Here is a 61,246-nt window from a genome sequence, read left to right as displayed (position 1 = left end):
ACTACCGGTGACCTCTTTCAGATCTTTCCAAAATCGCTGACCTATATTCCGATGTGTAATTAGGCGTTCCTAAAGACTACCGTTTTGAAACCGTTCTTGTCATTCAAGGTAGAATGGAAATAAAACTACCGTGTTATAGTCTGAATCGTACAATCGACTCTGCTTTATGCAGAAATTTCTATTGGATATGGAAAGGGTTTTATTGCTTTATTTATTTGAATTTTTTTAATTTAAAACCGAGCTCGATTTTACACTTCTCTTTTATCATGTTATTTGATTTTTTGTTTTTTAAATTTAATTATTCAATTCACTTTTCTTCATGTTTGGATAAGACTGTCCTTAAGAGCCCTTTCCACAATGTATACAGTAAACCCAGTGATGTTTTAAATCAAGAAATGAAAAAAGACCACAGCTATAAAGCAGGAAATGTACATGAAATTAGGCGTGGAAGATAATAATTAAGTGTATAATGTAGATAAAAACATCAGATGTCAGATGGCTCGCACACAGAGCTAAGGCCCTACCTCGTGTGCACCCCCAGTCGCCGTTGTATGCCTGGAGTCATATGCATTTGTTGTTTTTTGTTGAAAATGTTATTATGACCAGAGCACATATGATTCCCCAATAAAATGAACGGCGGACTATCCTATACACAGGTGACCTAAATTTTTCATCCCAAAACAGGATAACAAACCCACAGTTCATAATTACCAACCTGCCTAGTTTGTAAATAGTTGATGAAATGGATGGATATTCCATTCCGATTTAGGTGGTATCAATGCATACGGTTACAGCTTTTGGCAATGCTGAAAGTAGTTTTTTCCATGGATCTTCTTGTCCATTTGGTGTTACACTATTAGTATGAACAGCAAGGGACAAAAACAATGTCCATGATAATAAGAAAAATATAGTTACGTAAACCAGTCCAGAGTAGGATTTCAACACTACATAAAACATTCTGGCAATAAAAACAAGGGTAAAACTAACCTCATATCACAAGGTAAAACTCTTAGACATGGCCGACAGCGCGGTTATGTTGTAAAAGGGTTGATATGTATTTCATGCATTTGACGAGACGCTTTTGACAAAAAAACATGTCATAGCTGTATTCAATAACGGACATTCGTCTTATAATCTAACCGACGCTACGTTGATCTGGGATTGTCAATGCTTTTGAATGTTTTTTTGCTCTATGTAATGCACCCAACTGCTAATCCCAAAGGAACGATCTTCACGAACAGCGTGTTCTCGCTCAACTGACAACCTTCTTCACCACTTGTATTACCGTTCACGCCCACTGAATCTGTTTCTGCTTTACACTGGCTTCGATTTGACATAAAGTTTACATACCGAGCGAAATGGTAGTTTCACGAGGTGCATAAACAAGATATCAAATTGAAGCGAATGTTATATTCTAAACATAAAAATAAAAGACAAAATTTTAAGTGTTACAATGCAGGGACGTCTCAAGCTAATCTAGCCGTTTAAGTGTATCATTATCTTTCATTAATTGCGCAAAATGAACACGGCAGGTCCAGTTTGGCTTCAAGCATTCCATTTAGAGTGAGTGAGTGAGTTGGATTTAACGCCGCTTTTAACAGTATTCCAGTTATATCACGGCGTGTCAGCTCAATGTGGGAGGAAAGCCCGAAGTGATGCAGGTCTTAGACGTTTACCACTTCGGTGAAACCCACGAGCACGGGTATGGTGCTGACAAACCTAGAAACATAATCGGGGCGAACCGGGATTCGAACCCACAATCATAGGTTTCTGGCGTGCCCAAGGGACGCAACTCTGCACAACGAATCGCGGCGCCCTAGACGACTGGTCCACCCGTGCCCCCCTCCATTTAGAGGTCATTGAGAGCATTTGCTGAAAATGTCAACACTGTCAAAGCTGATGATGATTTGCTTGTTTGTTTGTTTGTTTGTTGTTTAACGACGCACTCAGCAATATTCCAGCTATATAAGGGCTGTCTGTATATAATCGAGTCTGGACCAGACGATCCAGTGTTTAACACTATGAGCATCGATCCACGCAATTGGGATACGATGACATGCATCAACCAAGTCAGCGAGCCTGAACACCCGATCCTGCCTCCAACGACAAGCATAGTCGCTTTTTACAGCAAGCATGTGTCGCTGGAGAACTATTTTACGCCGGATCCTCACGGGTCTGTTAAATGGTGGGTGGGAGTTGTGGATGCCTGACCAAGCGGTATACACACTGACATCTTTAGATAACGATACTAGCACAAGATCTTTCTCCACACTGAACGAATTAGCCCGTACCCTCACTGATAGCAAATCTCTCGATAACAAACACTTCATTGCACAATACATGAATCTCCTTGAATCTAGGACGTGGTTGTAGGTCTTGGGATACTGAAGTCTGTATTAACGTGCTGAAGTGACGAGTGTCATATCACTACAGTTATTGGGAATCTTTATAAATGTATGGGAGCTACGAGAGCAGAAGAAGACTGCCTCCGTGGTCTAGTGGTAGAGCGTCCGCCCGGAGAGCGGAAGGTCCGGGGTTCGATCCCCGGCCGCGTCATACCAAAAGACGTTAAAAGATGGTACTTGTTGTTACCCTGTCTGGCGCTAGGCATTAAGGGGCTAAAACAAGGGCTGGTCGGCTCGGAGTATATTGTGTCTGATTGAGGTATTCATGTTAAACTGCGGCATGGTATCTCAGTGAGCTAGCACTATAAATCGGCATCAGTCCGGACTAGTACAAGCAGCCACACACACACACACACACACACACACATACACACACACACACACATACACGTGCATGCACGTCGCTATATAAGTGCAATAATCTTGGACGCGACGTTAAACCCCATTTCACCTCACAAGTCTTTATTAATGCATGTGAGGTATACTCATACACTCATTCTAAATGGTTAAACACGTTAAACAGCGGCAGGGTATATCAGGAGATTAACAATAGTACAAGCGGCCAGAAAGATACCTGCATGCACGTCGCTGCATACTCCAGACCCCACACCTGTGTCAGTAACCCCGATCAGGGAATTCAAAATTGGGTTCACGAACGCCTTGTTCTTGTTTACAATCGGATCATCCTGCCACTGGGATAAGGCAGCATGAAAATAATCACATGTTCTTTGTTTTCAAACTTTCTTTTTTATTTTCAACCAGAGCTTGTCAAGATAAGAACAATACGCACGAGAACATCCATGAGCATTTTGGATGACATGCATTCTCAAGAACTCAAAGGATTTGCTTGACTTTTACAATCTTAGAAAAGAACAAAGTTCAATTCTGTTGAAACTTTTTATTTTTCAACTTTGTACATCACTATATATCCCACACGACAAATGTAAAGACACACATCATACCTTGGACCCGTGAAGATCCGGGTCAGTAATCCATGCTTGTCGTAAAAGGTGACTATGCCTTTTCATAAGGCGTAAGAGACGACTAACGGGAACGGGTGGTCAGGTATCCAGATTGCGTGGATCAATGTAAATCACTGGATTGTTTGGTCCAGACTCGATTAATTACAGACCGCTTGAATAGTGCTGAGTGCGGCGTTAAACAACAAACAACCAAAACTCCATACATCTTCAGAGGCACATGTTCAGAGGTTCAGGGCAATTTGTCAGCAGTGAATGCAAATGCCATTGTCTACAGAGAAAACAATAGGTGAAATGCTGGACTTCCTCATTGAAAACATCTGTGTTACATTTTTGGGAAAGACATTTAGGCAAGAAGTAGGCATCCCCATGGGCACCACCTGAGCTCCCCTTCTTGCTGATCTGTTTCTTTATGCATATAAATCGGATTTTCTGCTCGGATTAGCAAAGTCAAAACAAGGTCCAAGAAGGTGAACTTAACATTCAGGTATATCGATGATTTAATATCGTTCAATAGTGAGTGAGTGAGTGAGTTGGGTTTAACGCCGCTTTTAACAGTATTCCAGTTATATCGCGGCGTGTCAGCTTAATGTGGAAGGAAAGCCCGAAGTGATGCAGGTCGTAGACGTTTACCACTTCGTTGAAACCCACGAGCACGGGTATGTTGCTGACAAACCTAGAAACATAATCGGGGCGAACCTGGATTCGAACCCACAATCATAGGTTTCTGGCGTGCCCAAGGGACGCAACTCTGCACAACGAATCGCGGCGCCTTAGACGACTGGGCCACCCGTGCCCCCAATATCGTTCAATAATGATCAAGTAACCAATTCTACTGATGTGCCCACCTGGACCAGACAATCCAGTGATTGATATCATGAGCATCGATCTACGCTGTTGGGAAATGATGACATACAAGTCAGCGAGACTGACCACCCTATCCCGTTAGTCGCCTCTTACGACAAGCATCGTCGCCTTTTTCGGCAAGCATGGGGTTTTTGGTGAATATCTATTCTAACCTGATTCTTCACGGAGATGAGACCTCCTGGTGTTATCACTATTTGATAGACACATGATTGACACATAAAAAGGTCGGTATTGAAGTGTCTGATTATGAAACGTGGTACAATGAGTCTCAAGTGTTTTGTTCCGTTCGGGATGATACAGCAACGGTTGTCCCGTATACCCAACTGATAACGCTCGCCCTTTATTAACACACATCTCCGCATATAGCCTTCCAGCCTTACGGGGGAAAGTGGCTTATTTCATTGCTGTACAACCGAAATAAACGAATGACCGGAGCTTCAGTCGTGCGTTTGTTGGCGCTAGCAGTTGGTTGTTCAGGTACGTTTTGATAAAATTATATATATTTATATAATTTGGTGGCATACGACATGTATATTTTGTTCCGGATCATATTGTTCATATCATTTCATGGTATATGTTGTTTACCACAAATATTTATATATTGCATATATTTGCATGTGCCTCGATAACACACATGACGATGACTCGTGGTTTTCAGCAACCCATCTTTATCGTAAGATGCGACTTATGGATCCAGTGGATTGGTTGATACATGTCATCGTATCCGAATTAAGTAGATCGCTGCTCGTGATGTCAATCCCCGGATTGTCTGGTTCAGACGTGTATTTATCGTGTTTTAGATGTTTAACGCCGCCCTCAGCAATATTCCATCTACATGACGGCGGTCTGTAAATAATCGATTCTTGACCAGACTATCCAATGATTGACATCATGCGCATCGATTAAAGCAATTGAGATACGATTACATGCATCAACTAAGACAGCGAGGCTGACCGCCCGATCCCGTTAGGGTTGCTGAAGACCAATTCTGATTCGGAATCTTCACGGGACGACTATTTACGTCCTATAGCTGATAAAATCCTGAGTGCGGCGTAAAACAAACAAGCCTTAATATCATTACAATATGTTACAATGGTAATTCATATCTACTTGCGTATTCCTCTCATTCTGTGGCCCGTGAAGACGCCGGGGTAGAATAGGTCTTCAGCAACCCATACTTGCCGTAAAAGGTGACTATGTTTGTCGTGAAAGGCGACTAACGGGATCGGGTGGTCAGGCTCGCTGACTTGGTTGATGCATGTCATCGATCCCAATTGCGTGGATCGATGCTCATGATATTAATCACTGGATTGTCTGGTCCAGACTCGATTATTTACAGATCGCCGTCATATAGCTGGAATATTGCTGAGTACGGCGTTAAACAACAAACCAACCAACCAACCAACCAACCTCTCATTCCGTACGTCGTTTTGGCACATATGTGAAAACATATAGCAAAGTTTGTATTAACTAACACAATTATAACCTATTTACCTTGTTAATAACAACCCGAAGAATAAGTGAGACAGTTCTATGGACATACAACTTCTTTATTGCAATGAATGCAACGTTTCGGTGTAAACTCGTGAAGATCCGAGTCAGAATAGGTCTGTAGCAACCCATGCTTGCTGTAAAAGGCGACTATGCGTGTCTAAAGAGGCGACTAACGGGATCGTGATCGGTCGCTGACTTTTTTTATGCATGTCATCGTATCCCAGGTGCGTGGATCGATGCCAGTGATGTCAATCACAGGATGGTCTGGTCCAGACTCGATTATTTACAGAGCGCCGTCATATAGCTGAAATATTGCTGAGTTCGGCGATAAACAATAAATAAACAAACAAACAAACAAACAAAACGTTTCGATGTATATCTATTTTTTAGTATTTATTTATTCAACACTGTTTAACAAATCATAGAATTTAGATTTTATGAGTTAACTTTTACTTTTGTTATCTCGACCCTTTATCTGAGAAAGAATTTGATTTACAATTCATATCCCGAAGCTCTTATTGTCTCGATGGAACAATATGTGTCCCGAGCCGTGATATTGCTGGAATATTGCTAAAAGAGGCGTAAAACCAAGCTCACTCACTCAATCACTCTTATTGGCTCGAATGTCAAATATTACTTTCAGCTTCATTCTGACGATAGTTCTCCATCTGTTCCTCTGTTGATGCCCGCTAATGAGGCTGCTGACGTCCTCATTATAACATTTGCATTTATATCCGCATTTGTTCTTTCAGCTGTCAGCGCACAACTGGACTGCAGTTTTGAAACCGACTTCTGTCAGTGGACAAAAGATCAAGGACTCGACAAATTTGACTGGATGCTGATGGACCAAATCGTAGTTACTGGACCGACCGGCAGTACGTCAATACGTTTTTTATTAATAATACAACTGTTCCTACTTAAACTACTATTTCAGCTGCTACAAAACTTTCTATGGCCCTAGTATCTCTGTCCGCAAGCACAAAACCCGACACGAGTCTTCACTAGTACAAGTTACCACGCATGCACGTTGCTATATAAATGAAATAAAAGCGACCTTAAACCCCTTTTAAGGTCACCTCGCCTCATATTTTCCTACCGAAATAGCATATGATTTTATGGAATAACTGATGATTCCAACAACACTTTCCGTTTACTAAGGGACACAGCTGACCAAATTGTCTAAAGCTCTGCATTTCGCAGTGCAGAATGCGTCCCCATGATAGGGTCACTCGTCTTTGTATTGAAACCAAGTTTACCACTGATAAGGATTCTTGATTTAGCAAAATACCTTGATTTGTTATGGATTTGTGGGTTTACCGTCTGCAGTCTTGAACGTTCACGCCTTGATTTGTTATGGAATTGTGGGTTTACCGTCTGCAGTCTTGAGCGTTCACGCCATAATTTGTTATGGATTTGTGGGTTTACCGTCTGCAGTCTTAAACGTTCGCGCCTTGAATTGTTATAGATTTGTGGGTTTACCGTCTGCAGTCTTGAACGTTCGCGCCTTGAATTGTTATGGAATTGTGGGTTTACCGTCTGCAGTCTTGAGCGTTCGCACCTTGATTTGTTATGGAATTGTGGGTTTACCGTCTGCAGTCTTGAGTGTTCATGCCTAGATTTGTTATGGATTTTTTGGTTTACCGTCTGCAGTCTTGAACGTTCACGCCTTGATTTGTTATGGATTTGTGGGTTTACCGTCTGCAGTCTTGAACGTTCGCGCTTTGATTTGTTATGGATTTGTGGGTTTACCGTCTGCAGTCTTGAACGTTCACGCCTTGATTTGTTATGGAATTGTGGGTTTACCGTCTGCAGTCTTGAGCGTTCACGCCATAATTTGTTATGGATTTGTGGGTTTACCGTCTGCAGTCTTAAACGTTCGCGCCTTGAATTGTTATAGATTTGTGGGTTTACCGTCTGCAGTCTTGAACGTTCGCGCCTTGAATTGTTATGGAATTGTGGGTTTACCGTCTGCAGTCTTGAGCGTTCGCACCTTGATTTGTTATGGAATTGTGGGTTTACCGTCTGCAGTCTTGAGTGTTCATGCCTAGATTTGTTATGGATTTTTTGGTTTACCGTCTGCAGTCTTGAACGTTCACGCCTTGATTTGTTATGGATTTGTGGGTTTACCGTCTGCAGTCTTGAACGTTCGCGCTTTGATTTGTTATGGATTTGTGGGTTTACCGTCTGCAGTCTTGAACGTTCACGCCTTGATTTGTTATGGATTTGTGGGTTTACCGTCTGCAGTCTTGAGCGTTCACGCCTTGATTTGTTATGGATTTGTGGGTTTACCGTCTGCAGTCTTGAACGTTCACGCCTTGATTTGTTATGGATTTGTGGGTTTACCGTCTGCAGTCTTGAGCGTTCACGCCTTGATTTGTTATGGATTTGTGGGTTTACCGTCTGCAGTCTTGAACGTTCGCGCCTTGATTTGTTATGGATTTGTGGGTTTATCGTCTGCAGTCTTGAGCGTTCACGCCGAGCTTTCAACAAGAAGCATGCACGCCGTGCTATAACTGAAGGACTGGTAAGACATGCATTAAAATGCAATCACCCAGACACTGTTGTTTCTGAAGAACTCTCTCTAACGTTGTCCGCAGAGGGACACTACGCCTACGTCGACTCTTCCGTTGGTGGATATGGAGACAACGCACAGTTGATCAGCCCGAAGTTGACGATCGCCAAGGGTCAGTCCAAATGTCTCGTCTTCCACTACAACATGTACGGAGAGCACGTCAACGCCCTCAACGTGTACGAGAAGACCAACGAGAAGAAACTCATCTGGACGCGTCATGGCAACATGGGAACCAACTGGATGGAGACAAGAATCAACCTCCCTGAGGCTACAGACTTTCAGGTAGACAAAGGCTTCTCAAATTGTAAGACTTTGTGTAAGATTTACATGCGTACTAGATATATTCGATCCGTGTTAGAATTCATCTTGAGAGGCGACAAATGGAATCGGGTTGATGTATGTCATCATATCCCTATTGCGTAGATGTCAATCACTGGATTGGCTGGTCCAGACTCGATTATTTACACGTTAAACAACAAACAAACAAAAAAGATTGTGTGTAATGTGATGTTCATCCGTCGATATGACGTCATCGCCTTCGTGACGTCATGGCGTTCTTTGTGTTTGAGCAGTATAAGTAATTTCAATGTTTGCCATAACATCGCGGTTTGAGATGAGCATTTCCTTGGCTGATATAAACTTGCAGTTGAGAAAAGCATATTTACCAGTGCTCAATAGCAAGTGACTTTACCATCGTCAGGTTGTGATCGAGGCTGTTCGAGGACAGGGAGAGAAAGGTGTCATCTCCATCGACGACACGAAAATTATCAACGGGCCTTGTTCTCTGCAAGGTAATAATTTTAATGGTTTAATACCTCAACCAAGTGTAAGTAACTTTAATTCTACCAATGTGTTACTAACTCGACTAAGTGTTACTTACTTGATTAACTGTTACTTACCTGAACACTCCTGTTGTTACTTACTCGGCAAAGTATTACCAACTTAAATACCCCAGTTAATTACTCGACTAGGTGTTACTAAGGTGTACACAATCGACTAAGTGTTCTTAATTTGAACACTCATAAGCGTTACTTATTCAACTCAACATCTCACTTTCTCGACTAAGTGTTACGTACTCGACTAAGTGTTACTAACTTCAACACGCGTAAATGTTACTTACTCGACAAAGTGTTACTTAATCGACTAAATGTGACCAGCTCGCCCTAAGTGTTATCAACACCTAAGAGTTCCTCACCAGGCTTAACACATATCTGAAATTCTATATTCAACCATAGCTGTATGCGTCTGCCAACCTCTTGGCTAAGGTCAACTTAACAACAGGTTGTTATCCTGACTACAGAGAATGTGTCACTTTCTCTTTATTGTAACAATTTCCATACCTACAACTACTGTACATACATACACACCAGCTTTCATTCTTTGTTTGTAGGGGAGGAAGGGGGTGGGGGGGGTTGGCGGTCGGGTAGCCTAGTGGTTAAAGCGTTCACTCGTCACGCCGAAGAACCCGGGTTCGATTCCCAACATGAGTACAATGTGTGAAGCCCATTTCTGGTGTTCCCCGCCGTGATATTGCTGGAAAATTGCTAAAAAAACAAACTCACTCACTCACTTGTTTCTAGGGAGACCAGACTTAATTCACCATTATATGCTTTTGACAACAGTAAATATGTCTGACGTCTCGTTATTTAACAGTTACTTTACAACACTAATTAAACAGTGACAATGTGATAGGACCACCTGGCACTATAAACAACGGCTTGAGATTAATGAGAAATGGGAACCAAATCATTGTCAATGAGCTTAGTCACCCTTTCAGATGGTTACATGGAACAGTACTCTCCACACGGTGGCAGCACTGTGTAATCTGACGCCTGTCCTGTTCTGCATTATTTCAGAACGTGTATTGAGCTATAATACTAAAATATATGCAATGTTCTCGTGATACCATGTTAGCGTCTGTCCCCGCTCTGGTGAGAAGTCCTGGATGCCGGTACTGACGCCACGCAGCTTCGAGACCATCAAGGCAGGGGTAAGAAATTACTCGTTGTGATTGACAAGTCCTGAGCCTCTCATAGACAGCTTTGATCTGAGGACATTAAAATGATTTAATTTTCAACATGATCCCATTCCACATTGCCAGCGATGTTTGCAGAATGTTAAACCAGTTTCTTAGAAGTCCTTCTCTCGGCTCTACAAACCATTCTCCACAGCTCCTTTTCCAATGGAAATAGTTTCCGACTAGATCTTGTTTGGGAACAGATGGAAGTGTGACAAAGCAAGATCAGGACAATTATGTGGACGAAGAAGGAGTTCAAAGCCACACGCATGGCTTGTAGTCATGGCAATGACTGATTTGTATACTGGCGCATTGTACTGATGGAAGAGCACGCAGTTTGTGTGTTTCCCGCGTCTCTTGGTCGTACTTCCATCCTAATTGCCTCAGTGGTGCAGCATACTATGCTCCGTTTACTGTCTGTCCTTTTAGGAGGATCCACAATGATGACACCCTCGTCGTCCCAGAACAAGGAGACCGCCTCCGTGGTCTAGTGGTAGAGCGTCCGCCCGGAGAGCGGAAGGTTCGATCCCAGGCCGCGTCATACCAGAGATGGTACTTGTTGTTACCCTGTCTGGCGCTCGGCATTAAGGGCCTAAAACAAGGACTGGTCGGCTCGGAGTCAGTATACTGTGTCTCAGTGGGGTATTCATGTTAAAGCTGCGGCATGGTATCTCAGTGAGCTAGCACTATAAATCGGCATCAGTCCGGACTAGTACAAGCAGCAACAAACACACACACACACACACACACACACACACACACACACACACACACACACACACGTACATGCACGTCGCTATATAAGTGCAATAATCATAGGCGCGACGTTGAACCCAATTTCACTCACCTCACCAGAACAAGGATGTCATAACCTTTCCAGTTGATCTGATGGGGCAGTCAGACAGTGGCGATGACAAATGCTTCCACTGTATTGACTGTTGTTTGGATCAGTGGTGAAGCAGGGTTTCATCCATAGTAACAAATCGTTGCAAGAATATTTCTGAATCAGCTTCGTACAGCTAGATTATCACGAGACATGGTGTGCATGGCATGTTTTTTATCAGATGTCAGAAGCGTGTGCACTCAACGAAATGATGCTTTTTTCATTGGCAACATTTCTGTCTTAATGGAATGTACTCTCTCCTGGGAAATGCCCACTGAACTAGCAATATGAAGCTTAGTCAATCTCCGGTCAGTCGTCGCTATATCGTGGATTCTCGGGATCGTTTCTGGTGTGGCTGACGTCACAGGCCTTCCAGAACGGGTGTCGTCTTCAAGGCTGTCCCTGCCACGCTCTAACGCTGCTGCCCGCATTTTAACATTGGTCCAGGAAGGGGCATCCCTCCCTTGCGGTGTACTCATATATTTATTAATGGCTTTAAGTGTTAAGGTCTCTTTAAATACGGATATATATGTTGCTCTAGTGACGCCGACGAAAGCTAAGCCTCAGTCAGCAACAACTCCAGGCATCAGTACATTAAAGCCGACATCAACTACTCTGAGGAGGTCCACTGTTCAACAAAGTAGGTATACATTTTTTTAACTTTCACTTTTCCATACTTTGAGTCAGCTGAATGTGCGTGATGCAGATCTTAGACGTTTCTCACTGAGGGGAACTACGAACACGGGTATGGTGCTGACAAATCTAGAAACAGAGAATTGCGGCGCCATAGACGACTAGGATACCCTTGCCAGAAAGTTTGGAACAGTAAGGGGACACGATGCCAGGGGGGGGGGGGGGGGGTAGGGGGGATCAATTCTATATGCAGAATTGCATTCCGCAATGTTGCCAGTTTTGCCCGCGTCAAACCCGTGCTCGTGGATTTCAAGTGGCATACGTCTACGACCGGCATCACTTGAACTTTCCAGTCCTATTACGAATCAAATAGCCGTCATATAGCTGAAATATTACCCAGTGCGGCGTTAACCAACAAACAAACAAAACGTATCAGATTAGTATTCGTTAAATGTTATTGATCCATTTTGCTGAAACGGTTGATGTTTCACGGGTTTCAGCGTCCAAGCCTGTCACCTGCAGTTTTGACAACGATATGTGCTTCTAGATTCAAATGAAGAACGACGACTTCGACTGGACGCGACATCAGGGATCCACATCGTCCATGGGGTCGGGGCCCCAGAGGGACCACACAACAGGCAGTATGTAACACTATCCACCCGACAAACAATACGAAATGTATTATGGTGATGATAACAATATAAGTACTACTACCTCAACAACACCACTACCACTAATACTACCACAACTACACATACTAATACTAATACTTATACCACTTCTGCTGGGGCGGTCGAGTAGCCTAGTGGTTAAAGCGTTCGCTCGTCACGCCGAAGACCCGAGCTCGATTCCCGACATGGGTACAATGTGTGGAGCCCATTTCTGGTGTCCACCGCCGTGATACTGCTGGAATATTGCTAAAATCGGCGTAAAACCATACTCACTCACTCACTATACCACTTCTGCTGCTGCTAAATGAAATAAGAAGGTGAGGTGAAATGGAGTTTAACGTCGCGTCAAAGGTCATCGCACTTATATAGCGACGTGCATGTACGTGTGTGTCTGCTTGTACTAGACCGGACTGATGCCGATTTATAGTGCTAGCTCACTGAGATACCATGTCGTAGTTTAACATGAATACCCCACTCAGACACAGTATACTGACTCCGAGCCGACCAGTCCTTGTTTTAGCCCCCTAAATGCCGAGCGCCAGACAGGGTAACAACAAGTACCATCATTTAACGACTTTTGGTATGACCGGCCGGGGATCGAACTCCGGACCTTCCGCTCTCCAGGCGGACTCTCTACCACTAGACCACGGAGGCGGTCATGAAATAAGAATCACATGGGGTAGTCAAAAAGTTTACAATGTGTGCATCAGGCTTTGAGTATTCTCGTGTTTTTTGTCTTTTTTGGTGTATATTGCTGTGATATGTATTGATTCATCTATTGCCAGCCTTAACAGGAGAGGCGACTACACTGGACCAGGGACCCGTGAAGATCCGTCTCATCAGTAGCCCATGCTTGCCGTGAAAAGCGACTATGCTTGTGGTGAGAGGCGGCTAACGGGATCGGGTCGTCAGACTCGCTGATTTGATTGATGCATGTCATCGTATCCCAATTGCGTAAACTGATGCTCATGATGTCAATCACTGGATGGTCTAATGCAATAGTGGTAAAACTATTAGCAGTGCGATAGTAGATAGCTTTACCTTCCCACAATGTAGACCGTTTAACATTTGACATGATGACAAATACCTCCACCATGACCTGAGGGATGCATGTTTGTTGAAGGGGTTGGCCTTGGACATCAACGAATGAAATAGAAGTGATGATCAAAATATATTAGTCTGTCATGAAATCGATAATAGTGTGGCATCGATTGTAATTATTGATATTTCAACTTATCAAAAATGTATTGGCAACAAATCGATACAAATCGGCTCTTTTGATTGCCTGTCCTCGTGCGCCGATGGCGTGGACCGTTGGTTTTGCTTTGACTCAGTTCTTTGGCTTGTGCAAACAACGAGCATGATATGATAGTCAGTTGGCCACTAGAGGAAAAGATGCTTAGTTGAGATATTCGTTCCCACTTGTTCCTGTATACCTTAAACCTGTTCTATTGCATAATGAGGTATCTGTATACAAGCTTGCAAGTGTGTGCGTGAATTTTCAGGGGGTAAAAATTGCATAAATTGAAGGAAATATGCATCATTTGACAACATTGGCTGTAACATTTATATATAGCCATTAAACTATCCAAATTATGTCTTTGTGTACAGGTAATATATTCGGTTATCTGAATTTGGCAAACATTTTGTGGTATACAAGAAAATGTGGGAACGAAAATGTTGTTTTTCAACCCTGGCCAACTGACTATGACTGGAGTATCGCTGACTGTAGTGTACGCGCACTCCCAATCTATGGGCGCAACATAAGGGTCGAGATATTGCTGGCATATTGCTAAATGCAGCGTAAAACCCAATTCACTCACTCGTACACCGGTGCGGTGGGTTAGCCTAGTGGTTAAAGCGTTCGCTTGTCATGCCGAATGCCCGGGTTCGATTCCCCACATGAGTACAATGTGTAAAGCCCATTTCTGGTGTCCCTCGCCGTGATATTGCTGGAATATTGCTAAAAGCGACGTAAGACCATACTCACTAACTTGTACACCGTTATTCACGGAATGATTTCAATCCTGTTTGTTTCAGATGGGTTTTACCTTTACGCAGAGGCGAGTGGACATACGTCCTACAAGACTGCCAGAATTCAGAGCAAGACCATCACCTCTCGCATGGTGACCCAGTGTCTGTCTTTCTGGTACCACATGCACGGCGACCACATCGGCACACTCAACGCTTACATCAAGTCCACCCCCACCATCGGCAGCCCGGTGTGGACCAAGACAGGAGCCCAGGGATTGAACTGGAAACAAGCACAGATCACCGTATCCAGAGGGCACACGCCATATTCAGTAAGTAGAAGACATCGCATGATTATGGGTTCAAGGGATTTTAGTAGTAGTAGTAGTAGTAGTCGTTGTAGTTGTTGTTGTTGTTGTAGTAGTATTGGCATTAGTAGCATTGGCAGTAGCAATTATCGTGGAATTAGTCGCATAAGCAGTAGTAGTAGAAGCTACTAATAGCAGTAGTGGTGTGGTGGAAGTGGAGGAGGTGGTGGTGATAGTAGTAGTAGTAGTAGTAGTAGTAGTAGTAGTAGTAGTAGTAGAAGTAGTAGTAGTTGTAATACTACTGCTACGGCTACTATTAATGATGCCAAAACTACTAATACTGTTACTACTACTGCAATTCTACGACTGCGCACTACTGCTACTGCTACTAATGCTACTGTTACTACTACTTTTACTGGCTACTGCTACTGCCACTACTACTACTGCTACTGCTACTGATCCTGCTCCTATACTGCTACTGCTACTGCTACTGCTACTACTGCCACTACTACTACTGCTATTACTACTACTTTTACTGGTTACTGCTACTTATACTAATATTACTAATACTATTACTATTACTACTACTGCTACTATTGTGTTTATTACTTGTATCTTAGTGAACCTTATTTTGCTATTTTGAAAAGTTGTTGAAATGATGACATGTTGTTGCAGGTTGTCATTGAAGCTGTGACTGCTAACGGGTATAGGGGAGACATTGCTATTGATGACGTGGGTTTGGCAGATGGAGCATGTACAGGTACATTATATTGCAGTTCAATTCTACTGATGACTATCCGCCATCATCAAATATATATTCATGCAATAAGGATATTGAGGGGTTTTTTTCATTTCTTTGGGTTACGATGACCTAAGGTCATGTTCCCGTATTTTACAAATTTGGAACGAATAATAAAAGGATAAAAGTTTAATGTTACCTTCATAAATAAAAGCGCCAAAACCCTTTCTATTATCATAAGAAATTCCTCCAAAAAGAACACTCAATAGTACGATTCAGCCTATGTCAAAAGTATCTGTTTTTGAATCGCAATGAAATAGTGATGATACCAGGTTTTCGCAAGAATTCGAGCGTATCCTGCCCCACCAGTGGCACCAGTCACAAACACCTTCAAGGGCAAGTCAATTGTTCACCTGAAGAAAAACCGGGAACATATGTATGACATATAGAATACAACTAAATTACTGGTTTGTGTGACACCCAACTCACTCACCCACCCACTCGCTTTTTGTTCAGGACCGACTGTCCACAGCGCTGTCCACCCAGGTCAGGTCGTCAGGAAATGTGACTTTGAAGATAAGTCAATCTGTGGCTACACCCAGGACAAGACGGACACCTTTGACTGGACGTGGACGGCACATACAACGTCCAGCTACGGCACAGGACCTAGCAATGACCATACATACGGAACAACAAGTGGTAGGTATCTGTGAGGTTAAGAAACTAGGATTCCATTCCCAGATTCGCCCTGAAGGTTTCTAGATGCCTTGCCTTCGCAGTGCGTTTCACCAAAGTGGTAAACGTCTAAAACTGGAATATTGTTGGCGTTGAACCAACACTCTTGGTCGTCTACGAGATGATGACGTTATGGGTCTGATAGTTCTGGAATGATATACCGCGTTAACGGCAACTAAATTTTCAAAGTTTTATCTTTTTTGTCATAGTTTGAGAAGGAAAGTCCGTGATAGGAAGTGGTTTATGAACTTGTAATTTGAACATGCAATTTCAATATGGAATCATTTTCGATATACATGTTAAAAAATAACCACATAAAAATGCAGCTGACATCGTAGAGTAACGCTATGATACAGCCGAGGCACAGAACCCAGCAACGACCATACTTACGGAACATCAAGCGGTAGGTATTTGTGAAGTTATTAAGACTCTTGGACCGATGACAGCGTGAGACATATTGTGTCAATACAGTAAACTACGGTTATAACGAACTCAAAGGGACCACTAATTTTAGTTCGTAATAACCGTAGTTCGTTATAAGCATACATACAGCATATAAACAAGAAATGACCGGGACTGAAAAATAAGATCGTTATATCCGTCAGTTCTTTATAAGCGTGTTCGTTATAAACGTAGTTTACTGTACTTTCAGTCAAAGAAATCTCTCTATTAAATACCTTCTCTGTCCCTATCATCGACATGGACCGGCGTCTGTGTCAGTACTATTTGGTTTCACAATCTGAGGTCTACATCACTTCAAGGTTTTCCCCTTCACCAAGGTGACACTCCTTGTTAAAATTGAAATACTGTTCAAAACTCACTCACACGTGGAAGGATTCCCGCCCGGATGATGACGTAGAACTGATGGTTATGAAATGATGTAATCAAGTTAACGCATGTTTATTTCTTTTTAAAAAGTTTATGCTCACCTTTTCGAAAATACCTTGTATCAGCACCATGTTATAGTGATTGACAAACACATGCTCATGATACAGTCGGAATCTTAAAATCAACTCTGATTTTATAAAGATTTCTTGTGGCTGTGGAAATGATTTTCTCTCTTATATTTAGGAATCTATAACTTGAACTTGTAGTTAAAAGATGGTCAATTTCGATATGTGGACAATTATATCATTATAAAATTCAGCTGACGTCGTATATTAATATTTCAGACAACTAGTGGAGATACAGAGACGAATATCACCACGAGACGATATTCATTTAGGGCCTACTCCATAACAAGCATATACACCTTGGTCTCACTTGATAACAAATATTTTTTTCGTGATAACCGAGATTCAGGATAACCAGATTGAACAGAGTGTTTTCATCTATTTTCGTTCAGGGCATTATCTGTTCACTGAAGCATCTTCCCGTAGACAGGGAGACAAAGCACGCATCTTGACGCCAGTCTATCATGACAGCCAGGCAATGTGCGCCCAGTTCTACTACCACATGTACGGGTCTACGATGGGAACTTTCAACGTCTATGCTGAGGTATGTCAAATTCATATTTTCATGGTGTTTCTCTGTATACAATCGTTTTGATGTAAAACTACAGATTCATATTATTTTCGAAAAAAATACTAATATTTATTAATCAAAATTGAATCATGAGATGAAAAGTATTTTTATATGAGTATTGGGTGATCCTGACATTAATTTTTATTGTAGTTTTAAAAGAATATGATCTCACGTATTTTGTCAAAGTTATTTATGTCCTATTCATAGAATACCTATCTGAAATGACCGGTAATGATATTATCCCCGTACGGTCATATATGTATGTATATGTGTAACATTAAAAACTCGTTGCAGGTCGGAAATAGCACAGGTCGACCATTATTTTCACGTCAGGGTAACCAGGGCAACAAATGGACAGTTGGTCAGGCAACAATCCCAACATCCACTGCAACTTCCGCTTTAGGATACCGGGTGCGTAGTCTACAACACCTCCCCACCCCTATAATGCACTGTTCTATTCTGATACGTCTGAACTACGAGGTGAGGTGAGGTGAAGTTTGGGTTCAACGTCGCATCCAAGATTATTGCACTTATATAGCGATGTGCATGCACGTGTGTGTGTGTGTGTGTGTGTGTATGTGACTGCTTGTACTTGTCCTGATGCCGATTTATAGTGCTAGCTCACAGAGATACAATGCGGCAGTTTAACATGAATACCCCACTCAGACACAGTATATTGACTTTGAGCCGACCAGTCCTTGTTTTAGCCCCTTAAAGCTAAGCGCAAGACCGGGTAACAACAAATAACATCTTTATCGTCTTTTGGTATGACGCGCCCGGGGATCGAACACACGACCTTCCGATCTCCGCGCAGATGCTTGATCCACTTGACCACGAAGGCGGTCCTGAACTAGGAACTAAGCGGCAATTCATGTAGAATCAGAAATGATGGTCATATATCGGTTTCACACATTTTATCACTATCACTATATTCATTAAATCTTTAATGTCTGACAATAAGAAATTGCATTCATCATTTTATCAGCGAAATATATAACGTGTGGCTAAGGTCTTATGACAACAATTACCAGAACGATCATAATAAATACTTTGTATGGTATTTAGATGATGTTTGAAGGCGTCCTAGGCGCAGGCTTCAGATCAGATATAGCACTGGACGATGTCAGTTTCACCGTGGGTGCATGTTCGATTCCTGGTAAGTTAACATTTGTACGAAAAGATTTCACCTACCAGTTTCATTTACGCTACTGCAGCACATGGTATACAGAGGACTTCACTCCACTGATATAACATAGATGGACACAATGATTGACCAGATTGATCTTAACCCCTGATACCTGACTGTTAACATTTCTTTCTTGTAAAGAGAGAGCTGTCACTGTCCGGTTCCCGGTTCCTGGTCCAGAATTATCGTTGTAATAAGTGCCCTCTGGAAATTGAAATATTTCCTCAGTGTGATAATTGTATTTTAACTTTTAGATTGGCCTTCAATAGAGTGTGGTACTATCAGTTATTTCCCAATTGATGTTTGTCAGTTCAAGTCGAGATTGTGTATGCTATTTTAAGCTGAAAGAGCACTATTGTGTGTCTGTACGGGGAATTAGTCCTATGTTACTTTCTTCATCTACAGGTGACTGCACATTCGAATCTGGTCTGTGCACTTGGAAGAACACTGCCACTGGTGATCAGTTTGACTGGACTGAGGACGACGGTGGGACGCCCAGTTCCTTTACTGGACCTTCTGTTGACCACACCCTCGTCACGCCAGGAGGTGAGCAGCCGAACATTTCATATACAAATCATGTCATTATTATTTAATGATGGTAAAGTGAATAAGGTAAAGGTCCGACCATTCGCTGAACGTATATTTACCACCACCTTTCTCAAAAGCCGAAATGACACGATTATCAAACCGGCGTTTAAACCTTCATGTCATGATCACCGTTTTTCAACAATGATGCCGACTTAAACGGTCTTAGAATATTTATAATTTTTACAGTATATTACTTTTACAGTTCTTCTTCCGCGCGGGTTCTTGAAGTTTTTTGGGGTTTTTTTAACATTTTTATTGTTCCCAGAGTTGTAGATTAATACAGTATTCCGTCAAAGACATATTTCGGATTGCACAGAATGGCACAATACACTCTTTAAAAAATTAAAGAGTTGGAAACAAACATTGTCCTGTTTCAAACCAAAACGGTTGCAACACACAATCAGACTCAAACATATCATGTATCAACAGAGAGCTATGAATCAAATGCTGAGAATAAAGGTGACCATTTTTTGTTAAAGTTATTTTTGTCATCCCTTTTTATATCAATAAATTTCTCGATTGAATATATGTTTTGAAATAGTTTTAAAAGTATATCTAATTTCGGTTTGGTTCCTTTAATTCCACTTACATGAATATGCCTTTTCCCCAATAAAACTACATGATTGATTAAAGTATTAAAGTAGTTAGAACCAAACCAAATAAGATATTTTGTCAATTTATTTTTTGTGAAAGATAATTGTTAAGCCAAAGTTCGAGATCATTCCAAAATTGTTTAGTTTCATTACATTCCTAAAAGACATGGCTGACGTCATCATTGACTGCATTAGAAAAGCTACAAACACCGTTGTCCACAAGATTCATTGTTATTAGTTCCTTCTTTGTGTAGATAATTCCATGTAGAATCTGTAATAAAAATCTAAAAGTTTTACATCCTTCAGTTTATATCTATAAACAGTAAATATCGTTTTCCAATTAAAATCACAGTGAAAAATTTATTGCCATTTATCACAAACTTTAAGATTATTTTCATTTGATATTAATTGATCACAGAAAATTCTAGCGCCTTTTACAGGCTTCATCAGATCACTCAAGCAACTGTTTATATACAAATTCTGTAAAATACTTTTTCTAGTTTTCTTGATTGTTGTTTTCCATGATTCTGGTATATTGAAGATTACATATCTATAGTCTAATATTGTACCTTTTATCGGATATTTTAGTTTCAGTTCTTCAAATGACATCAGTCCGTTTCCATTGCATATATCTTTAATTGAGAAAAATCCACTATTAGCCAATTGCTTTATGTAGTATGTTGCTTGTTTGAAGTTGTGGTTAAGCCATAATGGTTGGGACAAAATTTCTTCTATATTATCAACGTTAATAATATTTTTTTTACAAAATTTTGCAGATTTTGTCTTTTTAATTCAAAGATAATATCATATAACAACCTTGTGTTTTCTGAAATAGATATTCCTGGAATAAATCTGTTGATTACTATGAATGAGCAATTCCAATGTTGATTTTATACGGTTTGCAATACAAGTACTAATTATTTAATATAGTACATTCAATAAAGTTATTGGTGTCCAGTTTTTTATCATTGTTCTGTCTTTGTTTGATCTTGGTATACAAGTTATAACTCCTCCTTTCATTGTCATACTTATTTTGTTATTAGCAGAAGTACTTTTTATCTGTAAATCCAGAATTTAAGTTCTTTCCAGGAAACCTTTAAAATTTCAATAGGAAAGACATCAATCCCGGGACTTTTATTGTTTTTCATGTTTTTAACTGCCAATGAAATTTCTTTACGCTAATAAGTTTTTCATTTGGTTGCCTAATGTTGGAGTCTCTAAATTTGTTAAATTTTCATAACTTCTGTCATCTTCTGTGGGTTCTTGAAGTTGTTGATCCTGCATTTTTGCGTCAGATATACGAATTTGACAACCCCTTAGTCGATGACGTGAAGTGATCTAACCAGAGACCCCTTGATAATGTATAGAAGTTATCAAGAAATTTTCCATTTTAGCAGATATTGAGGTGATTGTTCTCACGCCATGCCGAGGTCAAAATGTAAAAGTTTAGGTCAACACCCAAATTGTATTGAAACAGATGCTATATCACGTCGGGTCAGTCCCAAGTGAAAAAGAAACAAAGTGACAGAGGTAATATGATAGAGATACGCGAACATGACTACCACTTGAGATCATGCTGTTTTATTTTCAGGCAAGTACCTCTACATTGAAACCTCGGCCCCACGACTGACCGGAGACAAGGCGTGGCTGGTCAGTGAAAGTTTCCCTCCCGTGACATCCAGCGGCAGGTGCATCAACTTCTGGTACAGCATGTACGGGGCTTCGGTCGGTACTCTCAACGTCTACATCAGAGTGCCAGGTAAGTCGAACGTTCACGGCATTTCTGTCATCATGTTAATATGTTCAAATTCATAAAGATTATTGTCAACTGTAAATACAAGATTGTCTAAATTATATATTATCTTACGGTGTTAATTGTTAACTATTCAGATTTATTCTGTATATTATCACTACTTACAATGTGGAAAGGGGTTTGTCGTTTTTATTTATTGCCATTGTAACACAATCGTACACCTGTATATGAGCAATAAACTTTAGTTTGATAAATACAATTTTCTTTGACTTTGACATACATTATATCCATAATATACACGTTAACATCAACGTCCTCATAGTATCAAAATTAATTTACTCGTAGACGGTACTTTGATACACCCAGATTTTTAATAATAGAATATTTGATATGGCGATGACGTTCATACTCTATTGCTGTCATAGTCACTTAGTGGCAAGTACACCAGTCTCGAACTAATGGGTATCGATTAGCCAGAATCCGTATGTCAAGTATCCATAGTATTGCAGTACTTTTATCATCTAAAATAGTATTGTCTAGGAGGCTTATGTACTCATGCAATTTCGGAATACTTATGCAATATTACACGTCCATTTCATCATTCCATCAGAACATCCCCGGTAGGTGATCATGGTTGTTGAACAAATTCCTCAAAATTCCTGAACAGGGCGAGCTGACGACATGATCTGGCATCAATCTGGTAACCATGGCGACGCTTGGTTCAGTGGTCGGGCACCAATCACAGAGAAGACAAAGAGTTACACCATAGTGTTTGAAGGGATCCGTGGAAGCAGTTACACTGGAGACATCGCAATTGACGACATCATCTTCACGACGTCGAACTGTCGAAGTAAGTACTGAGTCACACAGTAGCAATCAAAATTAAATAATGTAAAATCATCTGGGGGTTTTATAATTTGTACACCATTTTATCAAACGACAAACGAGAGGATAAACTTCATTCCTTGATCCATATCTATCTCCAGAGGTTCTTGACAATTTGTTTAAAATATGTAAGCCAATTTGTAAAATGTTACATGTCCTCATTGATAACATATATGTAAAACTAGGGGGTAGAGACGTATACATCCCCATGGGCACAAATTGTGCTCACCTTCTTGATGATGTGTTTCTTTATGCATATGAATCGGAACTACTGCTAAGACTGACAAAGTCAAAACAAGAACATTTGGCCAAGAAATTAAACTTAAGAGTCAGGTATATCGATGATCTGATGTTTTTCAATAACCATTACATAACCAATTTCCTTCCATTCATTTACTCACCTGAACTAGAAATAAACGAGACCAGTGAGAGTACCTCATCTGTGAGATATTTAGATGCATTAAGATACACACAACCCACTCTCCTAAAGGCTGTATGACAAACAAGATTGTCAGCTTTACCTGTTCGTCGAGCAATAGGTTCTTTCTACGAAGATTTTCAAGAGCGTCATTCTACTCTTGTCAAAAGTTGTTTGATCAACATTGAAGGCCTCACTAAAGCTTTCAAAAACTGTTATTGTGGACATGTAGAGGGCATTTCCAAATTTGACCTCGGTGACAAAAAGTGTGTCCGATGCAATTCCATAGTTTGACTTGTACAACATGTTCCAACATGATGGTCAAGCGAGGTTAACCTCAAGTCACTCTATATTCCAAAACTTTTATATTGTGTTTCAGTTTTCCCCAGTGCAGCTAGACCAACAGTGACCCAGGAACCAACCATTCGAATAACAAACGTAACCAGAACAACGCCGAAATCAACATACAGCACTGCACCAAACCTGAAACCTTCAGGTTAGCATTTCAAAATATCGCGTAGTCAGTTGTGACGTTATGTGGTCGCTAGCAGCTGAATGTTCAGGTACCTTATGATGTCTTTAAATAGTTTCTGTTTACATAACCATTGATTTCATCCAGCATACATTATGCATGTACTCATAATCCATATTTTGTTCGAATGTAAAAGTATTTAGTTTAACCTTTTCCCATCAAACATTTTTTCCAGAATTTTGAGGTCGATGCCATTTGATAGTTGGGGATTTTTTAAACTTTATTTTTCGAGTTTCCATGGCAACGACTTTGGCTTACAATATTTCTTGCCTTGCACACAATATTCATATTCGTGGGGGATATGAGTATCTAATGCTTGTTGTTGCCGTTTCAGGGCTAGTTCTTGCTCTTTAACTTGATAGAGGGTCAAGAAACAGTTCTGAAACATCGTTGCAAAGAATGAGGTTGTTATCCATAACGTTAACTTCCGCGCCGAACTGCAAAATGAAGACAAGTACAATGCTGAGTGGAATAATTAACTGTATGAATCACTGATGTCATTACAGTATTTCCACAGTGGCAGAGATGACAAAATCCATTCCATATTCATAAGAAGTCTTTGCTAAAAGTAAAAGAGATCGTACGTCGATTGTACGATTCTAACTATATCATGAACATGTGTTAAATAATCACTATCAAATACATGCAGTGATGATATCAGGTGTTTGCGAAAAGGTGAGCTTATTCTGCCACACAGTTGGCAGCCGTCACAAACACATGCAAAGCAAGAAAAAAACACCTGAAAAAACATAGGAATATATCGTACAAGTCAAAATGCTGATTCACATTGGGAAATGTCCTCCACATAACACTTTTCCTCCCCATAACACTTTTTGAAGGCTTCATTGAGGCCTTGAATGACTTCTTTTGAGTTTTCAAATCCGAGAATTTATCCATTTATCCATTCTCGGATTTGAAAACTCAAAACAAGGAAATTTGTCCAAGAAGACTAACTATACTTCAGGTATATTGATGATCTGATATCATTCAATAACCATCAAAGAGCCAATTAAGTTCTTGTTTCACATGGAGATCTATGCGTGAAGATTCAGAGCGACAAAAAACATATCAGCAATAAGGGGAGCACAATTGGTAACCAAGGGGATGTCTACTTCTTTCCTGAATATCCTACCTAACTGTGACCCAGGAACCAATAATTCGAATGATAACCACAACCACAACAACGCAAAAATCTACACTCTGCACCAAACCAATACCGAAATCTACAGGTATACCTAACGTTTTTCTGACGATTGTGCACAGTTAAGCTGTCACTTTTCTTTTAAATTTGTATGCTTCTTAAAACAATAATCACTATTTCATTTTGACGGTTTCGGTAGCCTGGTGCTTGCACGGGGACCTCATCAATTATCTATCATTGATGACTCCTGCTGTGACACAGCTTAAAAGTGACTACTAGCAGTGAAAGACAAACTCTCTCAATCTTTCAATGTTGAAATTAGCCTCACGATCAGCACTGACAATATGTTGTCAGTTATCATGTGATAGTCATGTAAATGAAACTTGTTCCTCTTCGGGTTTTATTTATTCCATTTTTGAAAACCTAAAATTACTTCAAATGCTAAGTGTAGGAAATCATTTTTCATTTTTTTTTTTAGATTTAAATGTAATTGTGCTGAATTCAATTTTTCTTTTATGTACCAACTAATTATGTTTAATCCACATCGTACATGTTATATCAATACCTTTATCTCGAACATTCAAGACAAGGATCGTCAAACGTTGGATAGGTGAGGTGAAAAATGGCTTAACGTTGTGCTTAAGAGTATTTCACATGTGTTGCTGCTTGTACTTGTCCGGACCTATGCCGGTTTTATAGTGCCAGCACACTGAGATACCAGGCCGCAGTTTAACCTGAATACCCCACTCAGTCACAGTATACTGACCCAAAGCCGGCCAGGCAGGGCAACAACAACCTGCTGATACTGAAATAATCATGGTTACTCACAATTCAACCAATCATTTGATACAGGAACAACAGTGGGCTCCTCGTCAAATACCATCGCTGATAAATGTAACTTTGAGACCAATGACATCTGTGGATTCACTCAAGACCATTCTGACAAGTTCGACTGGACAAGGATGCGGGGGTCAACCTCTTCCTACGGCACTGGACCTGCCAGTGACCACACTTTGGGGACAATGTCAGGTATGAACGTCCATCCCTTCTTTCACAAACATTGGCAGTCGTGAGTTGCTGGATGTCTGTTTCTTGAACCGCACCACCAGGCTAAAGTTACAGCAACTTCCAATGGTCATGTGTTTCTCTCAACAACCATTTACAATATTATAATTTATGTGGTCCTTAAGCAGCTAGATTGTAAACGGGATTGCCTGAAGGGGCTTTCAACCGGCTTTGATTCTTGAAGTGTCGTCACTTTCAAAGGATGCCAGCCTTACTCTCAGAGTTCCCACCTTTCCCACTTTCTTGATGCAGGTTCCTTCATGTATATTGAGACCTCCTCTCCAAGAAGAGCCGGTGATGATGCTCGACTGATTTCCTCCATTTTGTCTGGACCCACGACACCATCATGCGTCACGTTCTGGTATTACATGTATGGATCCTCAGAGGGTACTCTGAATGTCTATGTCTTGAGAAATGGTGCCAGGGGTTCTCCTATTTGGCACTTGTCAGGTAAGACGTTGTGGTATTGTCAAACTTTGCATTCTCCTTACGATAACTGCCGGCGTTTAGGAGGCCCAGTGGTCAAGTTTATGTCCGTCACACCGTAGGACTAGTGAAGCCCCCTTTTATGTACAGTGCATTGTTGGAAAACTACCAACGCCAGCGAAAAACCATACTCACCCAATCACTGGATTGTCTGGTCCACACTCGATTATTTTCAGACCGCCGTCATATAGCTGGAATATTGCTGAGTGCGGCTTTAAACAACAAACGTCACGTCACGTCATGTCATGTCGTGGGCATATTCACTCGTCAAGCCAAAGACTTGGGTTTTGAATCTTAGATGGGCTTGAAGCCAAATCTTTCAAACTCCTACGTGATATGGCTGGGCAATGCTTAGACGGCGTTAAATCTACATTCACTAACTCTATTTAGATCAAAGTACAGTTCAATCATTGGTTTGATACTCTTGAAAATATGCAATTACAATAAGAGTAGTGTCAAGATGAGATGAACGTTCCATGTTATGTTCAAAACATATGGTACGGGTGCTCAGCCAATCCCCGATTAGGATCCTTGGATGTCCGTATCACAGCCGTTCTTGTGGGTTGCATCAGTGGTAAAAAAAAGGCGTTACCCAATTCACTCACTAACTCCGCACTCGTTAACAGGAAATCAAGGTAACTCATGGATGATGGCCATGGTCTCTCTCACGACTGTTTCAAGCAACACGCCTTACCAAATTGTCTTTGAGGGCATCGTGGGAAGCAGCTATTTGGGTGATATTGCAATCGATGATTTCAGCGTGACAGCAGGTGCCTGTTCAACAAGTCGTAAGTTGCATGTCTAATAACGTTAATAATTTAAATAAGGGCACCGTCTTCCTCTTCTTGCATCGATAGGTGTCATCTAAATGAGCAGCTGTAACTTCCAAAGGGAATCGAACCCTGCGTAACCATTCACTGACTCAGGCAGATGCAACTGAGATTCGCACAAACTATGATTCATGGTTCGCCACTGTCGTGCTAATGCTCGCTAGTTTCACTGACAGTTTAAACATGTATGACCTGCGTTGCAAGCGATGTTCAAGCGAGGTCATCCCAACCTCACTCATGATATCAAAGCATTCGTTTTGTGTTTCAGCTATTCCCAATTCAACTAGACTGACTGTGACCCAGGAACCAATAACTCGAAAAATATCCACAACCAGAACAACGCTAAAATCAACACCCAGCCCCAAATCAACACCGAAACCTGCAGGTTAGCATAACGTATTTCTAACGGATGTGCACAATTCAGTTATCACTTAAATCTTAAGTTCGTATGCTTTTTGAAACAATAATCGCTATTTCATTTCATTTTGACGGTTTGAGTGCTTAAAGTGTTGGTCTGTTTAGCCGAAGACCTTGGGTTGATTTTTTGCACGGGGACCTCATCAATTATCTATCATTGATGACTCCTGCTGTGACACAGCTTAAAAGTGACTACTAGCAGTGAAAGACAAACTCTCTCAATCTTTCAATGTTGAAATTAGCCTCACGATCAGCACTGACAATACGTTGTTAGTTATCATGTGTTAGTCATGTAAATGAAACTTGTTCCTCTCAGAGAGAGCACCTTTTGTTGTTTTTTCAATCCATTTTGGAAAACCTAAGATTACTTCAAATGCTAAGTGTGGGAAATCATTTTCATTATTTTTTTAGATTTAAATGTAATTGTCCTGAATTTAATTTTCCTTTTTGTGACAACTAATTTTGTTTAATCCACATCGTACATGTTATATCAATACCTTTAACTCGAACATCCGAGACAAGAAACGTCAAGTGTTGGATAGGTGAGGTGAAAAGTGGTTTAACGTTGTGCTTAAGATTATTTCACATACGTATGTGTTGCTGCTTGTACTAGTCCGGACCTATGCCGGTTTTATAGTGCCAGCACACTGAGATACCAGGCCGCAGTTTAACCTGAATACCCCACTCAGACACAGTATACTGACCCAAAGCCGGCCAGGCAGGGCAACAACAACCTTCTGATACTGAAATAATCATGGTTACTCACAAGTCAACCAATCATTTGATACAGGAACAACAGTGGGTTCCTCGTCAAATACCATCGCTGATAAATGTAACTTTGAGACCAATGACATCTGTGGATTCACTCAAGACCATTCTGACAAGTTCGACTGGACAAGGAGGCGGGGGTCAACCTCTTCCTACGGCACTGGACCTGCCAGTGACCACACTTTGGGGACAATGTCAGGTATGAACGTCCATCCCTTCTTTCACAAACATTGGCAGTCGTGAGTTGCTGAATGTCTGTTTCTTGAACCGCACCACCAGGCTAAAGTTACAGCAACTTCCAATGGTCATGTGTTTCTCTCAACAACCATTTACAATATTATAATTTATGTGGTCCTTAAGCAGCTAGATTGTAAACGGGATTGCCTGAAGGGGCTTCAACCGGCTTTGATTCTTGAAGTGTCGTCACTTTCAAAGGATGCCAGCCTTACTCTCAGAGTTCCCACCTTTCCCACTTTCTTGATGCAGGTTACTACATGTATATTGAGACCTCCTCTCCAAGAAGAGCCGGTGATGATGCTCGACTGATTTCCTCCGTGTTGTCTGGACCCACCACACCATCATGCGTCACGTTCTGGTACTACATGTATGGATCCTCAGAGGGTACTCTGAATGTCTATGTCTTGAGAAATGGTGCCAGGGGTTCTCCTATTTGGCACTTATCGGGTAAGACGTTGTGGTATTGTCAAACTTTGCATTCTCCTTACGATAACTGCAGGCGTTTAAGAGGCCCAGTGGTCAAGTTTATGTCCGTCACACCGTAGGACTAGTGAAGCCCCTTTTTATCCACAGTGTATTGTTGGAAAACTACCATCGCCAGCGAAAAACCATACTCACCCAATCACTGGATTGTCTGGTCCACACTCGATTATTTACATACCGCCGTCACATAGCTGAAATATTACTGAGTGCGGCGTTAAACAACAAACGTCACGTCACGTCACGTCACGTCACATGGTGGGCATATTCACTCATCAAGCCAAAGGCTTGGGGTTTGAATCTTAGATGGGCTTGAAGCCAAATCTTTCAAACTTCTACGTGATATTGCTGGGCAATGCTTAGACGGCGTTAATTCTACATTCACTAACTCTATTTAGATCAAAGAACAGTTCAATCATAGGTTTGATACTCATGAAAATATGCAGTTACAATAGGAGTAGTGTCAAGATGAGATAAACGTTCCATGTTATGTTCAAAACATATGATACGGGTGCTCAGCCAAGCCCCGATTAGGATCCTTGGATATCCGTATCACAGTCGTTTTTGTGGGTTGCATCAGTGGTAAAAAAGGGCGTTACCCAAATCACTCACTAACTCTGCACTCGTTAACAGGAAATCAAGGTAACTCATGGATGATGGCCATGATCTCTCTCACGACTGTGTCAAGCAACACGCCTTACCAACTGGTCTTTGAGGGCATCGTGGGAAGCAGCTATTTGGGTGATATTGCAATCGATGATTTCAGCGTGACAGCAGGTGCCTGTTCAACAAGTCGTAAGTTGAATGTCTAATAACGTTAATAATAATTCAAGTAAGGCAACACCTCTTTCTTCTTGCATCGATATTTGTCTTTTAAATGTGACGTCAACATTGTTAATCCGGGAAATTTCACCTGCTTCGTAGTTGGGTTTCACTGCACTTGCCAGAAGAATCAGAATCACTGGGGTACATTTGGACATTTGGGGTACATCATTTATCATATATTGTCCTAAAAAAGATTAAACTCTGTTCCACAGTGCAACACAAACACTGTGAAACTAACTGCAGTATAAAAACTGGTTGTTGTTATTGTTATTGAATATAATCTGATCGTTGTTACAGGTGTTTGAAGAAGGCGAAGAGAGATGCAACGACTCTCTGAGAGATATGGCTTCGGACCACCTTACTATTGTCAAATGATGCTGTTATCGTGCGATGCAGTCCAAAAATAAACATCTTGATAAAAAAAAGCTTTGTTTTCTTTTTTCATTTCACATTGCCGAAAGTTTGAAAAGCTTTCCCAAGAACGGAAAAACATGATCTCTCTTGAGGCACCACTCGATGTAGCCACATATGTGACAAGAAAGATAAATGTTAAAACTGAAGTAGTATTGTCAAAATGTTTATTTTATCGACGGCCATGATGATTAGGAATCGAATCATTTTTCAATACTACAGTGATACCAAAAGCATATCACTAAATAGTTCAACATTGATACTTTCTTGTCATGACACCACTGTAAATTGTTCAGCATGTATACATCCTTATCAATATGCCACTGTAAGTTGTTCACATGGATACATCCCAATCAGTATACCACTGTTAGTTGTTCACATGGATACATCTTAATCAGTATACCACTGTTAGTTGTTTGTCATGTATACATCCTTATTATTACACTACTCTAAATAAAAGCGACAAAACCCTTTTCATGTTCATGAGAAACTCGAGTCGGGTGTACTATGTCATGAGCATGTGAATATGTATCACTATCAAAAAATGATGCAATCTCAGTCAAATACATTGTACAGTCGATTGTACAATTTCAACTATATCATGAACATATGTTCATAAATCACTCTCAGGTATTCGTGAAAAGGTGAGCGTATCACATGTCACAAACGCATGCAATGGCAAGTCAATTGATAAAACACATGAACATACGTACTGTCACAATAGGGAATGATATCGGTCATTACATCACTGATGCGTCAAGTTTGGAAATGTCATCCACATATCTTCCATAAAACTGTTTGAAAGATTTACTGAGGCCATCAAAGTTCCATGTACAATTAAAAACAGCATGTTGAGCATTGGGTGGTTTGGGTGCAAGTGTAGTACGTATTTCTACTGGACCTTTATCAAGTGGAGAGAAAACAACACCGCTGCTTGTTAAAGCAGATGCATAAGAGGTAGCGGGGTGACAATGTTACTGGCGTCTGTTTTCGAGACACTGCTTCCTTATACTTCTCACACCCTCAGTCGACACCACTGTGATGACCTCTGCAATTTCGACAATGACCCACACCATCAGTCTTACAATTTTCAACTTCATGGTCCCCACTACATACTTGAACATACTTGATTTTTACTTTGGCACCTTCTTGCTCGTTGTAGATAAATATGGATACGAATGTGCCGCGGAAGATGGTGGTTTTCTTGTTCACTCACTCGTGATAAGCACTCGGCATGACTGATGTTTTGATTTACAATTTATTTCACATCAATACCACAGTCAACAGTCAATGTGATGCCTTTGTCATGCCTTTGCTCTGGCCGGTGGGGTAGCCTAGTGGTAAAAGCGTCCGCTCGTCACGCCGTAGGCCCGGGTTCGATTCTCGACAGGGGTACAATGTGTGCAGCCAATTTCTGGTGTCCCCCCGTCGTGATATTGTTAGAATATTGCTAAAAAACGTAAAACCTTACTCACTCACTCACTCACTCACTCACTCACTCATTCACTCACTCAAGGACACAATACATCGCGGGCTACCTTCAATTCATCAAAAGATTTGCAATGAATTTCTAAATCCCCTCGTGAACATCACGAGTGAATGAAATTGGACTCGAGATTTTAAGTCTCAATCGAGGGTCAACAGGCTAAAGAAGACAGCAAATGTCTAGGTTTAGTTCAAACATGTTTTATCATAAGAAAAGGATTGCGCACAGGTTATCAGAAGGCCCTCTCCCTTAGATGTACACGTATGTTTATTTACAATTAATAAATAAAGTGACAGAAAGGAAAGAAAAAGAAATAGAGAAACGTATGTACATTCACATTGCTCACCCAAACCTTTTTGTTTTCTTTATATACTGAACCAAATTAAAAACTTCACAATCCTAAAATTTTAACATTTTGACCAGTTATCATTGTCGGCCCTTATTGTGTATTTAAACAGTGATGGCTACGTATTGTCTTCAGATAACACCCTTTTTTTTGTGCAGGTGAATCGATCAAAATCATGTGCACAGCACTATAGTTGCAAAAGTGTTTTTTCACGTGCAACTGGTCACGTGGCCATAATAACGCACGTGTTTTCAGCCATACTTGTTAGCAGTCATTAACAAAAAAAAGAAAAACACAAGAAAACAAAAGTCTTTACGGCCATTTGTCATGCCTCGCCTTTCAAATGTGCAACGTGAATGTGCCATCGGCATGTTGCAGACGGGAACGTCCGTAGCTGAAGTCGCAAGGACGATGGGTTGTAGTCGACGGAGTGTTTATGATTTACAGACGCGTCTAAAGCAAACGGGTACCACCGCTGATCGCCCTCGGCCAGGTCGACCACGTGTGACGTCACATGCAGAGGATCGTCAGATTGTCTTACGTCACCTCCGTAACCGATTTTTGACGGCTATAACTGTTTAGGGGTAGACTGAGTGCGCAAACTGTTCGAAACCGCCTGAGGACAGCTCAACCTCAAGCACGACGGCCATACTGCGGGCCGATTCTGACTCAATTACACAGAAGTCAACGTCAATTGTGGGCACAGCGACACTTACGATGGACTCAGAGGAGTTGGAATCAAGTCGTCGCGATGAATCCCGATTTAATCTTCGATTTGCTGATGGTAGGGCGAGTGTGTGGAGGCGCCGTCATGAACGTTACGCCCAGTGTTGTGTACATGAAGTTGAATTTCGAGGCGGAAGTGTCATGGTTCGGGGTGCTTTCTGTGGCAATGCACGTTCCAGGCTTCTTGTTATCCGTGGCAACCTCAACGCTGCTGCTTACCGTGCAGTGTACCAGTGTGCCAGTTTACCATGCAATGTACCAGTGTGCCAGTTTACCATGCAATGTACCAGTGTGCCAGTTTACCATGCAGTGTACCAGAACTTTGCCTTTTATGGCAGCACATGGACCAGTGTTACCAGTGTAACATGCATTGTACCAGTTTACCATCCAGTGTACCAGTGTAACATGCATTGTACCAGTTTACCATCCAGTGTACCAGTGTAACATGCATTGTACCAGTTTACCATCCAGTGTACCAGTGTAACATGCATTGTACCAGTGTACCATCCAGTGTACCAGTGTACCATCCAGTGTACCACCCAGTGTACCATCCAGGGTACCAGTGTACCATTGTAACATCCAGTGTACCAGTGTACCATCCAGTGTACCATCCAGTGTACCATCCAGTGTACCAGTTTACCATGCCAGTTTACCAGTGTAACATACATTGTACCAGTTTACCATCCAGTGTACCAGTGTACCAGCTTACCAGTGAGTGACAAAATGGTCTGATAATGTTCCGATATCAAAGGTATACAGTTCTAACGGCTTATCGTCATACCATTGTCATATGCATCAAGATGTAAGCTATCGATGGATCAATTTATTCATGTGCATGTTTTGTGTGAAAAACAACTGTTAATTAATAGGTATCCAATGTCAACTTTGAGGGTAAATAAAATCGGTATCTTACCAGTATCCACATTGACAGCACAAGATAATGTTCCTGCTCTATTGTAGAATATACTAGAGTATTTTGCACATGGGATATTCAAAGCTGAAAAATGCCCCTCGTGGAACTGTAAAACATATTCTCATTAGTGACCAGACTGTAGTGAGTGAGTATGTTTTTACGCCGCTTTTAGCAATATTCCAGCAATATCACGGCGGGGGACACTAGAAATGGGCTTCACACATTGTACCCATGTCGGGAATCGAACCCGGGTCTTCGGCGTGACGAGCGAAAGCTTTAACCACTAGGCTACCCGACCGCCCCGACCAGACTGTAAATATAATGTGTTATATCAATTAAATCATGAATCCATTACTATTTTCTAGACATTTTTAGTTGTTTCCTCATACATTTACACCACATCGCATCACTGTCTTTAACTAGCCAAATAGGAAAAAAATGTATATTTTTCAATACTTTATTAAACAGAACTTTGTGCGTGTACCAAGAGGCAATATAAACCACGTTAACCAATTACTTGTGTTTTGTTAACAAACCCGGTCCACCACTTCGAGGGATCAGCTTGATTCTCATAAAGCGCATGTACAAGGCAGATGAGATGCGAACTAGAAAACATATTCGCAGAGCATCCAAACGTTCTCTGACAAAGCCGTTTACACACGTTTGGTCCTGACCATCCTGTCGACTCTTTTTGGACTAGGATATGCAGCAAAACAGGGACAGTGATATAACGACCGGACAGGGGGAACATGCTTCTGTTATCTACTTGTGATACAGATATATGACGTAAGTGGTTGAAGTTCAATGACCTTAAACAGTTAGCTAATGTCCTTGGCATTATGAGATAATGTTCAGTGTGTAATTTGAGTCTTTTGAGTCGTTATTGCAGATTGATTTGCTGTAATATACATGCATTTTATTGTTATGCTTTTATGTAGGCTATTTCTGATTTAACTTTCTTCTTGTGGTTTTGAATTAAAGACAGAATGACTGTATAGCTAATGAGTGTTAAAAAACGCATTGATATTTCTGCCTTTATGTATAGATTCGGTAGATCATTTTGTAATAAAATATATTTGATATTAATATGATTGGCATTATTTCTTGAATCCCCAGTTCAAAAAGGACAGATTGTGTATTTTTTTCGGTTCATTGAGATAAGAATAAAAATCCGATTTGCAAACGTTTGCAAGAATCCCCGTAATCAATTCTTATAATTACATTCGACAGCGAAAACATGTTTTATCCGCAATAGTTTAATAAAAAAAGAATTATAGAACTCAAAGCAGACAAAATGACGAGAATGATAAACATTCCAGGCGTATGGACACATATTGTTGCCTGATATCAACCAAGTGATTGTTAATTTATTCACATAACTTGACACACCCACAAAGACATCAGCCAATCAACGGAGACTAGCATCAAACAAAGTTCATAGGACCTGTCAATCAAGGCAAGAGGCAAGAAGAACTGCGACAGTCAGACTGTAACGAACTGGAACAAATGTGTCCGGGAGAAGGCGGCTGTTTCAAATGACATGGCCAGTAACCGCCAGATTCAAACACTAGTTCCCTGACAACGGTTTGACAAAATGCGAGTTGGTAATGAAACCAGAAGACATGAAATTTGTGGAACGCAGACAAACTATAAAAAATAAGCGACAGAGCCTGCATGTTTGCTGTTTGAATTTTGACAATGAATATGCATGAATTTCACTGAAAAGGTATGTGCATAATAATACAGGGGAGCAGCAAGGGAACCTCCTCGAGTGTATTTATAATAACTGGGATTCCTCGACATTCCGTTATAGTAAAAGTGGTCCGCTTTGGAGGGCTTGGCTTAATTTTTTACATTCATTGGGACCTGTAATTGTAATTGTTTTATTCACAAAAAGTGTTAGGCCGTAGGCCTATTACACAGAACTATTTACAGAGAGAGGGAGAATAAAAAGAATTACCACTATTTTACATATATATCCATATCCATACACATTCATACACATACGCATGCATATATACAAATAAATATTTAGATTGTATGTAATGACCGAAGTCGAAAAGCTTTGTAAACGTAGACTGCTAGATTTCGAATGATTTTAAAGTTAGTGGATGACATAAGAGCATTAAATATATTTTTAGAAGGGGTTGTTAAATATTTAGGAGGAATGTATTCAGCTCTTAAATCACTATAAGCATTGCATATAAGCACAAAATGATATTCGTCCTCAATAAAATTCTGGTTACAAATCAAACACAGTCTCTGTTCTCTAATTTCCTTAATATATCGACCGGTCTCAATTCGCAGCCGATTAGAGGAGCATCTCAACTGAGCAAGTGCAGCTCTGAATTTTGAAACATTTACTACCCTTAGCTTAGCTTTCTAAGCCAAATGAAACTTTGTAAAGAGAGTAACTTTTGGATTTAGTGCTAGATGAAACAGCTGCACGCCAATCTTGCTCAGACGAGGCTTTTAAACGGTTTACAAATTCCAAGATAAAACTTCTACTATTATTACTAAATTGCATCTCCCATATGTAGCCAAAACGAACAGAGAATGAGTTTGATTTTAGAGACCCAGGTGATCTTACCATTATTAACATCAAGTAATAATAATCTATAACATTTCTTAACTAATCTATTTTCAGGCAAATGTAAAAATTCTGTACCAATAAGTAACTACACGCTTATAAGCACATATGTACATAGGATACCTTCCGCATTCCCCCCCTAACCACATGATTTGATGAAGATTGTTTAACCCTAAGAAAGCCTTTACATGCTAGTACCTGGATTTGCTCTAATTCTTTGTAAGTATTTACATCCCAAATCTCGGCACCGTATAAAAGAATTGGGGATATTTTAGAATATTTTTTTTGAAAAACAAGTCATAAGAAAGAGGTTGAAGCATTTTTTAGAGATTTAATGACACCAAATAGGACCTTTTTAGCTTGAAAAGCAGCACTATTAACATGCCAATACCAGTAGAGAGTTTTTGAAAGAATGGTACCGAGATATTTATAAGAACATACACACTGAAGTTTTTGACCCTTGTAATACCACTTTTCATATTTTGATAAAATACCCCCATTTTCAAATACCACTACCTTAGTTTTATCTAAGTTGACTGTTAGATAATAGTTACTACAAAAACTTTCCAGAGCTTTTATGCGTTTTTGAAGGCCATACACAGTATCAGCAATAAATGCAACATCATCAGCAAAAACAATAGAAGAATCTGTACAGTGTCAGGGTGTAGCTGTACACCTGGAGTGCATGTTGATTCTATATACAAAGCTAAGTCGTTTATAAAAATAGAAAATAAAAGTGGACTCTGCCTTGCCGAAGTCCTAGAGGGCAATCAAAACATTCTGTAAAACAATTTATGATCTTAACACAGCTTTTAACAAAGGAATAGAATGATGGATTCTAATGCATTTATCATTTTTGGGGACACACCTCTGGATTTAAGAACTAGCCATAGTTTAGATCTATTTACAAAATCGAAAGCCTTTTAAAATCAACAAAAAGAACATATAATTTGCCACGCTTCTTAGACAGATAATGCTGGATTACAGACTGCAAAATAAATATATTATCAATAGTACTATAACCTTTCCTAAAACCAGCTTGAGAGTCACAAATTTTATCATACGCATCAGACCAGAACGTAAGTCTTGAATTAAGTACAGATACATAAAGTTTACAAAAAGTGCTGAGCAAAGAGATACCACGGTCGTTATTGGGGTTTGAGTAATCGCCCTTCTTATGCAGAGGTATGATAACACCAGTACACCACGACTCGGGAAACGAACCATTTTCAAATAAAATGTTAAACAAGGTTGTTATGTATGGTACTATTAAATCACTTGATGCTTTGAAAAATTCAGAAATAAGAGAATCATTTCCTGGCGACTTACAGTTCTTTAATTGATTGATAGCTTGCAACACCTCGTCTTCAGTTATACGGCTGTCAAGGATAGAACATGTGACATCATCAAAAGGATAATCTACACCATCTTCTATAGTATCATGAGAGAAAAACGGTATGCATATCTTGGAATAAGTTTTTAAAATGCGAAAACCAGTCACTTATGGGGATATGCAGTTATTGATATTGGATGAAAGTCTGTCACGAATCAAATCATTAAAAGCTCTTTTCTTACACCTTACGATATCCAAATATGTTTTACGCTGCATTGAATTGGGACATGACCAGTTCAAGTAATCAGATTGCAGGAATTACAATGAACACAACGGGAATCAAATTAGTGAGATGTAGTGAGTTAGTCAACTGGAAAGTTTTCACAGAAACAGGGAAAGATGTTCATCAAAATAAATTATCTAAATTATTCAATGAATGGACGCATTACAGAAAGAGTTACGGTCTTATTACTGGGATGATATGGACACCAGGTTGATGTGCATGTGTCTGCGGACATTTTACAGCCAAACAAAAAGGTAATGTCAAGATTAACAAATCTTTCATGTGTAAACAAAGCAAAAAATAGAATCACGCCTGTTACACTTAGACCTGACCTTGCACCAGTTTACCTTGACCTTGACCTATGGTACCCCGTGAAATCGGTATTAATGTGTCTCTATGGAAGAATGTAGTGTGAAAACGTGCGCTTGTACTGACGATGATATATTTCAAACTCCTTCCTAAATCAGTAATATTAAGTCAATCAACGAACCGTGGTGTATCATTCATAACAAGTTTCTAAATTGTAACAGTTTTATTCAAGTATCATTCTGTAACAAGGTGTTGTCATCTTCAACATCATTCTGCTCCTCTTCATGTCCCTCCTCTTCCCCATGACCTCTAACCTCCCTCATGGTCGAAACCCTTTCCCTCTTCCCCATGACCTCTAACCTCCCTCATGGTCGAAACCCTTTCCTTCTTCCACATGACCTCCAACCTCCACCATGGTCCAAACCCTTTCCCTCTTCCACATGACCTCTAACCTCCACCATGGTCCAAACCCTTTTTCTCTTCCATATGACCTCTAACCCCCCTCATGGTCCAAACCCTTTCCCTCTTCCACATGACCTCTAACCTCCTTCATGGTCCAAACCCTTTCCCTCTTCCACATGACCTCTAACCCTCCTCATGGTCCAAACCCTTTCCCTCTTCCACATGACCTCTAACCTCCCTCATGGTCCAAACCCTTACCCTCTTCCACATGACCTCTAACCCTCCTCATGGTCCACCATGCTTGCCGTAAATGGCGACTAACGGGATCGGGTTGTCAGTCTCCGCCTTGATTGATGCATATCATCGATCCCAATTGCGTGGATTGATGCTCATGATGTTAATTACTGGATTGTCTGGTCCAGACTCGATTATTTTACAGACCGCCGTCATATAGCTTGAATATTGCCGAGTGCGGCGTTAAACAACAAACCAACCAACCCTCATGGTCCAAACCCTTTCCCTCTTCCCCATGACCCTCCTACTCATTACATCTTATGATGTTACACAGAGAGTCAGCTTCTGTGCCAAACCATCACCGAACCAATTCGATATGAGCAATTCATCATGATAAACTGGACAACTATTTTGATTCAAGGAACAATAACTCATTTTAAATGATTGGATGCCAGAGGTCAAGGATGACAAACGCATCTCCCAACTGCTTACACATACTTCTCCTCACAAGAACGTCCTTATATTCCTGTTCTTGTCTTTTCCTCAGAGATTGTTTCATTCACCTGTTGACTGGTAAAAGATCAACCATGCAAAAGCAGTTCAGAAATCCTGTGGGAATATCACCATTGACCAGAAACCAGCTACTTCTGAATACAAGAATCTATTATCCAATGTGTTAATCATGGAAGCAACCACCAAACAAGGAAACCCCATCCTGCCTTCTCATCAACACAACAGAGGCCTGTAAGACCATATTCAAATGCTTCAAGACTGCTGCTGGTGACGTCGCAGAACCAGATCCCAGGGCAAACAACGATTTGTCCAACACAACACACATCGGCAGATCTGACCAGAGCAATACCAGTGACCAAACCAGAGAGTCCTTTAACATGGCTTCCACCTGTTCTGACTGTGGTCTCTTGATAGACAACATGACAAAATTCATCTGTTGACTGGTAAAAGATCAACCATGCAAAAGCAGTTCAAAAATCCTATGGGAATATCACCATTGACCAGAAACCGGCTACTTCTGAATACAAGAATCTATTATCCAATGTGTTAATCATGGAAGCAACCATGCCATGATAGACATGTTGTAACGCCAACGTAAAAAGATTACTTATATCCTCAGACAGGACCCTTTGCCCAGGAAAAAAAAATGATGAGAAGTCATGTGCTGAACACCGAAACATAATGTGCATGTTCGAAGCGCCAACATTATTACCCCAGTCAATGGATCAGTGTGCACTCGATTTTCGTTCTGAGCTCCCTGTGGAGTATCCAACCCAAGATGCTTTGTCGGGCGCTAGAAGGTTCACAGTCAGGCCATCTCATCCTACCGTGTACTCATTTGCAGGACTAAAGCCTTAGAATCTCTCAGGAGTCTCGCTGCCGAACGCGGTCACCCATCAAGCTACTCTTCGCGACCGACTTCACCTGATTTGTGACCTGTGCACACCGACCATGTGCCACCTATCCTGAGCACAATATAGTGTTCCAACGCTTGTGGACATGAGAGTAAAATGGAATAAAGAGAACATGACAGTCAGCCAGAAGAAGAACTGAAAGTGAAAATAGGGTTGGATCCAGAACAAACTTAAAAAGCTATGGGGAAATATATTTAATAATAATCTCTCTACTGTCATAGAATATCTCAGTTACGTCTTCTTTGTTGAAGTCCTGGTAAACTTATTAATCCAAACAGATCCCAACTTGGGTCAAGTGGTGATGAAAGATTAAAAACACAACAGGAAAAACTCTCATATATAAATCGAAATGAGGGATCGCCTCCGTGGTCTGGTGGACGAGTGTCCGCCCGGAGAGCGGAAGTCCGGGGTTCAATCCCCAGACACTTCATACCAAAAGACGTTAAAACATGGTACTTGTTGTTATAACCTAAATGGCTCTCGGCAATAAGGGGATAAAGCAAGGAACAGTCAGCTCGAGTGAGTATGGTTATACGCCGCAATATCACGGCGGGGGACACCAGAAATTGTCTTCACACATTGTACCCATGTCGGGAATCGAACCCGGGTCTTCGGCGTGACGAGCGAACGCTTTAACCGCTAGACAACCCGACCGCCCCTGGTCGGCTCGAAGTCAGCATAGTGTGTCTGAGTGGGGTATTTATGTTCAACCGCGGCATGGTATCTCAGTGGGCTAGCGCTATAGAAACGGCGTAAGTCCGGACTAGCACACAAACATGCACGTCGCTATATAAGTGCAATAATCTTGGACGCGACGTTGAAGCCCATTTAAACTCACCTCCACATCATGGGGAAAGCAAGTCTGGGTCTGACATCAGTAGTTGATCGAGTAACATATGCAGTCTTCGTAGATCCAGATGTTTAACAGCTCACGTGCCCAAGTCACATCAGGTCCACCGGAAGCACTCGTCAAATCTCCATCATCATCCATCATCCATCATCATCATCCATCATCACCATCATCATCCATCATCACCATCATCATTCATCATCATCCATCATCATCATCCATCATCATCATCCATCATCAATCATGATCATCCATCATCATCCATCATCATCCATCATCATCATCCATCATCCATCATCATCATCATCATCCATCATCATCCATCATCATCATCCATCATCATCATCCATTATCATCCATCATCCATCATCCATCATCCATCATCATCATCCATCATCAATCATCAGGTCCCGATGGCATAAGTGCATTCAATACATATTCTTTAAGTAAACAGCATGCACAAACAAAGTAGCATATGAGCCGAGGAAACGTCGGTAAAGAACCTATCCCACAGCACAGATTATCACATCAACTGTTTGTATACTCTCTATGTTAGGCAAATGGTAGGAAGTGATGCTTTTCTTCCGTACACGTACAGCAACACTGGTAAGTGAACCATAATACTTCCCACTTACATAAACATAATCTTTGTAATACACAATACCCATGATCTGTGTTTTAAGTGAGAATGTTTCTACTATGACTCTTCTTTTCAAAGACAATTGAAGTAGATTGTAGCCTCCAGCAAAATACAGTGCGTCTCCTTTTGAGTCAAGATCTAAACCTCGTAGCAGTGATCCCTTGTATAACACAGTCACTGATGTTCCTTCCAAATCTGCTGAAAGTATCTTCTCCCGCAGGCAAATATAAACACAATCGCGTTTAACATCCACTACCAATCCAGATGGATGAGAGAACTTGTGTATTGAAGGCTGGGTAATGTTGAACAACAGTTTGTGTGTTTTCCCATCCGATGTCAGGCTGTATATACCAGGACCTTGCATTCCAAATCCTACAGCTAAAAGAAGGAGTTTTCTCTTAGTGTCCGATGTCATTGCAGAGCACGAGATACCCACTCGCATTGTCTTTACAGCAATATCGTCTTCGGTAAAGTAGGAAAGCCTGTATGGGTAGGCAAGTGAGATGATTATTCTGCCTAGAGGAGGAAAGTAAGCTATTGCACTGACATATTTCAACGTTACATTAGGATACAGGGTGAAAGAGGTATTATGAAAATGAAACAGGTGTAGTGGTTGTTGTCTTCGGGACATCCTCTGCGTCAGTAGGATTCGGGATCCAAATGGTTGTTTGTGTTGAATTGTCTCCTCTGAAGCTGTAAAAAACAAACATGAACAATATAAAATGAGTATAATTCATTCTAAAATGCAAAATAGAAAGTGTTATATGGGTAATGTGTTGTTATTATATTACACGAAAAGATGAAATATGAAATGAACTATTTTGTGGAGAGAGTAGGCGTTGCCTTCAAGTCGAATGTCCCAATATTACAAATAACATACAGTTTTCATATCTGTACCCTTGTCCTTTTGGCATTCCCCTTTTCAAAGATGTAAGCATACGAAATAGAAACATACTTCAAACTTTGTTCTGAAACAAGGTTACAAGGGTCATTCTGTATGCAATTATAGATGTGAAAAAACACATAATTTTTCATTATTTTAAATGACTATGATACGGATGAATAGTACAGTCGATACGGTCAATGTGATTCCTTTGCCAGAAGAGTGTCTGTATTTCATATATATCAAAACAAATATTAGATTTTCACAGCTTGATTATCTTATTTTGTTTTGTGGAATCTTAATTAATTACCTGGTACTACAGTCAAAGCACAAGTAAGTTTTTCCCCTCTACTGTAGAAGATCCGTGAGTATTGTGCACACGTCAGGTTCATTGCTGCGAGAATCATGTTGTACACCTGGAGGTGAGAATCATTTTTTATTTGTCATAGTCTCATGCGTTCCAGAGAAACGGTGCGGATTGTCACATAAAGAGGCACAGTAAAAAAACATTCTGTACCATAACATTTTAGTAATTCCATAACTGAGGAAAATCGGTGAGAAAGTCATCTGATGAGTTTCGTTGAATGCGAATTATACCTTATTCTTTTCAATAGTAGCATACACCATACTTACCTATACTTACATCAGCACTAAATACAGATGTATGGTGCAGATGTTTCATCGGAAACATGTTTTCTAATAATTCAAACATATCCATTTTTTTTGGCCTTGATCAAGGTAAACTGATGGTTGGAGTCATGATGGTGATGGCTTCTTGGGGTTTTCTGAGTTCTGATTAAAGCCACAGGAAAACCACCATCCAGTCTCAGCAAGAACCATCAGCAGCAGTGTACCACATTCTGTGTAATTGTGGACAGGTTTACATTGGCAAAACATCAAGGCTTTCATAACCCCAATTGTAGAACATCAAAGCTAAGTCTCCAAAGTTGACTCTAAGTCAGCTCTTTCAGGCCATATCCATGACAACCCCAGCCACAGCATCCAGTGGGACAAAATCAAAGCCCATATAATTACAATCACAAGACTTCACAATCAGAAACTCTGTGACGCCATCAACTCCTGAAAGACCCCAATCAGTCTTAATGCTTTTATTTATACTATTTGCTTCACCTGTTAAGGTGTTACCTTATATCACCCCTTTTATATACATAACATGCTTCTCCACTCCAGTGTAACTACATCCCAATCTACTCAACTGCATAAACACTGCTTCCTACCTGTTTATATGCTTGTCTACCATACTCTGCACACTTCATGAAAATGAAAAAGCAGACTCACTGGCGAGGCTAGCTCTAGACAAAGCAGAGATACAGCCTATTCCCATCAAAATCAAAATCAAAGCCTCTATAGCCCAAAGATAGCAAGCCCGATGGGACGCAAGTAAGATCGGCAGATGGCTATACAAAATTCAACCCAAGATCCAACAAAAGCTAAACTCATACTCAAATGAAAGGAAAATTGAAATTGCTATCTAACGCCTCAGACTCGGTCACAAAAAGCACTATGACAAAGTTTGTTCATCTTGCGATCAGGCTGAATCCATTGCTCACGTGTTACTGGAATGTCAAGACCATGCCCCAGCCCGGGCTCGGTTAAACCAAGAATTGCAGTTAGATCCGCCATCTGTCATAGATCTCCTAAAGCCAAGAGATGCAATAGCGATGGCCAAACTAACTCTATTTCTGAGAGATGGACAGCTACTCGAACGTGTATAAACAGAGCAGCCAAGGATAAAAATGAAATTATATCAATATACGAAAATAGAAATCACATCAATACAAAAACAGAAATTATGTGAATACCAAACCAAATAGATATGTGTACCCCACTCACACACAGAAGTTCCAAAGAGGGATAGGTCAGCCGAAATTGCTTAGGCAGAAGGCGACCTCTTCAACACTTAATGCAACAACAGCAACTCTGCACACCACTTGCTTGATAACGGCGTTAGGACCTACACCGAAACACGCGCTTATTGTAATAAAGAAGTTGTTCATCCATATATCTTATCCTTACTTAGTACTCCAACTTCTAAAGAAGTTATTTACCTGGTTGTTGTTAACTGCCACTGTCCAACCTGCCAATGGCTCAGCTTGCTTCTCAGGATCGACATGACAAATAAGATGGGAACTTGAAAACACAAAAACAGAACATCCAAACACATGCTCACAGAAGTGTCGACACATTTTCGGTCCAAAAAATCCCCTCGTCTCATTAATGTTGACCAGGACTATAACATGCAGGAAAGAAATAACAGTGACATATCTGCCAATCACAAGGAACATCTTCACTGCTTGTCGTAATGTTAATAATCTTAAAGAAATGAGTTCGTTATATTTCAAATAAAGGTCCGAAATTATTGATGATGTATAAGTGCGCTCCTGTCCTCGTGTAGAGACTGTGGAAGATGGCAGGCACAGTTCAATCCAAAGCCACTGAACACCTGTGGGAAGTACCATCATATGTGTAGCTTTTCTTCATTCCCGGGGAGCATGGCTACTTAAAATGACGTCATTGATGTCCGAAACCCATCACTTTAGCTATTCGTTAAAGTATACTCATCAAGAAGGGAAATGCTTTTTTCTGAAGTCATTGAATGATATGTCCAATTATGTTTTATAGGATTTTGGAAATAATTGACATTGAAACTACAATTTCGTTATTTAACTACCTACTAATTTTTTGACATTACATGATATTGGTAAAGGAAATGGTGATTGACATAAAATGAATTCCTTGAATTTCTGTGATTATTCTTTAACAATGCATTATTCAGCATAAAATTAAACGACATCCTTCGGGTTAATGGTTTGATGGAGTATGCATGAATACCATTGGGATAACGGAGACAGGAGATCAAGACAGTATAGTAACAAATGCATGACACACATGCACGGGTGGCCCAATGGTCTAAGTCGCTGCCCAATTCGCTATGATCAACTGAACGTGGGATCGAATCCCAGATTCACCCTAATTATGATCCTTGGTTTGACAGGATCATGTTCATGAGTGTGGGCTTCGACATTCAGGATTTGTTTGTTTGTTGCTTAGCCCCGCACTCATCAATATTCCAGCTATATGTGGTTGCATGTAAATAATCGAGTTTGGACTCGGCAATCCAGTGATTGACATCATGAGCATCGATCCACGAAATTGGGATCGATGACATGCATCAACCAAGTCAGCGAGCCTGTTCCCGTTAGTCGCCTCGTACGACAAGCATAGTCGCATTTTACGGCAAGCATGAGTTGTTGAAGACCTATTCTACCCCGGATCTTCACGCGTCATGCAAGAAATGAAGGTGAGTGGACAGCTTGGGCATTATTAATGTAATGCAAACACCTTTCTCGTCGTGGAAAACATTTTTATTCAGTGATCTTGAACTATTACGTGGTGTTGTTGAAGGTATTATTCTACCCTACTTCATAACTCTATGGTGTTTTGGGTTAGAATTAGTGTTCACAGCCTTCTTCGGTCATATAGCTGTATTATTGCTCATTGAGTGAGCCAACAACGAACAAATAGATACCACCAAATAAGGAATCTCTCTCTCTCTCTCTCTCTCTCTCTCTCTCTCTCTCTCTCTCTCTCTCCAAATTATACATAGACACACAATATTTTACGCCCGTTTAAATTACTTGTGTATTACAAGGGAGACAACCTGTACAGTCTTATCAACGAACAACAGCATGTGTGGAATGTTGTTTCCGCAAAACGACATATGCAGAAACACTGCCAATTATTTTGACATAACCGTAACAATTCGCAGTCTTAAGAGACGTGATCAAGTCTAAGTAGACTGCGTCTTGGTCAGTGTGCACTTAACGCTTACACAAGGGTCGTTGACAAGGACGTATCCCCTCCGTGTGACCAATGTATAGTAGGGATAACAATCCTGAAACAGCATTACCTGTTGCAATGTCCTCAATATAACTTAAGACAAAATGTTAGAACCGCATGCTTGGGAAAAGTGAAACATTTTTCCTTGATGCAATGTCGGCCCCAAAATGTTATATGGTTCAATTCAGGGCATCGTGAGTGTCTGAATCGGGCAGGGGGGCACGGGTGGCCAACTCGTCTAAGGCGACGCGATTCGCTGTGCAGAGTTGTGTCCTTTGGACACGCCAGAAACCTATGATTAAGAGGTTCGAATCCCGGTTCGCTCCGATTATGTTTCTAGGTTTGTCAGCACCATACCCGTGCTCGTGGGTTTCACCGAAGTGGTAAACGTCTGAGACCTGCATCACTTCGGGCTTTCCTCCAACATAAAGCTGACACGCCGCGACATAACTGGAATACTGTTAAAAGTGGCGTTAAACCCAACTCACTCACTCACTGAATCGGGCAGATAGGAGAATCTAATATGCTGCCAGATAGAAATAAAAACTTAAAACCAACTATACTTACCGCCAAAGGAAAAGCGAATACTTGCAGAATTACTCATATTCAAGAGATATTAGATTGGTTCGATGCACAAACGAACATATTGATATGTTGTTTGAACCGATCCTCATGAACGCATTACATGTGACGTCATAGGTCCATGACTCGAGATGCACAATTTGTCTCGCGCGGGATAAGCTTGAAAGGTTTGGAAAATAACCTGCAGCATATCGTGATTAGAATAAAGACTGTGGTGACGCTTGACTGATTGTTAGTTTTGTCATTAATGGGTACACATTGGACACATCTCTTCTTAATGTACATGGCGGTCGGGTAGCCTAGTGGTTAAAGCCTTCGCTCGTCACGCCGAAGACCCGGGTTCGATTCCCGATATGGATACAATGTGCGAAGCCCATTTCAGGTGTCCCCCGCCGTGATATTGCTGGAATATTACTAAAAACGGTGTAAACGTATACTTACTCACTCTTAATGTAAATACTTCTCTACATGTTGCTATGGTTCGCGTTTCTTTTGGCGGTGAGTATATATGATTCGCTTATAAATCGTTTGAACATTTCTACATCTGTTTGTTGTTCTGATTTTCTTTTAGAATATGCTTCGTCTTATTTTTTCTTAACGAAATTGTAATTTCTTGGTGTTTTAATCCATTTCATTAAGCACAGGATTCGTGTACAATGTCATACATTTTTATACGTGGTAAAGCCTTTTGGTGCTGAAAATCTGTTTGTATTTACGATTGTTAGACAGGATTTGATGTAACTGACGCAAATAGACGCAAATCGCCCTTAAACTATAAAATCAACACCGCCAACACCATCAACGAACTACGAACGATTACAGCTTGACACAGATCTGAACTTGACCTGTATCAGCTGTCACGTTGCATGATTTCTGGGTCGAGGTTGCTGAGAGACAGTTGATAACCTGGATAAACCTGGGCTATCAAGATCGTTGATTCATATCCCAGAGTTTCGACCTTGTGCCAGAGATTATTTTCAAAAGATAAACACAGTGGTGACAGGGAAATGGCAAACGCTCTGGAATGAAAGAAATGTTAGATCAGCCAGGAAAAGACGGGATGAAGTTAGTCTCACCCGACTTATATTGAGATACTGTGGGCTTAAATCATATAAAACTATAACTGAAGAGCATTTCTGCAAAACGTGGCAATTTGTAACATGGATGACCCAGAAACTGAGCTTTCCCATTATGTCATTATGCCTTTGCCATATACATGCAGTTTCACTCGTGAAGATCCGGGGTAGAATAGGTCTTCAGCAACCCATGCTTGTTGTAAGAGGCGACTATGCTTGTCGTAAGAGGCGTCTAACGGGATCGGGTTGATGCATGTCATCGTATCCCAATTGCGCAGATCAATGTCTGATTGTCTGGTCCAGACTCGATTATTTGCAGACCGCCATCATATAACTGGAACATTGTTGAGGGGGCGTTAAGCAAAAAACAAACAAACATGCACTTGAAAACCTAACAGTCTGCCTTCTGGTTAGAAGAAACACTAGTCCAAATATCATGCATGGTTCAATGCAAAATACTTTGGGAATTTGTTATCAGAACAACTATATACGATATCACTAGATGCCCATGTTAGATGACAAAACATTGACGTTGATTTCAATCGATTGTAAACTCTGTAAATCCCGTCCGCCCTTTTATAGATCAGCAACCTTACTTTTGTGTCTGTGCAAATTATGAATTGTCCTAAATTTCAGTTAACAATGTTTAGACCAACTTGTCATGTTTGTAACCTCTTTTTTTCACGAGTTATTTCTTATAAACAAACAAACCAAGACACACGGGCAACTATATACAATGACAAAATAAATACAGTCAAGGTAACGGTTAAATATGTTAATGATTTAATGTTAAATGGTTCAATAATTAAGCAAACTTAAAGTTCGTTTTCTTTTTCTAGATTTGGACGTAACATATTCAGCATGGGTAAAGGAGTGGATCATTGGTGATACTGTTTGGGTTTTTTGGAATATTCAATAACCTTATTTTTATTAGCATTATAGTATTTTTATTATTTATATTTATTTTTTATTTCATTTTTTTAATGTTAACTTTTATTCTCAAGATAGTTGCCACGGTTTTACGATTAACCCTTACAGACTCACATGCCGAGAGGTATAGGGCTTAGTGATGTTTGTAACTTACAGCATTGTGTTAGGCGCAAATAGGCCTCCAGAGGATCAAGTCGCCCGACATCCACGACTATGCTTGTCGTCAGAGGCGTCTATGTTTGTCGTAAGAGGCGACTAACTGGATCGGGTAGTCAGGCTCGTTGACTTGGATGATGCATGTCATCGATCCCAATTGTGTGGATCGATGCTCATGATATTAATCACTGGACCGCCATCATACAGCTGGAATATTGCTGAGTGCGGCGTTAAACAACTAACCAACCAACCAACTACAACCACTCAGCCATCTAAACTACTGGTGTACCCAACTCTTCCTGCTCACAACACCAACATGGAACAAGCAATGATTTCATTGATACTAAACAAAATAAGTTGGGATCAGGAATATTTTTTAATTCTTTTATCTTTTCTTTTTTGGGGGTGTAGATTCATGATCCCTAATGGGTTTTTTTTATTAGTGTTCATCTTGCAGTTATATAATGTTGTATACTGGCTAGCGACCAGTTGTCGCCGAGGACCAATTATCACCATTTCCCCGTTATAGCGCGCACGTGATCGCATATTATTTTGCTTTTGCTCGTTTTCATTAGAGGAAAGAAATATTTATCCGAAAATGATGAACAAAACGGGCACTTGTGAGGAAATATAAATCAAACAACACGATGATGCACCTTCAGTTCCGTCATTTCTTGCTATCTGTCTGTCATTTCTTCCCTCAAATACAATTCTGAGCTCGTGATATAACTGGAATATTGTTCAAAGGGGCGTTTAACCCAACTCACTCACTCACTTATATCCCGTAGGTCTGGATCGTCTCATGCTATCAACCTATGGTCGGCCTGGCCATGACTCTATTATTTCCAGAGCCTTTAGTTAAAGGGGGCGGTCGGGTAGCCTAGTGGTAAAAGCGTTCGCTCGTCACGCCAAAGACCCGGGTTCGATTCCCAACATGGGTACAATGTGTGAAGCCCATTTCTGGTATCCCCCGCCGTGATATTGCTGGAACATTGCTAAAAGCGGCGTAAAACCATACTCACTCACTCACATGAATATCGCTGAATGCGGCGTAAAATAACATCCCTCACTCAATATGCAATTAAAAAGTGAACAAAGTCTCTCAAATTTTCTGGGTTTTAATATTAAATATTCTTTCTGGCAATATCAACCCTGTAAAGGTTTACATGAGAAATGTATATCCTTTAATAGTATCCCCAATTCACTGGCTAAATTCCGTACCTAAATAGTCAGACAGCGACTTGACGGGGTGAGGTATCGCGTTGCTTGTCTGTCTAGCTGAGGGGAACGACCCAGCGCCCTTTCAAATGAATACGTCTTCCTCCAATGTCGGACAAGGAGGCATTCACTGTAACTTGCACAATTCTTGGGCTTGAGCACCCGTGTGCCTTTGTTGGAATTCAGTAAATCTTCACGGCCTAGAATGACGCCTTAAAAGCAATAGGTTTTACATTTCGACCAATCCAACCACTTTCAAATGTTCCTTCTTTGGGTACATGTTGTTTCCCTGCCTAGCGATACACATTGAGGGTATGCACCAAGAACTGGTCGGCTCTGAGTCAGCATACAATGTGTTTGAGTGAGTGAGTATGGTTTTACGCCGCTTTTAGCAATATTCCAGCAATATCAGGGCGGGCGACACCAGAAAATGGGCATCACACATTATCCCATGTCGGGAATCAAACCTGGGTCTTCGGCGTGACGAGCGAACGCTTCAACCACTAGGCTACCCGACCGCCCCGCTGTGTATGAGGGGTGTATCCATGTTTTAACTGCAGTATGGTGGCCGAGCACTATAAAACCGGCATAGTTAATTAATTAGTTTCAGTCTCTTTCATGACGTTTTTGTTTTTCAATCAGGTTTGTATTGCAATCGACCAAATTCTAACAGTTTGTTTTCGACTAGGCTCTCCCTGCTTCAGCCCGTACAGCCGATGTTTACACAGTCGGTGTTTACTGCTTGGCAGTGAACAGGTGTGTGACCTTTTCCCTAACTTGTTTTCCTCAACAGTTGTGTTGGGAAAGGTACAAGAATGTTTGTTACTTGAGAAAAGTTGTAATGACAAAATATCTACTATTTATCGAAATCCGACACTGTGATCGGTTTTTCGCAAACAAACTCTAAAATGCTCCTTTTTATTATTTTGGCTCGGGTTAAAACATAGAGATCACTTTGTAACAATAAAAAGTTGAAATAAGTGTTTGGACGAATTATTTACATGCACGTGGCGGACGGCGTGTAAACAAGGATAAAACAACAACATGTTAGTCAACCGATATATTGTTGGTAACCGATATATGTAAATGTAAACATATTGAATTTCCCGATCATGACATTTAAATCTATTGACACATATCCACAATCATATTCAGTGCTGTTCTACCAGTTCAATAACATCCGGGGTCTTATCTGTGTCGTTCAAAACAGGCTCAACAGCTGTGCACGACTTGCACGAGATATCGTTTATGTATTTATAACTTGCACATGCAGAACGTGCTTTTTCTTCAACAGTGTAATGTGTCGATGTCACAAGACACAGGTGTCATATTTCAAAGCAGTTGGCTTGCTGGTGTTGTATGGAATTTGTCTAACGGTGCTTTTTGTTTTTGACTCACGAAATAATTCGCATACTCATAAAACAGAAATGTACTTATATCGACGTGACCCTTACTCAAATGACTCATGGTACTATTTGTTTATCCGATAAACAAGTTGTTTTCACTCTGGGTCGCACAGACCTTTCCAAGGTGAAATCGATGAGAATTATTGAAGTTAAGTCAATACTGTTTTGTCAGCCTTGATGTTGAACACATTTTACATGATACCTATTGCACTACCACGTTTGAACACCTGGTTAGGACAATGTATTATATTGAAAAATACAAATCGCTACACTACATGAATGTGACACGCGAATAGCTCGAATATTGCTGATTCGGCTTGAAGCAACGATGATTCACTCACTCACTCACATGAATGTTGGCCTAGTGGTTAAAGCGTTCGCTCGTCAAGCCAAAAACCCGGATTCGATTCCCGGGGTATAATGTGTGAAGCCCATTTCCGGTGTTATTTCTGGTCATATTTCTGGAATGTTGCTAAAAACGGCCAAAACTCATACTCACCAACTTGATAAAAGCGACTTGCTGTGAAAGAGAGAAATACTAGATCTTTAAAACTTGGACATTCACGGGGCTAGTTGAATGAATGATGGCTCGTCCTTTTGGCTTGTTCTAACTCAAAGAAACCTCCGAGTCCAATATTCTAGACTGACTTTAAACACTATCTGGAGCTGAGGAGTGGCCTGGAGATTAAAGCGTTCGCTCGTCACACCGAATGCCGGTGATTGTGTCCCTGCATAAGTAAATTATGGGAAGATCATTTCTGGTGCCCCCTAGCATTGCCGGACTATTTCAAGAAGCGGCATAAAACAAACTCACTCACTACTCACGACGACGGTCAGGAAACGTTCTTGACTAGATTTCACTAACGTCAGTGAGGGCTAGACCCGTGACTTAGAATAGGTCTTCAGCAACCCATGCTAGTCGTAAGAGGCGGCAATGTTTGTCGTTTGTTTGTTTATCTATTTGTTGCTTAACGCAGCACTCAGCAATATTCCAGCTATATGACGGTCTGAAAAATAATCGAGTTTGGACCAGACAATCCAGTGATTGCCATCATGAGCATGGATACCACAGCACTTGCAAAACGTATTTAGATACATGTATCAAGCGATCTGGTCGTGCATACACTGAAGTTGACTTAAGTTATATCTTTATTCAAACAGATGAAAAGTCAGAAAGAAATGCGAACATTAGTGACTTGTAGAGTAACCATAGAGTTCTAGATAATTTTTGTCATTAAACTATATATACTAGCCACATAAAGAAACTGTGCAAGGAAAAAATATAGATATAAGGGCACACCGTCCATAAATGAAATATAGGTTTGAACACAGCAATTATTTGAGACATTCAAACGCTCATGCACGTGCCATGCGATATGACGTCATTGATGGGGGCCTATGGACGTGCAATGTGTTACTGCACGTGCATCCTGTGCAGCTGCACACAGCATGTGCAACTCAAAATTCGCTGTCACTTTGGAAAGCATGATCTGTGGTCATTCAAAAATTCAAAACATCTCAGGCGCAGACACAAGCATATCACAAGCAAATCATGCCAAGATTGACAGCTGCACAGCGTCATGAAGCCATTGGAATGATCCGAGCGGGAATGAGGCAACAACAGGTGGCAACACATTTCCAATGCCATCGTAACACGATATCGGCATTGGTGAGGCGTTATCAGAACACAAATGACGTTGCCGACCACCCACGTTCAGGACGTCCCCGAGTAACGACGCCAAGACAGAACAGATGGATTCGAGTTACACATCTCCGACACAGGTTCCAAACGGCAGTAACGACGTCCCAGACAATTCCTGGACTGCGACGTATCCATCCCAACACTGTCAGGAATCGTTTACGTCAGTACGGGATTCGACCACGACGCCCTGCCATACATCCCATCGCGACACACCGTCATCGAGTCAACCGTCTAAGATGGTGTCGAAATCATGTTCGCCAACCTCGAATATGGTGGAGATATGTTGTCTTTACAGATAAATCGAGGTTCAACATTTCCCACAGTGACGGGCGCCAACGTGTCTACCGGCGTTTGGGAGAACGTTATGCACGCAACTGTATTGTGGAGAGGAATCGTTTTGGAGGTGGCTCTGTGATGATTTAGGGTGGGATAACAGCACGGCACCAAACCCCTTTGGTGGTTGTTCAGGGCAATCTCACCGGTGTTGGCTACAGAGATCAGATTCTGAGGCCTGTGGTCATTCCTTTCCTGCAACGTCATGGCCCGGGATTGACATTTCAACAAGACAACGCTCGTCCTCACACGGCTAGGGTCGCAGTGGATTTCCTTCACCATAACAATGTCATGTTACTGCCATGGCCTGCAATTTCTCCAGATCTCTCACCAATAGAGTATGTGTGGGATGAAATGGAGCTCCGTCTGCGTCGTCTTCCACATCCTGCAGATAACATCCGTGACTTGGCACAGGATTTGAGGAGGATATGGCAGGCCATTCCCCAGGCCTTCCAGGCCCATTTGGTGGACTCCATGTGTCGCCGATGCACTGCTGTGATTCACGCACAGGGTGGTCATACTCGTTATTGACTTTGTGACTTTGTCGTTTGACCCCCTACTCCATTTTGATCTTCTGACGTCATCGTAACAGATGTTGTTCAGGTCCCGTTGACATTTTCTTATGGTCCGATCATTCAGCTGCTACAGCGTCTGCATCATTTTGTTCTTGCTGTGTTGTATTTCAATCCAGAATATATTTTCTCCGTGCAGTTTCTTTATGTGGCTAGTATATATGACTAACCACGGGTCCGGGTAGTCTTGTGGGTCCTACTCAGTACCCAACCCACCCGAGTACCCGAGTTACTCGACCCAGCCCTAATGTCTACTTACCCATCACTCATTCCTGCAATAGTTTGTAAAAAGTAATCTGTGGCTGGGAATTTAATTTAAAAATAAATTGGTTCAATGAAGACTGCTTAGGGAAATGCATTTGTAAACACACGCCTCCTACCATGTTTAAATATAAATTTGTGCCGATAAAATTTATTGATTTTTAAAGATGAAATTCTAAGATAACCATCAGCAGTTGTGTATTATGAGCGAAAGAAAATAAAGTTTTTTTGAAGTTTTAAATCAAATTATTTTTAAACAGTTTAACCATGTTTATAGAAGTGCGGCTCCAAGTATATTTGTAATGAATTCACAGTTGTACCATAAAACTGATCTACCTTGGTGAAAAACCCAGACAAACCTTATAACCAGACCTCATACAACTTCAGCATGGTGTTATGGCGTCTTACTTTTATTATGGTATCAATACCTGTCGTGGTCTGTTTCATTCGGAATAATGTTGTCCATTATACTCGCAGGACAGGTGTTTCTAAAGAGACACGGTGTACCTTACTAGCCGAATTAAATATGCGGCAACAATATAAAGAAAATCCTTGCTTGTCTTACCACCCTGGTTCTTACAGAAAACACGTGACTTTCAGTACGTGGTTACTGGGTCACAGGCAATGTACCGTCAGCTGTTGCCAGTTGTCTGTACGGCCTTGGGCGCTTGAAAGGGGCGGAACAGGTATATGCAGAGACGATTGGATCTTGAGGAGCATTCTTTCGACGCCATTTTTATTACACTGTCTGGAATAAACAGACTGGTAAATATTCTAATAGTGTCCACATGCATTTGTACGCTTGAATATAGGCCAATGTAGTTCCTATGCATTAAGTCAGAAATGTACTATGGGTTGGAAAATGTATTAATATGAGCCACGTGTAGTTGCAAGGAAACCAGACCACTTGTGCTTATGTGCATTTATAATATACTGTACAGAAACATGATTTAATACGGCTTGTATGCTTTTGCCGGGTGTGAAAATATGCAAATCCAAATGTACCCCGCTACTCAGAAATGTCCACGAATGTCTAGATTAGCATTTAGTCCCCGAAATATAGTTATCTATTTATTTTTTAATATATACCTTCAAAATAAAATATATAATCCAAATGGAGCCCAGAATAAGGCTAATTTACAAAGCTGGGGCTACCGAGCTTTGCCAGGCCATTCTAGACTTGAGATGGATTCGTTTTTAAAATGCATTGACTGTAGCGTCTTGGGGCTAGACTAACACATGCACGTGCGAGACACCCAGGGATACGGGTCACATTGTTTACAAAACAGAAATGTACACAAATACCGATCATCTGTAAACACAGGAACGCAGATAAACACGGTATATTCAGTTTTGGAAATGTTATCAGAAAATATTGTTTACCCAGTGTATAAAATATTGTCATCGTCCGTTATGTCAGAAAATATTGTTTACACATAGAGTATAAATATTGTCATCGTCCGTTATATCAGAAAATATTGTTTACCCATAGTGTATAAAATATTGTCATCGTCCGTTATGTCAGAAAATATTGTTTACACATAGAGTATAAATATTGTCATCGTCCGTTATATCAGAAAATATTGTTTACCCATAGTGTATAAATATTGTCATCATCCGTTGTTAAAAACCATTCGATGTCAGTACTCTAAGAAAAGCCTCGTCAAATGAGTGATTCTTCACGTTTCATGTGATCATAGCTTGTAGATCGTTAGTTACTAGTACTCCCCTCTATACGATCAAGTTTCATGTACCCGCCTATCTTTAGCATACTGCTATGGCCGCACTTTGCCCAGGACCGAGACTAGATGAATACATACCTCGTTATAACGCCTCCGATTATTCTGACAACGTTGCGCTTTTACTGTTACTATGGCGTTATAATTACCAACAGGAAAAGCACAAGTATGGACCGGACGTGATTAAAGGATAGAGTACATGAAACCAGGTCCAAACGTTTATCGAAAATTGACGTGACGTGTAGGGCTTGATTAATTCATGTCTCAACATCTTCACTTGTCCGCGTTCACGAGGCCGCTCTTGGGTAGGAATGTAGGTATGTGGGAATCTGTGGAGAATGCTGGACTAACATATAGTCTCCATATAGTACATAATACATTTTTCTCCTCTAATTCTTATTTTTCCTCCTTTTCATAGAGTGGCTAGACTTGCTGTTTTATTATCAAGATTGATAACATTAACATGCATATATTCCTCCGTGCTGGAGCAGGACTTGGGGAAAACTTGGTTATTTTGTCAAGCAATTTATATTTTTACAAAACACTCTCATATGTTTTTCTGGTTAATTATTTTTTACATATTGGTATTGTTCGTTCTGTACGCGTTGACAAGAATTATAAAACGGTATCATCTTAACCACGTATTGTGAAAATTGAAAGGATTTCTTTTAATTCGGATAGTGATGTCCCCAGTGAAATCGCCGAAAATAATATCGTTTGGGACATTATCGAATCGTGGGTTTAGAGTAAAAGTTCATCAGGTGAAACAGAATAGGTCTTCAGCAACCGATCCTAGTGAAAGAGGCGACTAACGGGATCGGGGTCAGGCCCACTGACTTGGTTGATGCATGCCATTTTATCCCAGTTGTGTAGATTCGTGCTCATGATGTCGTATAAGGCGAATAGCGGGATCCAATTGCTAGTATCGATGCTCATGATATTAATCACAGGATTGTCTGGCCCAGACTCGATTATTTAAAGACCGCCGTCATATAGCTGGACTATTGCTGAGTGCGGCATTAAACAGCAAACAAACAAACAAACATCTGGAAGCGGGGTCATAGCGCTGATGAGAAAAGTTAGGGAATGGTCAAGGTAAGTTGTTTGGTGTGGGCAGTTGACTTAATTATTATAACACTTTACAACAAATAGAAGAAATAGCTCATCTGGGTAAAATTCTGAGGAGACTGATTATACATAGGACTGTGTCCCGTTATCTTTGTCCCGTTATCTTGTGGCAGCGGTGGTTACTGTGTTGAACAGTCTGCTGATTCTGGAGCTGGCTTACATATCTCGTATAGATTACAGGCGGTTAGACGGAGGCAGGCAGACCTATTACGCAGTTCGCACTTAAAGGAAACCACAGACACTCAGACTCTCGACATAGATGTGGTTTTCTCCGTCACAGTCATTGTGGAACAAGATCGCAATCAGTGGCCGACTATTTGATAGTTTGAAGTGGGGTGGAGAAGAGAGCATGTCTGGCCTTTTTTTAAAAAATAATCAGTTCACGAAAATGCTTAAAGAATATTTTGTCCTGACGCACGCACATACATGTATGCTGCATATGGTCTGAACAATATTGTGTTTTGGGACAAACAAATTGTTTTGACGCCCCTTTTAAAGAAATAAATTAAGATGAATATTCTGTCTCGAAGAAAAAATATTTCAGTGACATAAGGTAAAATATTTTTAGTATTTTAAAAAGATAGTTGCTGTATCTGTGAAAACCTAACTTCAAAATTCAATTTTAAAACTGAGCCCAAAGGTTTTATAAAGGACCATTTTCATCAAGACAATTTTATTAAACTTGTTATAACATACAGTCTATAAAACCCTATACATAGGATCTCTAAACTGTGAAGAACAAACAGTATGTCAAGTCAGCCGACAGGTGTATAAATTACATATACTCAAGTAGACACATCTCGGTTAAGGGCACATTTACTGTGAAATAACAACCCTGCGAAAATAGTCCTGTTCCCCGGGCAGTTTAGCAACCACCCCGTGGCATATGTCGGTTTTACATCACACTGATAAACAAGTGTGTTTATAGGTATGGCTTGTAGCCTAAGGCATCCTTCCAACCCGATTGTCTCGTCCCCCCTCAAAACAGCCATTTCTGGCGTGTCTTGAGATATTCTTTAGCGTTGCCGCGAGACATGAAAGAACTTCTACATGCTATACATATTATAGATCGGAAACCGATGAACTATACGGCAATATTCTACAGTTGCAAATATCGTGGAATAAACAGATCTCTTTAAATGGTGGGAAAGCATTTTTCGATTGATATCATGAATGGTTTTGGTTTGGTTCGTTGTTTAACGCCAGCTATATGACGGCCGTATGTAAATAATCGAGCCTGGGCCAGACAATCCAGTGATTAATATCGTGAGCATCGATCCACGCTATTGGGATCGATGACATGCATCAACCAAGTCAGCGAGTCTGACCACCCGATCCCGTTAGTCGCCTTTTACGACAAGCATAGTCACCTTTAAGGGCAAGCATGGGTTGCTGAAGACCTATTCTACCCCGGAATCTTCACGGGTCCATCATGAATGGAACACTTAAGTGAGAATCTATAATATGTAAACCATTTGATATTTCAAATAAATATTTTGATAAAAAGCTATTTAACAAACTGTACTTACCAGGAAAGGCGGTTAGTGTGTGTTAGCGTGTTCTGTATGTATGGTATGTGTGTCGAACTGTCCTGTGTGTAATCGATATGTGTTAAATTAAACTGTAACTTTTATGTATAACTGTTATGTGTGTATGCTATGTGTTTTGAAATGTCCTGTCTGTATGTTATATGTTGATCTGTTTTATACCTATGTATATGGAGAGAGAGAGAGAGAGAGAGAGAGAGAGAGAGAGAGAGAGAGAGAGAGACAGGCAGACAGACAGACAAACAGACAAACAGACTATATACCATGTAATTGAAAGTGTTATGTGTATTTGTGTACGCTATCTACACTTAACCATATGTATGTGCGAGTTTTAGTGTGTTATTTCACTGTTTTTTTATGTTGACTTTTTATGTGTTGAACTTTTATGTGTTGAACTTTTCTAGTGTGTATATTAAGTGTGCAACTGATATGTATATGGTCTGCGTGTATAGTATCCACTGCAGCTGTTATGTGTGTATGTGTGTGTGTGTGTGTAACTATTATATGTAACTTGTTTGCGTAGCTCATATGTGTGTTTATCAATATGCTGTGTAGCTGTTAACAGTGTGTAACTATCATATGCTTATCTATGTGTGCTAACCTATTATGTGTTTAACGATAATGTGTTAACTATGACGCGTAACTATTATGTATGTTTAACTATAATGTGTTGACCTATATGGGTTAAATGTAACGTGTGTTAACTATTTAAAGTGTGTAACATATACGTGTGTAACTATTAACGGTATAATATTCCCGGATGAACGAATTACGTGGGGTGTCCGGATTGACGGGGGTCGTACTATAGAGGTTTCACTGTAGGCTACGGGCGTGGTTGACCTCACAAAGAATCGCATAACAGTATTTGACGAAAGTACATTCGCATGTTCAAGGAATGGCTGCATCTGACACTATGAAAACTGCAATTTTAAAAAGAAGACATGTGACAATTTGCAAAGCTGTATGGGATAAGGTGGTTTTATAGACCCGGCAAAGATCCCATTACAAGTCTGTTGGTCACCGAATTCTCGGTATAAATATAGATCGCGAGCGTTCCCCTAACGAACAGGTCTGTTACGTCGTTTGGCATATTCATTTATCATAGGAAAGCCCTTGGACCAGATATACCGCTAACCGACTAACCAACCAATCAGATTGTGCAACCTTCGACCTGACCTTATCTACAGTTCGACCCGAATAAATCGACGCGGGATGTTTTGCGTAACAGTGCCATCATGGCTTGGTGCAATAGTCACGCCATCGGTTTCAGTTCGTTCGTACTGTTGGCTGGGAAGTAAACAAGACTTTCTGTAGGTCAGAGATCAACTTCATCTGAACTTTGTGTACTTTGCTAAGGGAAAAGCATCACAGATAAAAACAGGCGTTTGGAATTACATTAAAGATAGGATACTTTCCTGTTTTGTACGAAGGCGTGTATTATGACGTAGGACTGCAATAATATTTTGATCACGTCTGTAGGGGGAATGTCGTTTTTAATGTTTAAAAACATGTCTCTCCTCCAAAATTAAACCAATTAATATTTTTTGATACTGTGGAGTAAGCTGGCTAGACTGGATTTATATAAGTCTAGATTTGTTTTGTTTTCCTAAAGTACTTATATTCCACAGTCATGATGCAAGATTCTGCGTAGGGGGTCGGTCAGAGGGACTCGAGGGGGGAACAAAAATATGACAGTCTTTAGGGGAGGGTAAAAGAAAAATAATACACATATTTAGGGAGGGCAATGAAGTGATTTTGCATTTTATCTTTTCAGGGTGGCTCATGGAAAGATGTACAAGGACATAGGTCATCCAAAATATGCCAAGCATTAGGGAGGGTGATTATTTTCAGTACATTAGTGCATGAAAAACCTAAATTATGCTTGATAAATAATTACTT

At 40.6% G+C, this 61,246-nt stretch overlaps 1 pseudogene; it reads left to right on the top strand.

Annotated features, from left to right (window-relative positions):
* Positions 1-4,630: 4,630 nt before the first annotated feature.
* On the top strand, positions 4,631-30,490 carry LOC139466745 (MAM and LDL-receptor class A domain-containing protein 1-like; annotated as a pseudogene).
* Positions 30,491-61,246: the final 30,756 nt, after the last annotated feature.

Source organism: Haliotis cracherodii, unplaced genomic scaffold, assembly GCF_022045235.1.
Source record: "Haliotis cracherodii isolate W230 unplaced genomic scaffold, xgHalCrac1.p SCAF_19, whole genome shotgun sequence".
In the NCBI taxonomy this organism is placed as follows: domain Eukaryota; kingdom Metazoa; phylum Mollusca; class Gastropoda; order Lepetellida; family Haliotidae; genus Haliotis; species Haliotis cracherodii.
This window is presented reverse-complemented; position numbering and strand designations above follow the sequence as displayed.